We start from the raw sequence: 72,089 nt of genomic DNA on the forward strand, positions 1-72,089 counted from the left end.
ATTAATACTCTCGGCCAGAATACCTTACTATTTGTAACTACACGAAGAACAATATCGGTATTGTTCATCCTATAATGATACCCAAGCTTAGAAATGCCCTGTTGATAGGGGTCATAAGGAGTCATTTTTCATGCTTTATAACACCATCAACTAGAATCTATCATGAACATACTTATATGCTTCATAAACTAATGCAAGTTAAGCAACGAAACTTAGTGATTCACAAGGGTGCTTGGGTTTAGAACCTTCTCCAATCTTTTTCACTAATTATAACAAGAGCAAATGGGCTATTTACTCGATTAAGAGACCAAATTAAAGCTAATAACACTTTCCTAAACTCGAATTTACCACAAAAAAATAAGCTAGAAATCTCTAGTTTCCTAAACCCCCACTAAACCTCCACTATGGCCATTATGACCAAACCTTGTGCTTGAGAGCTTGAATGAAAGTTTGGGGTAAAGAGATTAAGATTCTTACCTTGGGAATTTCATACTAAGCTTGCTTGGTCACCAAGTTTTCACCTTTGCAACCTCACTTAGAGAAGGAAAATATGGAAATGGAGAGAATATAGGTAGGGGACAAGGAATGGTAAAAAGAGAAAAATGGGGAGTGGTTCAGTCAAATTACATCACTCTCATTAAAGAAAATCAGTCTTTGGTTGAAAATGATATAATAGCCCTTTTAGTCTTTCCTCTTCCACTCTAATATTAAAAATGCATCTTTTATGCTACTATTTGGGCCTAACACAAGCCAAAACCTATCCTCAATTGGTCCAAGCTTTCCTATAAGTCTAGTGGGCTTATTCAAATCTTCTCGGGTTAGCTCGAAATTACTAACCTGAGATTTGAGATGTTACATTCTAAACTTTAATTCTTAAACTATAAACACAAAAATAATTCTTATAGGATCTGTGTATTAATCTTTTATTTATTTTTATAATAGCTTTAGTTATTTCCAATAATTAACAATGTTAATTACTCGAACGAGCCAAATGATCTTAGTGGTTAAGAGACTTATTATCCCTTGAGATTCCGGGTTTAAGCACCACGTATGCCAAAAGTATGAACGTTCATTGTAAAATGGTTAGGAGTTATCTTTGAACAAATACTACCTTGTATTCACTACATTTTTATGTCAAATGGTAAAATACATTGCAAGTCACTCTGTTATTATTTAGGTTGCAAACATGTAATCAAATTTTGAAAATTTATAATTGAGTATGTCGATTAAAATTTTATTACAGACCACCAATCCGTCAAAAATGAACAACATATGATGAGGTTTTGTACCATGACAGTTTTAATCCCTAAAAATTTATACATCCTATTATAATTTAAAATAATTTAATAAATTTAATCCTTTATATTTAAAAAACCTATTAGTTTAGTCATTGTGCTTCTCTCATATTATTTATTCTATGTCATTCGCCATAATCTCTCAATACTTTATTGAACGTCAAACTATATATATATAAACTTCTAATCCTCAAATATTGACAAGAAAAACATTTAACTTTAAAAAATTTCATGAAAACAATAAGTGACGAATTTAGAAAAATTTTATAGACTGGCCAATATAAACACAATAAAAATTTATCTAAAACAATTCATATATATATATATATATATATATATATATATATAATTTTCTTAACATAATTCATACATATTTTTATTTATGGTAAACTAACTACTTGATCATCCACCCATTACTTAATTTATGTTTTGGTCACTCAACTATTTTTTTTCAAAAATCATAGCTAACCTTACGATTTGATTCTATTTTGATCATCTACCGTTGAAAAATTAACAATGATGTTAATATTATATTTTTTAATTATTTTTCAATCATGACGTGACACTATCATATGATGACACATCAATATCACTACTAATTTTTAAAGACGAATGACCCAAACAGACCTAAAATGTAACATTAAGCGTGATTTAAAATAAATAATAGTTGGGTGACTAAAATAGAAATTAAATAATCAATGGGTGACTAAATAAATAATTTATCCTTTTTGGAGAATAGGGTGGGGCCTAAACTTAGATTTAAGTTTAGATACGCCTGAAAACAATATAAATCATTGATAAATATATCTAATCTTAAAACATACAAACAATAAAATCAATATTTCATTCTACTCTAGTGCACCAACATAATAAAATGATTCTCTACTAGTACTTAGGGATGGCAACGGGGCGGTTTCGGGCCAGGGATTGGTCCCCCCTCCCCATTTACAAAATCCCTTACCCGTACCTATCCCCGCTTAAAAAATTGTGGGGATTTAAATGGGGATCCCTAACGGGTAATCAGGGAAAACCGCGGGGAAACGTGTATCCCCGTTTAACATAAACGGTTATTTAAACGGGTAATTTTCACTGCGGGGATAACCGCGGTGAAAATTACCCGTTTAAATAACCGTTTACCTTATATGGTTATTTTTCACCGCGGGGATCCCCGTTACCGTTTAAATTTCACACGATGATACGAGTTATTTGAAAAATAATGTTATTATCGGATCTAAACTTACTTGAAACGCCAAACACCACCAAATGCATCCAAAATATAAAAAAAAATCAATTCAAATAGACAAATATAATGACAACGACTAATAATATAGTGTTTCAACTTTCATAAACGAAATCATTCTTCCAAAGTTCCAATTTCCAAGTCACATCAACGACACCACCACCGTCATCAAACAATTGTGACCCCCGATTGCTACAAGTACACAAAAAAATTATAAGCCACCAAAATTTATATAAAAAAGTTAATGATATCAGGTATAACTTGTATATCAATTTATTACCTCGTCACCATCATCACGATCATATTCGATGCTTTTACAATATGCTTCAGACTCTTGTGAACAGGTTGTTGTATTTATTAATTTATATAACATATCATATCAACAGTACAATTGAAAAAATAAAGTTATAAGTAAAAGAAATGATTGATTACCTCTTATTTTGTTTATTAACCAACTTTGGGCACACATTAGAGCTTCCAACGTCTTTGGATGAAGACGACTCCGATGAGGACTCACCAATCTACCACTTGTACTAAAGGTAGACTCAGACGCAATAGTGGATATTGGAGTTGCTAATATGTCTCAGGCAATTTTTTGTAATGTTGGATACTTGAAACCATTTGTTTTCCACCAAGACAAAATATCAAGCTCCGAATTTTGTGTCCTTACTTTCTCTTGAAGATAATGATCAAGCTCCGACGTGATACCTACAATAATAATTTTATACATTTAAAAGATAAATAAAACAATCAAAAGATAAATAAAACGAACTCATATAGTGATACCTGTATGATTATCCTCTTCAATGAATGTAAAATAGTCGTTGAAAAATCCCCTCCACCTCCATGTCACTAGTTTTGCGACTTGAATCAACATCATGTTTTCGTGAACTTTCATAACTATAAGTTTCATAATCTTGAAACAAACGAGACACAAGTTCCTTTAGTTTTACAATTCCAACATCAGACTTTTCAAAACCATAAATCTTCGGGAAAGCATAATCCATCATTTTGAACTTGTATCTTGGATCTAATACAACTGCAACTCTCATAACTCCATGTATAACTGACCAGTATTTATCAAACTTAACTAGCATCCTCTCCCCCATTGCTTTTATCACTTCATCTCGATCTTCACTCCACTTACTTAATACAATTCTTATCTCACATATGGATGGGAAAAATACATTAGCCGTAGGATACTTGGTACCCGAAAACATCAAAGTCACCTTATAAAATAGTTGCAATTTTCCACAAATACTTAAGGTTAACTCCCAATCTCTATCTGTAGGTAAACTTCTATACTGTGCTTCTCATTGCCTTAAACGTTTGAAAACATCCTTGTACACTATAGCAACACTCAACATCAAATATGTCGAGTTCCAACGTGTTTTACAATCAAGAGACATTTTTTTGAGCAATCAATTGCCAAGTGACGAGCCGCTTCTTCAAACTTTTCTATTTTTTTTGTTGCGCTCCAAAAATAAACATTATCCCTAATTCTCTCAATTCCATCCCCAATAATAGATAAACCATCTTTAACTATCAAGTTCAAGATGTGTGCACAACATCTCATATGAAATAACTCTCCTCCTAAAATCAACGAGTTCAAAGACAACTTGTCTAATAATAAATGAATCATCAGATCATTTTTGCTACAATTATCAGCTATAACTGTTGATATTTTTCTATCAATGTTCCAATCACATAGAGAATCATACAACATATCAGCAAGAACTTCAGCAGTATGAGGAAAAGGCACGTATATAAGCCTAGTAAATAAGTAATTAGAAACAATTTAGTTCTTATATTTAGTACCTAGCTAGCAAAGGTAAGTTTAAAATACCTCATTATTTGGCTTTGCATCTCCCAGTTATCATCGATCAAATGCGATGTGATTGACATGAAACCTTTTTTTTTATTACTTGATGTCCACATATCTGTCGTAATGGCAATCTTGCTTAGATTCTTCTTCAATAGACTGAAATAAATACAACATATAAATTAGAAACCAAATAAATACAAGATACAAATTAGAAATCGATTAAACAAATAAACATACTGCATTGTTTTTTCTTTCTCAAAGTCATAAATCTTGAGAATATCATTTTTAAGGTATTCCTAGATGGAACCTTAAATAAAGGTTAAAGACCAACCATAAACTTTCGAAACCCATGATGTTCCACCATTACAAGTGGATATTCATGCACTATTACCATCTCTGCAAGATCTTTTCTTGATTTTTCGGGGTTAAAATTTAAGCATGATAGATTTGTTTTTCAATCCGTTGTTTTTTACCCCATCCCAATCACTTGTTGACGTATATCTCTACAAGTTCGCCTTGGACAACTCTTGAAATGATCATGCAAGTTTCATGTCCCATTCTTACTATTTGCTCCTAATTTTTTCTTGCAATAACGACACTCTGACTTATCCCCATTGTTAACATTCACCTTCTCAAAGTGATTCCATAGAACTGAAGTAAGTTTTCGCTTTCTACTATTTGTACCAGCATTGCTATCATCGATTTGTATTTGTTCTTCTTCTATGGGTGAAATGGATGGGCCTTGGTTATTTGGCATCGGAGATGATTGAGTCATGTTATTGCTTTCAGCTTGTGATTGTGTTTGTGCCCGTGCATTAGAATTATCATCTATGGATCGTTGACCTTCCATTATTGCTATGAAATAACCTTCATTAAGAAAAGTAGCTATTAATGATCAGAAATGATATTAGCATTTAGCAGGTGATTTCTATGGTTTGAAGTGGTAATAATTAGATAATTAATGTTCTCAACTATCATACAAAAATGGACTTAAGAATGGACTTGCACTTGCTGTAAAATCACCTCGATTCTAAGAATAATAACTTGATACTTGATAGTAACAATAATAGCATATCCATAATTCCAGATATTAACCAAGTCACATTTTCAAACAATAATTTCACATTTATCAAACTTGAAACAAGATTGAAGACCATTTAATTAGTAACTATTTTTCCTAAAATACATCAGTTTGCAAACAAGATTGAAGACCATTTATCAAACTTGAAACACTAATTTCACATTTATCATTCAGGTACATCCCATCCAGAAGTAGAAATATAAAAGCAACTAAAATTACCAACTACCTAATTAACTGACAAACAAAAACAATACTGAGGAATTTAAAAAAACGGATAGATTTTCTCAAAATCCATATTGCTGCCCAACAATTTTATATACACAGGAAGAAGATGCTAGTAAACATAAAGATGCAAGACCATTAAAATTGATTACAAAAGCTACTACTGATTACAAAAGCTACTACCATGAGTAAAAGAACAAGATTGCAACCGTAAAATTGATTACAGACCATTAAAATTGGTTTACAGAAGCTACTACCATCACATGCTAGTAAACATAAAGATGCAAGACTAACCTCAAATACAATCGGATGGGAAGTAACGAGGGAAGGCCGAAACTCGAAAGGGGAAAATCGGTCGTAGAAGTCACTAGGGAAGGGGAAGATCGGCCGGCGAAGTGGCAAGGGAAAGGAAGATCGGCCGAGGAAGTGAAGTCACCAGCAGTAGAGCAGGGAAGGTGAAGATCGGCGAAGCAAGACTTGAGAGCAGCATCAGGGAAAGTGACGAGTAGGTCAAGATGTGTTCTCCTAAATCCTAATCTCCTTTATATATATATATTTTAGTTTAAATTAAATTTATTAATATATATATATATATATATATATAATTATTTTTAATATTTATCAGGCCGGGTATTCGAGTAATCGGGGCGGGGATTACCAAACACGTCCCCGTCCCCATTTAAAAAATTTGGTTTTCCCCATCCCCATCCCAATTTATCATCCCCGAACCCGACCCGTTTAATTCAATTTTTGGTTTTCACCGACAGGTTCGGTTTTTTTGCCATCCCTACTATTACTATGTCTCTCTCACAATACTTTGCATCCTATAGTTTCAATGTATTTATTTTTAATTTATATAAAATATGTTAATTATTTATTTTTAGTAAAGAAATATTAAAGTAGGTTTGAGCAAAGAAGAAACAACAAACCAAATATCTATTAGAGTTAAATTGATGAACACAGAGGAACAATCAATTTAAGAGAAGAATAAGATTAAAATGATATATTTTTTAATATGAGGGTTTATAGTTATTAAATTATTTTAAATTAAGACTAAATTGATAGAATATATATATATATATATATATATAATATTGATATAATATGAGCCATCGTCAAACGTTTGTTTTATTTTTAACGGAACTACTTGATTATAACATAAGTGTAATTGAGTATGTTTATTATAACTTTTTAAAATTAAGTAATCACTTTTATAAACTGCTTAATAATTGAGTGATTTAAAATATATTTTATCCTTTAATAAATTGTTAATATGGATTTTTCTGAACATCATTGTTTCCATATACGAAAACTTATGTCAACATGATTTAGGTCTCATCTAACATTTGCAAAGTGTTTTCGGGGTAAAGATACTTTTGAAGTCGTAAGTAATACTGAACAAATATTATTTCTTTTCTTTTCAATCCAAACATAAAAGTTAAACAATTTTATCTTTTTTTGTTTGAAAATTGCTTTTAAAGTCAAAATTAACATCCATTTTTTCATATGATATGTTATTTTATAATTTAAAAACTTATTTTTTTTATCAAGATATGATTTTAAGATTGATAGATTAATTATGAGTTTAAATATTTTATATCTCATCATGTTAATTTAGATAAAAATCATTTTAAACTTTATATATTTTCATAAGACATGTATAATTACTATAATAAAATTCTTAAATATTTTTTATATTTTTATTATATATTATAATACTAAATATTTTAAATAATATTTAAATATATATATTGTAAATAATCATTTATGCTTTCAAATATATTTTTAAGATCATTACTAACAATTAATATCTTAATTCACATTGAGCAAACATATTTGGTTAATTGATTAAATTACTTATCTTTTTTCCATCGTACTCTCTTATGGATTTTAGACTGGTTAGGAGCACTCACATTTAATCTCCTAAAATCTTATTCCCCTTTCCTTTAAATATGATTAGTTTTAAAATTTATAAAAAAATTAGTTTAATTATTTTAAAATTCTTTTTTTAAAATAACTTCTTACTATATTTTTATAAATAAAATTAAATTAACCTTAAAATAAACATTTGTAAAAAAAATTCGTTGAAAGGCCTATCAACTCAAATTAATAAAGAACAAACCTTAAAACCGAAAATAAAATCTAATAAATAAATAAATCATAAATCTGAGCACAATAGATCGACTTCGACTGAGTTTGGCTTGAAGGAGGAACACGAATCTAATTTAGTGCTGATCGTACATGACGTTTCTCTCAATATAATGGACAAATTCCACGTCAGAAATTAATAGAAAAATGGTCTGAGTACAAGCAACCAAACCTAATCCCCCACTCCACGCGCCAACTTGGTTCCTTTAAAACTTAAGGGTTAACATCAAAATAAGTGTCTAAATTATATTATTTTTTTCAAATAGGTGCCTAAAATATTTTTTAACTCATTCAGATACCAAACGTTACAAACGTTATTATTTTAGGTGCTCGAACCCTCAACGACGTTACTTTTCCCGTTAAGTGACACGTTTTATAATCTGATTATTTTGAAATTTATGTTCTTAAAAATATTATTATATTTTTTAAAAAAAACTGTAATTTCTTTTAAGTTATAAAAACCCAAAAATCTTCAAATATTAACCTCAACCTGTTATCCTCGCCATTGTCAATCGCGACCATTGTCGCTGATGTAGTCCCTGTCAACCTCCTAATCATATGCCGTTGTAGTTGTCGTTGATTGACTGTTGGAATCACGTGGGATCACGATTTTTATCCTAGGGTTCGCGTGTGGAAAACATCGATTCATCAATGATCAGTCGTCAATCGCTATGATTTTATAAGGGTTTTGGTCGCCGGAGGGAGGGGAAGTCATGTGGAGCTTTATCAACGGTAAAAGGCAATGGTCGATGTGGGTTTAGGGTTTGAAATGAAGGTTTTTAAAGTTTTGGATTTATTTATTTTTTGTGTTTTCTTTTAAAAAATATATAATTTTAATTTTTTTAATTTTAAATACAATTTTTAAAATTATCAGATTGTGGTACGTGTCACTTAATAGAAAAATTAACATTGTTGATGGTCTAAACATCTAAAGTGTAACTTTTGTAACGTTATGCACCAGAATAAGTCAAAAAATACTTTAGACACATATTCAGAAAAAAAGGGTATAGTCGGACATTTATTTTGATATTAAACCAAAACTTAACTAATGGCGGCAGGGTATGCATGTAATTTTGGTCAAACCCGAGGCGATTATCGTCATAAAGGCATCGATATTGCTGCCCGCTTCTTTAACCAATGGCAAACAGAGTTTCTAAAAATATGAAATCGTCATCCCCATTCGCCATCTGAGTTTCCCAAGGTTGCACCTGTCCGCACCTGATGGCTTCACCTGGCCGGCCAATACACGTGGCAGGCAACCTTTGACCCCACGATTCTTACACTACAAAATATATATTATTTTTTAAAGCATATATTTTATTACTGGAAAAAGCAAATACGATAAGCGACCATCCGGGTATTAAATAAACTATGCTATAATTATAAAAAATCTAAAACCAAATACTTTGTTACTCCCATCTCCGACGAGTCACCGGTGACTGATTAAATGGCTGGGGATGACTCAGTAGCGAGTCTCTACCGATCGTTAGTGGATCGGTGCTTGAGTCTGGAAGCGAGTCACGCTAAGCTGAGGGAAGAGTTTGATGAGCTTGCGCAGCAAGAAAAAAGAAGCGATGAAAAGGTCATGCTGGCGTCAGATTCCGGCTATTCCACTTCATATTCTGTTGCTTCCACGTTTCCCGGATACTTCTCCACCGGAAGCCCTTTTAGGAACGTGTTGGAATCCGTTGGACATGCTATTCATGTCTCTTCAGCTGCTTCGGGGAGGATTACCTTTTGGTATCTCTTTCTCTCTCTTTTTCCCCTTTTTTATCGATCCTTTTAGTAGTTCATATGCGGATTCTTTTGAAAAGATTGAATATCGTTTCTGAGTTTTTTTAGTTGCTGTAATGATGAAACAGTTGCTTGTATGCAGATAGTTGGTATAGATTTTAAAAAGCTCTTTTTATTGTGTATCTTGGCTTTAAAGTGGCAGAGGCTAGTATTTTTAATTGAAATTTTGAACTTTGGTTGGGTAAGTTACTAAGCATAGATCATGCTTGAAATGGATGGATTAGCAGTAATGTTGACTTTTAATGAAATTTACAAGTCTATGAGATTGTTAATGTAAAGAAGAACCAAGCATTAGATTTCACTTCTTTTGTATTCGTTTGTTGTAGTGTCGTTAAGATGTTTGATAAAAGTTCACATACAATTCTGAACTCTCCTTTTTTGTTTTGTTTTCTTTTAACCTTTTAGAGTGAGTCAATCTTCAAAACGAATGGCTCTTCTTTTTTTCATATGGCAGGAAATTTTTATTGGCATGAGTTATTTTAAAGATTTATTTTCTAAATTTTCCCAAACTATCAGAACCACATAAATATCTTGTCATCAAGTTTTCTTGAGAATTTCCATAATTAGTAGTCCGAAGAGTTGCACACTTTTGAACAAGAAACATTATAGTCTACATATGCTTCCTGTGGTTGGTTAATGTGCGTCTTTCATATGAAACATGGTTTCACCTACATCAATTCCTGCATTTCGTGTTTGCAGATGCATCTACCTATATTTAGTAACTTGAAAATTAGGTAATGATGGTGATGGAGAAGGGGATTGCCTTTTGTCATACACTGTTATATATATATATTTGCAAGAATGTCATAACTGATAATTAGTTATCGGTTCTCGAAGGACTTAGTTCAGAACTACTCCCCCCAAGTTAGCTACCTGCGAAGAATGTGATACACTGATAACATGTGTTTACTGCAGTTCGTTTGTATCCTTCTCTATTTTGATAGATACGTGTGTTCAACTGAAAACTCATTTGACAGTTTTATTCCTGGGGAACGCTGAGAAGAGTCTCAATTAATAAATATGTAGTGAGGACTATGGTAAAATATTTCAGCTTTGACTGTGGAAACTTGATACTTATATTTGTTGCTTGTCTCTCAAGTTATATTGTATGGAGGCTACAAAAACAAGTCCAGCATACTCATTACTGTTCACTTGATTAAAATAGATTATAATAACGAGCCAGCTCTTCAACTCGTTTGAGATCATTTATGCATGCTTTGTTTCTGAGAAAATGCATCTTAGAACTCTTTCAATATTTCTTATATTAGCATTACTCAAATGGTCTGCCATTAAGATTGAAGAAAGCTTCTTCAACTCGTTTGAGATCATTTATGCATGCTTTGTTTCTGAGAAAATGCATCTTAGAACTCTTTCAATATTTCTTATATTAGCATTACTCAAATGGTCTGCCTTTAAGATTGAAGAATGCTTCTTCTTTTTACTGAATCCTTTGATCACGTGTTCATTAAATCTCACATCACTTTCAAGTTGTGCAGCTGATAAAGAAAAGGGTTCTCTTACCACAGGAATCGCTCATCTGAAAATCTTTTTGGATGGAGGTCCAATGAAGTCTTGGGACTAAGAGATACGGCACTTCTAATAGCGGAAGAATATCATGCGCCCCTTAAAAATATTATGGAGAAGTTGATTTCTGGGCAATCATGGTCAGGTCAATTCCCTTTCAAGAGGAGGTCAGGTGAAATTTTTATGGCTTTGGTGACCAAAAGTCCCTTGTACGAAGGTGGTCGTCTTACTGGTGTGGTGACAGTTTCAAGTGATGCATCCATTTTTAATGGTATTAATAAAGAGAATTCGGGAACTTATCAGGATCATAATAGATCGAGGAGGCTGAAGTCGAAAAACATACAGTGGCATCCACCACAGCCACAGATTGCATCGTCTGTTTCTAATCTGGTGCTTATGTTTAGCATTACTACAGTTTTGCCATTGTTTAGCTTCTTTCCATTTCTGGTTCTATTTTCAGTTTCTAAAACACTTGACATTGTGTATTGTCAAAACACCCAGGCTTCAAGATTTCTACTCAAGAAACAAGATGGTTTAAGCAATTCATGTAATAAGTCAAGGGAACAAGAGGATGGTGCAACAAGCATAGAAGACAAGTTAGAGGCTCGTGATACAGCTGTAAGACTTCATTCTGAGATTGCTCGTCTTCTGGTTCTGTATATATTTAAATCAGAATCTAACTGGTTCTTTTTTCCTTCCTCTTCTGTATTATTCAAGGAAGGTCAATTTAACTCGAATTTCCATGAGTGGAGGAACACAGCTGAAAGAATAAGCTCTAAAAAGGATGACAATGCATTCGATCTTGCTCAACCTTCAAAAATTGTATAGTCATTCTTTCAGCTTGGTTTGTTATAAGCTATTGCAACCAAATATTTGAATGGTAATTTTAGGATCTTGTAGTTTGTAGTTACTAAATTGCGTTGCATATAACTAATTGATGAGAACTTGAGGACTCTATTAAAACCTGTAGTGTAGATCTTAACATCCTACTGATGACTTCACTGAGTTAGCAATTCTACCTCTGTTTACATCTTCTTCATACACGTAGGTTAAATTTGTGGTGAAATCATTGTAGGCTGCAAAAGTCTTGGCAAAACTGCAGATCAGGGGACCCAGCTACCACAGCAGCGATGATGATGAATGTCCTCAGAGAAAGGATACAACTAGTAGACTGGCAACAAATGATGTGGCAGATGAACATAATGTTTCTAGAGGTTTGAAGCCATCAATTCAGAATCACTTTAGTGTTGAAAAGCGCATAAGTCCAACGCCGCTTGGAGATTCTTCAAGAGAGCGCAATGGGAAGTTTTCAGTAAGTTGTATGGGAGAATCTACCGCAGGATTAGCGAGCCGAGTAAATGAAAATGGATCGGAGCCGGAGTTTCTAAATATGGATGCATCATGGGTGGAAGATGAATTACAAAAGCAGACAGATGGTAAAAGCTTATCAAGTGTAGGGGAGAGCATAGGAAGCCAAGAAAGTCAATCAAGCAAAGGGGATAGTGAGCCAAACTCTATGGTTGATTGTGAGATTCACTGGGAAGACCTACATTTAGGGGAGGAGATTGGGCAAGGTAAACAATTGAGTTTTGAGTTTTGACATGCATAGATGCCTGCCTACTGTTGTGCTTGAAAAACAGAGTTTGATTGGTAGGAATTGGATTCTTGCACTGTTTTATAGACTTCCTCCAGTTCATGTTTCAAAAAACTTTGGTGATAATACATGCCCGGGAAACAATTACTCGAAACTAAGTCCTTTTAAAGGTAGTTTAATATTACTTTGTTACAGCTTCAGTTTAAAATGATTTTTCCAAGAAAGTTGGTCAGTACGTATACTTCATTGTTCTTTATTGGCTGCACACTGTTGTTACCTTGTTTAATATACGTTAAATGATAGCTGACATGTTATACTTTAATCTAATAGACCCAATCAATTTGTTTGCTTTCCCCTTCAGGTTCGTATGCAGTTGTTCATCGCGGAATTTGGAATGGATCAGTAAGTTCTTTTCATTCCTTTGTTTTTCCATTTCCTATATCAAATACTCGTGTAAAAATATTTACTAACCTGGACAAATATCATTTTCTGCAAGAAGGATGTTGCAGTTAAGGTCTATTTTTCAGGTGAATACGAAGAATCAACATTATCAGACTACAAAAAAGAGGTACTCTCTGAATTCCCTTCGGTTTTCTGATGAAGCAATGTCATGAATGAAATTATCTGATCCTTGACAGTTCTTTTCTTGCTCTTCAGATTGATATAATGAGAAAAATAAGACATCCTAATGTTCTGCTGTTCATGGGGGCAGTGTACTCACAAGATCGACTTGCAATCGTCACTGAGTTCTTGCCTAGGTAATGAAAGTTGTTATTTTGTCTAAGGGTACTCAATCAACGATCCTCTGTTAATGATCCCATCTATAGAGGGTGTTTTAGTGTCCTAGTTTATTCTTTTCCCACCATTTCTTGTCCATGGGATGTCGTGCATGGCATAAGTTGCAAAATACACATTCCCGTTTCTCCATACCCGTTCAGATTTTGAAGATCAACTTCCATAGAAGTTCTATGCATGCTGGTCCTTTCTTGATGATATGTAGCACTCAACTATCATTGTTTGATAATCAGGGGAAGCCTTTTCAAAGCACTTCACAAGACTAATCAGGCATTGGATGTTAAAAGGCGCATGAGGATGGCCCTTGATGTTGTGAGTTTTCGGTCTATCTTTTCTGCTAGTTAGCCGTCAAATAAAACCTCACACTTCCCTTTTATTTCTGCAGGCTAGAGGCATGAACTACTTGCATCATAGGAATCCTCCAATTGTGCATAGAGACCTGAAGTCTTCCAATCTCCTTGTTGATAGGAATTGGAATGTAAAGGTACCATGTGCTGGTCGATATCTTCAAAACGTACAGGCTTGTTTGAGCATTTTCAGATTGCTTACTGCTCAATTTTTTCTTAGGTTGGAGACTTTGGCCTCTCGAGATGGAAAAATGGAACTTTCTTAACCACAAAGACCGGAAGAGGAACAGTAATGACCACTTCTAATTCTTTTCGGTTTCTTCTTTAATAGATCATGTATTTGTGTTTCAGAGTTTTGTATAATAACTACTTATCGTAGAACTCCATTCACTACTTTTTGTAATTGCAGCCTCAATGGATGGCTCCAGAAGTCCTGAGGAATGAACCATCAAATGAGAAGTAATTTCTCGAAAACTGATTGATATTTTCCTCTTAAAAGACATTAAGATTCAAGTTGTTCTTTGTTCTCAACTGATTCCTGACATCAATCTGAACAGGTCTGATGTATTCAGTTTTGGAGTAATCTTGTGGGAGTTGATGACTGTCTCCATTCCATGGAACAATCTCAACTGTTTACAGGTCTTCAACCTGTTTCTTTTTTTCTTACAAAACCACATAAATCTCTGATATCTTAATCTATATGTCAAAACCATAATGTAGGTAGTTGGAGTTGTAGGCTTCATGGATAGGCGATTGGAGCTACCCGAAGGCCTTGATCCGCATATAGAATCGATTATCCGTGACTGTTGGCAAAGGTACATGTCAATCTTGCTCTATTTCCGATCACTTTTTTGCAAACATAGAAACTTAGAAGCAAATGAATGAAGGAAAAAAAAACTAACCATTTCTTATGTTCCACGGCAAGCAGTAATCCAGAAAACCGACCATCGTTTGAAGACATAATCTGTAGAATGACCGGCATTTTCCCGAAATCTGCCGTAGGATTGGGTCGAAGGTACTCGGAGCCTTGAAGCCGCAATGGGGCTGGAGGACCAATGCCACTCTTTCACTTGATGGGGTAGCTTAGCTATACTTTAGGCTAATAGAAATTTTAATATTGTGTTCATATTTATATATTTATTTTTGAAGGTGTTTGTATTTATTTGTTTAACATTTATATACATGTCTAATATTTATAAATATATTTATTTAGCATCTACGAGTATGTTCATTTAATGTTTGTTTAATATTTAGTAATCAATATTTATTTTATTTTTCTACTTGCACCTTTAAAGATAGTGATAGTGAAATTATATCAGTTTTTATCTTCTTTGAATTTTATAGTTTGAATTTTAAATTTCATTTTTATGCATTTTTATTTAGTTTAAATTTTATTTAAAATAAAAAACTAATTATATATATATATGAGTTTATAAACGATTTTAAAAATAATTCAAAAAGCAAATTTGTCGTGAAAATAATTAAGTTAATTTATAGTTTAATTTAAATAAAAATTATAATAATGTTTTATGAACAGTTTATCGTAGGTTTTGTTTGTTTAGATCTATATTAGTTATACATTTATGATGTCTTTTTAAAATATTTTACGTTTGTATGAGCTTTGGTAGAGTTAATAAAACAGCCTCTACGTGCAATTCAGCCTGGTTCAGGCCCAATTAACACCATTATTTCCTGTTGGCCTGAAAAACAGAATTGTAAAATAATATATTTTAGTAGATGTCGGCAAGAAATAATTGTTTGTGCGTGTGTATATATATATATATATATATATATATATATATGTATGTATATGGATTCTGTTTGTTTGTAAAACACAGAGAGCATAAGGGAAATCCAAGATGTCTACGTTTATTGTCCCATTTTTAGAGTATAGAACACTGTTGACCTATGAAGCAAAGGAAAATTTTGAGTAACGTTAAATATCATTAAGGATGAACATTATTGATTTAGTTTATAAAAAATAAGTATTCTAAAGAACTCAACCTATAATTATAAACTAATAAAACAAATTGAAGATAAATCATATAAAATAAAATATTAATTATATTATTTTTCATAATTTTTTTGGGTAAACAATAGCAATGATCACCTAACTATAGCTCATTTTCATTTTGATCACCATTTTTGAATTTTTGTCAATCAGGTCACCCAACTAATTAATTACATTCGATGAAGTCACTTTCCGTTAACATTTAATAGAAGTACTGATGTGATAGTTAATAAAATTGATATAATCTTAGAATAAGATTAACAAAGGACAAACTGCAAAAAATCAGAGGTAATTTTATGATTTGAATTAAATTTGGAGTTAAAATAATAAAAATATAATTACTGAAGTTTGTTTAACTTTTTACAATCAGGAGTGGAGTCTGTCGACTATAATTCCAAAGGAGTAATTATATTATTATTTTAACTCCAAATGTAATTCGAATCATAGAATTATCACTGACTTTTTGTAGTTTTTCCTTTGCTTTCGTTCGACAATCATTGCAACAATTTATATTCACTTTCAAGGTACAAGTCTACAAAAAAATAATTAAAAAACATGAATAAAATGAAAATCATGAAAAATAATAATTATAAAATTGAAATAGACATATTAGTGAATGAGAAATACACTTTAATTGCTTTGGATTGTTTCATTGAATTAAACTCAGTAGGGTGAGAATTTTGAAATGGATAAGAAAACACAAAAATAGAATAATATTTAATTAAAATAAATTAAATCCTTCAATTGGGTGGGGACACATGTCATGATATTTGACATTAGTGACACATGACATGATCTGATTCGAAGATTAAATTTATTTTAATTTATTAAAATTAGGACCAAATTGATAGAATATATAAATAAAAGTGACCAAATTTGTAATTATATCAATTTTATTAATGTTCATGTCAACGCTTATGTTAAATGTTAACGACAAGTGGTCTGATTGCTTAAATAGTTGGGTGACCTGACTGATAAAAATTTAAAAATGATGGTTAAAATGAAAATGGGCTATAGTTGGGTGGTTACTGGTATAATTTACCCGGAAAAAGATTATAAAAATAATGCAATTAATATTTTATTTTAAACAATTTACTTTTAAATCTTTAATTAATTTTTAATTATACGTTAATTATTATAAAAATAATGTAATTAATATTTTATTTTAAACAATTTACTTATAAAATTTTAATTAATTTATAATTATACGTTAATTATTTTAAAATTTTAAATTTTTATAAATTAAATTAATAGTGCTCATGATTCGACATTAATGATGCTCAACAGTAATCATCGAACGTGATCCACTCATCCCGAAGCAAATCATCACACGACTTTGAAAATGATATACTAAAACAATACAAAAACCACTCCAACATAATAAATATACGAGAAAGGTTATAATGCAGGGGGGTTAAGTTTTTATTTATTACTACTTCTTATCCACTATTATTCAATATTTACGAGTATGATTTATATAATTTTTAATTAAATAAAGAAATATTATAGTCTTAAGATAAATGTTAAGGTTTTAATATATATAAAGTGAGATAAAATGAATATATTTGCACATATACTATGTTGTATTAACCTTAGATTAATTAAAAAAACTAATGAGATAATATAAATATTTTTTGTCATTTGATCGATTAATGAATTTTAATCTGATTTAGACAATTCATGTAATAATAATTAACATAGAATAAAGTAGGTAAAATCTTAACTCCTAATATGAATGTAAATCATAGCTTGGTGCAGCACTGTATATAAGCAAGCTATGTTGAATGAAGAAAGTGTGATTCTTGTGCTAATAGATTTACTTATTCCCTTTCTAATATGGTATCTTTCGCCAACGTTCTTGGGTCCTCTAGTCTAATATCTACTACTATGTGACCTCTACTGGTTATGGTATCAACCAAGAGCTTCTCGCATAAGAAGGTCAATGTGGTTCTCGATGAAACGAAATTTCTACTATGGAAGCAATAAGTCCTCTTGACTGTTCATAGCCATCGTCTTGAACGAATCTTGACCAGTGCCTTGAAGCCTCCACCGGAAACGATCATTGGTGCCAATGGTGAGGTGAGTGTTAATGAGGCATTTGAAGACTTTGTGGTGCAAGACAGTGCGCTTGCATCCTGGCTGTTGTCCACTATCAACTCTCATCTCCATCCTCAGTTTATTGGAGCTGAGTCAGCTACTATAGTGTGGACTACGATGCAATAGCTATTTGCTAGCAGATCCACGACAGCTGCAATGAGTTTGCATTGCAAACTACAATCGCTCAAGAAAGATAATGACAGTATGCGTGTTTACCTTACCAAAGTAAAAGAGGTGTGTGATGCACTTTCCTCGTGTGGCTGTGCAGACTCTCATGTTGGCCATATTGCTAGTGTATTGAAAGGTTTGCCCAGGGCCCTTTATGGCGGTTATCACTGCAATGAAAAAGACACTCTCTTTGGACAGTCTGTACACAGTCCTGCTAGATGATGAAGCCCAGCTGGCTGCTTTCGATGAGAAGCCAGATTCGCTTCCCATGAGTGCTAATATAACCATTCAACGTGATGATCACAATTCTATTTAAATTGATCGCTGTGAGTCCAATAATTCTTGATCTAATTCTGGTACCAACTCAGGCAGTAGTGGTCGAGTAAGAGCCAAGATCCAGTGCCAGTTATGTGGGAAACTTGGCCACCTAGTTGATCGCTGTTGGCATCGCTTTGATGAGGACTTTGTGTGTGTCACCTCTGACTCACAACCTCACAAAGGACAGGTTGCTAATGCTCGTTATGCAGCTACTGAAACTCCTAATATGAGTTGTGATTATTTTCAAGCACGTTATCAAGGAACAAACCAGTCACAAGATAATATTACATCTAAATCTGTTGATCACTAGGTGGTTGACTCAGGAGCAACGCACCACATGACACCCGATACAGCAAATGTCTCCAATCTAGTTGAGTTTTGAGGCTCAGGTAAGCTCACTGTGGGGAATGGAGTTCCTCTTAACATAAGAAACATTGGTAGTTCGGTTGTTAACTCTACTTCAAGAGCTTTGTTGATTAATGAGTTATTGCATGTACCTCGGATAACCAAAAACTTACTTTCGGTCTCTAAGCTTGCTAGGGAAAATGATGTGTATTTGGAGTTTCATGCTGAGAAGTGCTATGTTCGAGATGAGTTTTTGAAAGAAATACTCTTGTAAGGTGATGAGAAAGGGGGACTGCATACCTTTACACATGACTGCAAGCGTGTAGGAGTTCGCGATGCTGTTGCAGCTCACCTTGTATCAGCTGGTTTTGTCACATTCTGAACTTTGGCACCATCGCTTAGGACACCCAACTTTCTATGCAATGAATAAAATAGCCAAAGATATTGATGTAAAGATTGATTCAAATGTTAATAAAACATGTGTAGCTTGCTTTATAGGAAAAAGTCATAAACTACCGTTTACACCTTCGAATACGCAATACAATACTCCCTTTGAACTTGTTTTCTCTGATTTGTGGGGACCTCCACATGTTGCATCAAATGGCTTTCAGTATTACATTTCATTCGTTGATGCATGCACACCGTACACTTGGATCTACCTACTCAAAAGTAAGTCACAAGCATGCACTGCGTTTCAACTGTTTCATAAACTTGTGCACAATTAGTTTGGACAGATGATTAAAGCAGTCCAATCTAATTGGGGTGGTGAATATAGACCCCTCTCGATGGTTCTAGCATAATCAGGTATAGTGCATCGGCTATCCTTCCCATATACATCATAAAAAAATGGTGTTGTGGAGCGTAGACACCGTCACATAGTGGAACTCGTCCTTGTGTTACTGGCTTAGTCATCGTTGCCCATTCGTTTCTGGTCATATGTTGTAATGACTCTTGTGCATATGATTAATATGCTACCAACCACGGTGCTTGGAGGCATGACTCCATTCGAAAAACTACTTAAAAGAAAGCTAGACTACAGCGCATTAAGAGTCTTTGGCTGCCAATGTTTCCCACACTTGAGACCGTTTCAAAATCATAAATTGGCTTTTAGATCACAGTCTTGCACTTATCTTGGCTTCAACCCTCAGCACAAAGGATATCAATGCCTTGTAAGGGACGGTAGAGTCTACATATCGCGCCATGTTGTGTTTAATGAAACAATCTTTCCTTTTACAGACAAGGTGGCTGATGGCTCGGCAACTGGTGACTCGGGATGTCGATAACATGGAATTCAGTTTCAAGACATTCCCATTGTTGCTAAAATGAGGAATTAGTCATACATAAGTACTTCATATGGTTTAACTAATGATGTACAAAGTACAGGTCGAAATGAAGTGATCTGCCATGATCCTGGTTAGCAAGGTAGTCAATCACAAATAGCTGAGAAAGTTGACACAGACAGTCCATAACAAGTAGCTAAGGAAGCTACCACAGAGGCCACAATAGATACCTCTACGAGCAATTCTCTGAGTCCAGATGTGTCTCTGCCAAGCAATGTGGTGCATTCTGATGATTATGATGAGCCCAGTATAAGCACAGGTACAGATGCCTGTAGCAAAATATCGAACAGTCATCCCCTGTAAAATTTTCATCCCATGCTAACACGTAGCAAGTGTGGAGTGTTTAAACAAAAGTCTTACTCGAGCTACTTTGAGAGTGAAAAACCAACAACAATCCAAGAGGCCTTACAGTCTTCCAGCTGGAGAGAGGTTGTTCAAGCTGAATATGATGCCCTTCAGCACAATAACACGTGGGAGTTAGTCGAGCTTCCTGTAGAACGTGTTCCAGTTGGATGCAAATGGCTTTTGAAACTAAAAAGTAACCTTAATGGCTCCATTCAATGCTATAAGGAACTACTGGTTACAAAGGGATTTGCCCAAGTGTCTGGTTACGAATTTAATGATACGTTTAGCCCGGTTGTGAAGTTTGCCTTCTTTAATGTTATGTTGGCTATTGCGAATAATTGGGAAATGAGACATATAGATGTGAACAACGAATTCCTAAACAGGGACCCAGATGAAGTGGTGTTCATACAGCAACCACTGGGGTTCGAGAAAACAAATGAAGATGGTGCTCCACTGGTTTGCAAGCTTAATAAGGCCCTCTATGGTCTCAAACAAGCCCCACGAAACTGGCATACTAAGCTACGAAATAACCTTCTTCAGCTTGGATTTGCAGCCTCATATACTGACCCCTCGTTGTTTATTAGTGACAGGGATGATGATGATCTATATGTGTTGGTATATGTTGATGACATAGTCATCCCTGGGCAGTCTTCCAATGCGATTCAAGAACTTGTTCGTCTTCTCGATGATAGGTTCTCGTTAAAGGACCTTGGTCAGCTCAAGTTTTTCTTAGGAACTGAGGTTCAAAGGTCGCGTGATTCAGTTCTGTTGAATCAAAGAAAGTTTATGTTAGAATTGCTTGAGAATGCTGGAATGAGAGGAGGAGTTGCATGTGCAACACCTAAGTTAGCATCCCCTAAACTTTCCGCAAATGACGATGAATTGTTGGTCAATCCTAGTGAATACCGAAGTATAGTTGGCTCCTTTCTATATTTGTGTCACAAGTGACCAGATGTGGCCTACAGTGTTGGCAAGGTGGCACAATACATGCATACACCACGAGAAACGCATATGACTGCTGTTAAAAGAATACTAAGGTATTTAGCTGAAACGGTGGACTATGGTCTTTTTTTCAGTAGACTGATGTAGGGTTAAACGTTAAAGCTTTTACTGATGCAGATTGGGGGGCTAGTGTTGATGACAGGCGGTCCATTTCTGGCTATGGAGTATTCGTTGGTCGAAGTCTGGTTGCATGGAGTTCCAAGAAGCAGAAGTCTATCTCCAGTTCAACAATGGAAGCCGAATATAAATCCCTTGTTGATGCAGCTGCTGAGGTGACCTAGGTTAATGCACTGCTTGCTCATCTTGGATTGCAACAGTCTCAAGAACCAATGGTGTGGTGTGACAATACTGGAGCAATAGCAATGAGTGACAATGTTGTTTATCATGCACAGTCGAAGCATATAGATCTGGGTGTGCACTTTGTGCGTGGGAAGGTAGCTGCAGGGCAAATTCGAGTTAACTACGTTCCAGCAGCTTAGCTCATTAGGTGGCTGATGGCTTCACCAAACCCTTGGCAAGAATTGCGTTTGAGGAGTTTCACAATAAGATATGTGTAATACCTAGTTTTAATTAAAAAACAAAAGAAAACTGGAACAAGTATGAAGAATGTTAGATGGATATAACTGATCTACACGTGTTAGTATTTGGCCAGCTAAGGTGATGTAGTTAGTAAAGCTGTTAGGCTATTAAGCAAAGTTGTTAGAGCAATTATGCAGGCTGTTAGGCAATTAAGAGCTTGGTGCAGCAGTGTATATAAAAAAGCTATGTTGAATGAAGAAAGTGTGATTCTTGTGCTAACAGATTTACTTATTCCCTTTCTAATAGGGAAAGCATAAAAACACGAGAGAAAATTATATTGGGGGGAGGGGGCTCTCTTTCCTTCAAATGGACAGAGGAAATCAAAATAAAAAAAAGGAAAGTGGAATCTTGTCATCTATAAAACGGAGAAAGCAAACCATCTTTATAATCCAATCTTTTTCTTGATTCGAACAAAAAGGCCAAGGGAGAGAAAAAAATGGAAGTCAACGGTTCATCGAAGAAGATGATAGCAACCCAAGCTGAGATGGTGGAGAACAAGGTCCCCATCCCATACGGAGATCAATGTGCTCATCTCCTCATCCCACTCAACAAGTGTCGCCAATCTGAGTTTTACTTGCCTTGGAAATGAGAGAATGAACGCCACTCATATGAGAAGTGTGAATACGAGCTCATCATGGAGAGGATGTTGCAGATGCAAAAGATCTATGAGGAAGAGGCCAAGTTCAAACAGCCTGGGAAACATGGTTCTTCTATTCCCCTCGTTCCCAAAACTGCTAATGCTTAAGCTACCTCCATGGTCTGTCAAAATTTCTCCTTTTTTCCCCTTTTAATTTTAGTCATTGGGTGTTTGTTGATTGACGTTTTCCTGCAAATTTGTTGATGGGTTTATTACGATGTTAATGTCTATATTACAAGACTATTTGCATTTTAGGGTCTTTGTTTGTTTGACTAGCTGCTTAGGTCCTTAGATCTGTTATTTTCTTTATTTTAGTCAATTATGTATTTATTAAATTCGTTCAATCCCCGTTATTTCCATTCTAAGCTGATCATAATATTTTATTTGGGCCATAAACTGTTATAGTATGTGTGCATGTGTAGAATTATATGAGTAACATGGCTATAGTACGTATGTGTAAACAAATAGACAGGGTATTTGTTAATTGTGTTTTATTTCCAAAACGTGTACGCATATGTATATATCTTAAGCATATTTGACCTTTATTTTAATTTTGTTATTTTAAATATGATAAGTGGAATACTGTCTTTAAATTGACATTTAGTACAAATGACATTTAGAATCTGCATTTTAAACCTTTTTTTATAGGTATATTTCTTTAGCCAAATTTAAATCCTGTTAACCTTAATTATGTTCATGAATTGTATACATGGTTGTAATTATTCGTGCGTATAATTTTGAGCATGTGACATCCTCGTATAATATGTATGATACTCTCACTAGCATCAATCGACTTATAAATACATAATCGAATTAAGGATAATACCCTTTTAATTTAAATTTTTTTTAAGATGTTTGTTTTAACTTATTAGAGAGCCGCTTTTGACGATTTTAAATTGAAAGTGTACCCAACAGTGAAACCTAAAAAATGTCTCATCACCTTAAAATTTGGGAATAAAAGAAAAAGAAATGTTCGGCTATTTAAATTTGTCGAGAAAAGGTTGTTATAACTTATCTAAGATATGGTCTCGATATTTTTAAATAATTGAATATTCTTCATCTTTCTAAAAGGCTTGGTAATTTTAATTTAATCTATTTTGGTGCATTTGAATGTTATAATGGAATTATAATATTTCTTTATTTTGATTGAAGTAAGAATTAACTGCCTTGAGTTATGAGGTATTTGTTTCTTCTCAATAGGAAATAATTTAATATTATTATATTTCATTGTAAAATTCATATCCTTGTTTTTTTATGGGATCATAAACTAAATTAAAGTCGAATTTGTAAATTTCATTGCAAAGACATTAATTAATCGACTAGGTACCGATTTAGGGCGTTGTGGGGGTGTTAATCCTTCCCCACATGTAACCGACTCCCGAACTCAAATTTTGGTAAGGCAGACCTCAATTTTTTATTTTAATTAAAATTAATTTTTATTTAAAATGATAAAATGTTTTTGGGTGCACAATCACACCCTAATCAAATATAGGTGGCGACTCCTCGAACCGTATGTTTTTTTATTGTAAAGAGAACCCCGAATTTTTTAAAACGAGAGACTTTTAAATCACATTCACTTTTAATTAAAAATTAACAAAAGGAGTTAAATTAAAAATGGTTTGGTTTTTAAAATATCACTTTCACTTTTAAAGAAAAATCGTTTCGACAACTTGGTGACTCCACTGTGGACTTTTTTTTTAGAGAGTCAGGCCGATAGTCGATTAATTAATTGTCTTTGCAAATGAAAGTTATAAATTCGTTCTAATTTGGTTTTTGATCCCTTGTTAGGCTTTAAATAAGTTTTGTTTTCATTTTGATTTGTAATTTGATTAACCAATAAATAGTTGTACTGATCTGTTTGCTAATGGTTTCGTATTAATTGTGTGAATTGAGAATTGATTTGAGTGTTGTCTGATTGTGTATTTTTCATTTTCTCTCACACACTGCACAGTTGCATTATTATGACATGAACTAAAACCCCGCTCCTTCCTATTTAAGTAAAAGTGAGAGATTACTCCCTCTTGTGATTTTCACCTCTTCATGGGATAGTGGATCGCTCTTGGAGCTCACGCCTTATGGTACTCGTGATGGTATTCACCTCCGCATGGACATAAGGACATGTGTTCTCTCGAATTGAACTCAATCCCCCAAAGCCTGTGATGGGTCAAGATTGAGGGTTTGATAGCCCAAGGGGCATCGAAAAGGACAATTTGAGAACCTATTACTTTAGAACCGAACCCCACATATAGTGAATATAGAGCCCGAAATTAGGTCGAGCCTAACCCGAACCTTTGGGGTCCCGTAAGGAGGGTACACAAGGAAAAGCTTTTTGAGTGATTTATTTTCGCTTTTAGAATAAATGCATGCGAACTAGAGATCATACGATTAGGTTTATATTTCAAGCAAGCATGCGAATTAGATATCATGCGGTTAGGGTTTTAATGTTTAAACAAAGCATGGGGGTAGATATCATGTTTGGGTAGGATCTGATAAAGCATGATTGGGTAGCCAACATGTGTGGGTAGGATTCTTTAACAAATTATTATCCCTGGTTAATTGCTTTATGTTTACTAACTGATTCTCTTTTGTTTTTGCTTTATTTCTTTTTTTATTTTGCATTGCACTATCAATTTTATGGTGTTGATTTGGGATCGATGTCCATATAGAAGGCTAGTAATATAGAACGAAAGGTTCAGAAAGAGTTTGAAGATAATGCAGATGTTCTGAGGTGGTCAGAACAGTCCCAGCTGACCAACGGAGATAGTTTAATGCCAGGATACGTGTCGGATTTGTTTGGTTACACTCACAACAATGTACGTCAGAAAGACCTCAGTGAGCTAAAAGAGGTATGTGGAAGATAGGAAGTAGTCGATAAGGAGATGTTTTTATCAGTTGTATGGCGATATTCCTTATCTTTTGGATGTTCCAATTGATTGGAATCTGTTTAGAGCCATAGCGCAATTCTGGAATCCCGTTTCTAGCTATTTTACATTTGGTAGAGTGGATCTAACATCAACAATAGAGGAGTATCGAGCTTTGATTCGTTGTTTGAGGTCCCAAATGGGTAGAATATACTCCAAGTTTCCAGTCACTCCTTCATTTAATAAGAAATTGCTACTGATGATCGGAATGAGAGAGGATTGGGTTGTCAGAAACATTAAGAAGAAAGGAGAAAGTGAGTACATCTCTTAGACTGCTCTGAAAGAAATAATTGATCGTCAAAAAGAAGCTTGACCTATTTTCTATAGGGATTTATGAGCTCGTTATTTTTTCAAATGTGTTGGGATATGTAGATGTATCAGTAGTCGACCTGTTCGAAAGATTAGACAAGCATGTGGATCTTGTTCTAGCCATTCTAGCCGACACGTTTCGTTCTTTGAGTTCTTGCAGACAAGAAAGAGAACGACGTTTTATAGGGTGTGCTCCCATGTTGTTAGTAATATTTCTTAGTCTTTCCAAACACGTTGAAAGGGCACCAGGATGAGTGTTTTTGGACGGGTTTTCACCTTTGAAGGATTTCTTTTCTAAAGAATGGCCTAGGGTTTCACCGAAGAGAAATGAATGGTTATCTTCAAGGATATCAGGGAAGGTGATATTTTGTGGTGAGCTTCATGGAATGTATCTTCGGATATACTTTACATATGTGGAGATTGAGATTGGGTTCTATTGCTAGATATCTGGGGTTCTGTCGGGTATGTACCTCTGCTAGTTTCTAGACAGTATGGGTCAAGGCAGTTCATTCCAGCCACATGGGACTTGGTAGGGTCAGATTTTGTATTCAAAGAAGAACATTATAAGGGTAAAGTCAAGGGGGTTGCTGAGGCTGGAAACAAACTCGTCGTGTGAATTTATTCACATATGATCTCAAGTTATCTCAGGAGTACGAGTAGTGGAGAGGCGATCGAGTAAATGATAACATCCCGATGGTGAATCCTAAAAACATTCAGCTTATGGAAGAACATTTGAGAATGGTGCTATCTCCATTAGAGTTAGCTAAGCGTGATTTCAAGGAAGAAAGGAAATAATGGAGAGCGACTTTGCAGAAGCTAGATAAAGTGTATCAAAAAGGGTTGGAGATTGATATTCAGAAGGGTAGAGTATATCGATTTGAAAAAAAAAAGAAGCAACTTCGGCTAGACTTTCACGATCTTCAGTTATCTTATCAGCGAATGGTAAAAGCTCAGACAACTTCTAGTTTGAGTAAGTCATCTGTCGAATGGAGACAAGAAGTGGTGAGCCTAAAGAGAGAAGTCAGAGAAAGTCAAGAAGAGCTCAAGCAAAGTGGGCATCAAGTTAAGATTTTATCAAGAGAAAAGAGTTCTTTAGAGCAGCGATTACAAGAGAATCAAGCCTAGAATGAGAAGTTGAAGGGGAAGATTTTGAGTTTAGAGGCCGCATAACGACGACATCGAAGCAGGGAATGTAGCTCGAGTCGTGGGGAGATTGAAAGTCTGAAAAAACGAGTGAGTCAACTTGAGGCTATAGTTCAGGATTTTCAGAGGGGAGCAAATGAGCTTCCGATAGTTCTGTACGAGGGGGTTATACAGCGACATTATTGGTGGGAGCAAGCTTAGACGAGATTTAAGTAAGGAGAGGACCTTATTGCTTGCTACCTAGAACATGCTCGGGTAATAGCTCAATATTTGGTTAACCTATCTCAGGAAGCTGCTGTTGTAAGTGAAGAATTAGAGTCTGAGGATGAAGAAAACTAGAAGATTATGGAGTTGCTAGCATATATACAACAAATAGGAGAAATAGTACAGATCTATCTATGATATGTTTCAACCTAATAATTGGACTTTGTTTCTAATATAAAAAATTGTTATAAGGAGTCGTTCCAGGATCAACACCTTGTATTTTGCATACGCGTTTTTTTTTTTACTTTTTTGCAATGCATCACATTCTTATTCATTCATAGTCATGTATTTCATATTCATTAATGTCAACATTAACAAAAAGGATACTGTGATAGAATCTCTAAAAGAAAATTGAAGTTACTCGGGGTGTGTTTCTAGAAATATAGAAAACAATGAATGAGATATTATCACGTGTTAGTAAGATTTATAGAATCCATGAACAACTTGTAAAAACCAAAAAAGAAATGATTGATAAAGCAAAGAAGTTCCAAGTTGAATACAGAGAACATATGTCCAAGTTGATGAGCATGATAGTTACAATGATACATGGTGAGAAATCGTTAAAGAACCCTATTATACAAGAGAAGATGAAGACTTCGAGTGAAAATCAGAATGTTGATTGTGCCTTCAATGCGGTGACAACAGATGATCAAGAACATGTTAGGGAGTATGGTAATCCAAGTTAACTCCAAGGATTAGGTACTACTCCAGAAAATGTAACAGAGACCATGTTCGGAAAAATGAAAGTTAATGAGGTAAATGAATGTCATGCCCAGAGCTCCTACAGATGTAAAAGAAAATAATCAGCTAGTTATTTGAGCCGACCAAATAAAATCCCACGATCGAAAAATACTTTGAAAGTGTTCCAAACTTCTATCTCAGATTTGTACCCCCATTTGATTAAAGGTCGCTCACACTCAGGCCAGTGAAAGTGCAACCAAACCCTTCTGCCCACAATTATAATCAAGATAGTGCTTGCGACTTCCACTTGGGGGCATTGGGGCATTCTACGGGGAATTGTAAGCCGTTGTTAAAGGAGATAGAGATGCTTATGGAAAATGGGACGTTGACAGAGGAATTGGTGGAACAGTGGATGACGAGCTCGAGTGGGGCATCAAAGAACAATATATAGCATCCGTTTGAGTCAGGTGTCGCTGCATTAGATGAATAATGGGGCATCCTAATTAGGAATATATCATTTAATTTCATTATGAGGATTTATTCCATTTGTAGTATCTTGTTTGAATTTTTTTTTCATTCTTTCTCAGTTTTTTGTAAGAATATTTAAATTAACTCATGCTACTTTAAAGATGGTGGTCATTGAATTGAATTTGCAACATGAAATTCTTTGACTATCGACTGAATTAAAAACTCTGTGAATGATTGGAGTTAGAGTTCTTTGACAAAGTGACAAGATTGAAAACTGGTAAAATAAGGACCCTGGACCTTACCCCCAGAAGATATACTCAAACACCATACCCTTCTCTTCTAGGGACAGATATAGCCTTCTCCTCTCGTAAGGGAATGAACAAGAGGCTTGGTATTCAGGTATGTATAGGAGTGAACAACATGGAGCATTTTTTGTGTATGATATTAGAAAACTGACTAGACCACACTTATGTTAAAGACGTTAAATGATGATTATGATATTTACAGATGGAATAGTCGAATAGATGAATCTAGTTTAGGTCAATTGCTTAGAAATTGAACTCTAAAGATGAGATTTTCTTGACTTTCAACAACACCTAGATTATAACAGGTTCTTCTTGACAAACTTAAGAAATTGAATTCGTATACCCAGATTATAATATTATATGTATATAATAAAACTAAGTTATTCCACTAAAGCAATTAGTTATAGAGGAAACTCAAAAGATCTGGCTTTATGAATAGATTTTATTCAAACCATGACATTGCTCGGGTACGTGGCAGTTCGGTGTTTGCTTCAGCTAGCCCGATAAAGGCAAATTACAATAAAGCTGAATTCAGCTAGCCCAACAATAGAAAATTTATCTAAATAAGGAGTTTCAGTAAAGATGGACTAAGGGAGTTAAGGAACACCTGCTATAGTCAATTTCACACGAGAACTCAGGAATTTCATTTTTAGACTGATATTTCTGCACTACCTTTTCTAGAGGAGTCTATGAAGCTTGAACAAATGGAAGATTTCAGAGAACTGAAATAGAAGTATTCTAGAAAGTCTAGTAATTGATTATGCTAGTTGCGTCATTTTTCCGCATCTGATTAAAATACCAAGCCAAGAAGGAAGGGCATGTTGCAATGTTCGCAAGGATCGAGAAACAAATTACATTTTGGTGGTCAAAACCTTAGAAAATAGGAAGCCAACTCATCAATTTTGACACTTGTCAAAGAGCTATAACTCTGAATACATTAAAGAGCTATTGATTCTTTTGATATTCTGTGAACTCGTGTTTTTGATTTGATTCGATTGTGAGTCTGATTTAAGGGGCAATGTTTTATAAAATTCTTTCATTCTTTGATCCCTAAAATAAGAGAAAGGAAAAAACATTTTCAAACAGGATAGTCTCAAATGTGAAAGGTCCTTGAAGATGGTGAGGCTCATTCTGCCTTTATTGAAAAAAATAAATGATTCCATAATAATGAAGTATTTCACAATATTGAAAGAAAGTGATCCAAGAGATCAGAATGAATGAGGAATAGAGCTTATAAGATTTCCTTGTGACGTTGTCTGTAACCCATCAATAAGAAATTGATCACCCTATTTGAAAGAGGGCACATATCCCAATGTATAGAAAAATGCAAGAGTGTGACCAATCAAGAATAATATGATTACCTTATTCGGAAGAGCGCATATTTCATATCATATAAAAATGCAAGCCATTTTTGTTAAAAGAATTGATCACTTCTTAAGTGTTAATGGCATCACAAAGAAAAACCCTCAAGCTATTTGACAATAATGTTGTTTAGTGACACCAGATTGAGACCATTCAAGATTAAGATATTTTGGGCACAAATGAAGCTATGAGTACCCACATCGGGGCATGACCAGAAACCTAGATCACGTTGAGATGAAAAGATTCAGACCAAGAAGACATTGAGAATGAGTCTTACAACTTGGAGTGTCAGGGGAAAACCTTGAATATTGAGTAGAGCTTAACTTGTAGAGGAAGCCAGTCGAGTATCAATCAACAACAGAGTCCCTAAAAACAACTCTGATAGTGCAATTGAGTTAATGATAGAAATGGGTCAACAAAGTCATATTTCTAACCATAGCAAGAATTTAAGGGAGAAAATATATATTTTCTTCGAAATGAAGACATAAAGCAAAGACCACAAGATGATTGGGTAGATCTTTAGAAGTTGCAAGCATGTGTTGCTACATTGATATCTGAGTAAACCCTGAAGAGAAGTGATCAAGTGGAAGAAGATATATTCCCCAATTTGGAGTCAAAAGAAAATTGAATAATTGTTTATGCATTCATGAGCACATCATTTGCATAAAACAAAATGCATTACATTGAAACAATTAATTGCATTTGCATTTGTATTTAAAAACATGTTATTTATAAATCTTCTAGTGAAAGGAGAAGATTTATGATGTCAAAATCCCAGCAAGTTCAAAGATAGAATTCAAAACCCAAATGTCGGGAATCATGTTTAGAGAGGCAGAACCTGAAGAATAGGGTGTTAATCACAGAGGAATCATTACTTTTGAAGTGGGACATGTTACCCAACCACTAAGTGATTTTCGAAAAATGAGAAAATGATTTCGAAAGTTTATCATTTAATTGTTTTTTGAAAATGAAATTTTTGAAAAGTAAGAAAGCAATTTCCAAAGTTTCTTACTTAGTAAGTCCTTCGGGCCATCAGTAAGTCTTTCGAGCATGATGATTAAATAATTCGGGTCATCTATAAGTCTTTCGAGAAAGATGATAAGTCCATTGGGCCATCCATAAGACCTTCGGGTAGGATGTTTTCATATGAATTTGAAAATTAGAAAGCGATTTTCAAAGTTTCTCATTTAATGTTTTTTGAAAAAATAAATATTTGAAAAGTAAGAAAACAATTTCCAAAGGTTCTTACTTGGTAAGACCTTCGGGCTATCAATAAGTCTTTCGAGCATGATAATTGAATCCTTCGGGTTATCTGTAAGTCTTTCGAGCAAGATGATAAGTCATTCGGGCCATCCATAAGACCTTATGGCAGGATGTTTTCAAATGAATTTGAAAAATGAGAAATTGATTTTCAAAGTTTCTCATTTAATGTTTTTTTAAGATGAAATTTTTGAAAAGTAAGAAAGTGATTTCCAAAGTTTCTTACTTAGTAAGACTTTCAGGCCATCAATAAGTCTTTCGAGCATGATGATTAAATCCTTCGGGTTATCTGTTAGCCTTTCAAACATGATGAGTAAATCCTTCGGGTTATCTGTAAGCCTTTCGAGCAAGATGATAAGTTCTCTGGGTTATCTTAAGCCTTCACGGAAGAGTAGTGAAGCAAATCAATTTTAAGCCTTCACGAAACAGCAGTGAAGCAAATAAATTTTAAGCCTTCACAGAAGAGTAGTGAAGCAAATCAAGATCGAGTATGATCATCCCTAAAATAATAGGGAGTGGACCCATTTTATGAAGATTGTTCAAGTCCTGATCTCCCCTGGAAGAATAGGGAACGGTCCCATTTGCTGAAGATTGTTCGAGCATTATACACCCTGAAAGAATAGGAAGCGGACTTGTCATTCGAAGATTTTTTAAGTCTCACTTAACTCATTGAAGTTGCAATGGAGCGGATTAATCTTTTGAAGTTCTCATGGCCGGAGAAACTTGACCATCTATTAATCTTTGCTATATTCTCGTTGCGCGATAATGAGCAAAGAGGGGCAACTGTAGATGCTCGTTTTTTTTCTGGGGTTTTTGTTTGAGCTTTACTTATATAAATAAATAAACATGGTCTGTCAACGGAGAGGACCATTTGAAAATCAATAATCCAGAGAGCATAACAACAAGAAAGGGGAAATACCTTTTGTAATAGGGGGAGGATAAAAACACGAGAGAAAAATCAGATTGGGGGGGCTCTATTTCCTTCAAATGATAGAGGAAATCAAAGTAAAAAAAAAGGAAAGTGGAATGTTGTCATCTAAAAAATGGAGAAAGGAAACCATCATCATAACCCAATCTTTTTCTTGATTCGAACAAAAAAGCCAAGGGAGAGAAAAAAATGGAAGTCAATGGTTCATCGAAGAAGATGATAGCAACCCAAGCTGAGATGGTGGAGAACAAGGTCTCCATCCTATACAGAGATCAATATGCTCATCTCCTCATCCCACTCAACAAGTTTCGCCAATCTGAGTTTTACTTGCCTTGGAAATGCGAGAATAAACGCCACTCATATGAGAGGCGTGAATACGAGCTCATCATGGAGAGGATGTTGCAGATGCAAAAGATTTGTGAGGAAGAGGCCAAGTTCAAACAGTCTGGGAAACATGGTTCTTCTATTCCCCTCATTCCCAAAACTGCTAATGCATAAGATACCTCCATGGTCTGTCAAAATTTCTCCTTTTTTCCCCTTTTAATTTTAGCCATTGGGTGTTTGTTGATTGACGTTTTCCTGCATAATTTGTTGATGGGTTTATTAAGGTGTTAATGCCTATATTACAAGACTTTTTGTGTTTTAGGGTCTTTGTTTGTTTTACTAGCTGCTTAGGTCCTTAGATCTGTTATTTTCTTCATTTTAGTCAATTATGTATTTATTAAATCCGTTCAATCTCAGTAATTTCCATTCTAAGCTGATCATAATATTTTATTTGGGCCATAGACTGTTATAGTATGTGTGCATGTGTAGAATTATATGAGTAACATGGCTATAGTATGTATCTGTAAACAAATAGTAAGGGTATTTGTTAATTGTGTTTTATTTCCAAAACATGTACGCATATGTATATATCTTAAGCATATTTGACCTTTATTTTAATTTTGTTATTTTAAATATTATAAGTGGAATACTATCTTTAAATTGACATAGGATTTAGTACTAATGACATTTAGAATCTGCATTTTAAACCTTTTTTTATAGGTATATTTCTTTAGCCAAATTTAAATACTGTTAACCTCAATTATGTTCATGAATTGTATACAAGGTTGTAATTATTCGTGCGTATAATTTTGAGCATGTGACATCCTCGTGTAGTATGTATGATACCCTCACGAGCATCACTCAACTTTTAAATACATAATTGGATTAAGGGTAAAACTCTTTTAATTTAAAATTATTTTAAGAGGCTTATCTTAACTTATTAGAGAGCCGCTTTTGACGATTTTAAATTGAAAGTGTACCCCAACAGTGAAACCTAAAAAATGTCTCATCACCTTAAAATTTGGGAATGAAAGAAAAAGAAATTTTTGGCTATTTAAATTTGTCGAGAAAAGGTTGTTAGAACTTATCTAAGATCTGGTTTCGATATTTTTAAATAATCAAATATTTTTATCTTTCTAAAAGGCTTGGTAATTTTAATTTAATCTATTTTTTTGCATTTGAATGTTATAATGGAATTATAATATTTCTTTATTTTGATTGAAATAAGAATTAATTGCCTCGAGTTACGAGGTATTTGTTTCTTCTCAATAGTAAATAATTTAATATTATTATATTTCATTGTAAAATTCATATCCTTGTTTTTTATGGGATCATAAACTAAAATAAAGTCAAATTTGTAAATTTCTCTGTAAAGACATTAATTAATCGACTAGGTACCGATTTAGGGCATTCGAAATATCCATGCATCGATGCACCTACCCAGAAATCACTGTTCATTGCACGAAAATTCACTCTTTCAATTTCAATTCTTCAAGTTTCATTCCCTTTCATATAACTCAAATATACATGCTTAAACTAATTTATATCTATTTATTTCATCTTAAACCTCAAAATTCTATTCTCCATATAGAAATCAACAATCATACTAAATTTTCCATGTTATCCAAACTTAATTCAAACACTTATAACTTCTTATTCTCATAGATGACAAGTCAAATTTATCCTCCAAATTCATTTAAACCTTCATATTCCAAATTTCACTTAAAACCCTATTTTCTTTAATCTTTTATAACTTCTTCATCTTTTGATTTTAAGATAACTTAAGCTTAGTTATCATCTAATGATCAAAACCCACTCTTAAAATTAACAAATAATCAACAAAATATAAAACTCACCTTTACTCTAGCTTGGGCACGTTGGAGAAGAGAAGAAGATGAAGAAGATAAGTTTGGAATCTTATCTCTTCACACATGCATCACATGGGTATTATAATACCTACTAAATTTTTATTTAATTATTATTCTTGTTCAATGACCTATTTGCCCTTTGACTCTTTCAATAATTACTAATAACCCTTCAGGAAATACTTTCCAATAAATCATTAAACTTTTCAAATTTTCCACTTTAATCACCAAATTCTAAAATTTTACAATTTGATCACTAACCCATAGTTTGGGATGTTACAAATCACCCCTCCTTTTAAGAAAAATCGTCCTCTAATTTTCATTGCACATTTTGATAAGAACATATCTTTTAATATTCTTAAGTTGCTTTAACAACTTTATCCCTTCGCAATTTATAATCAATGATTTGCCTTAAATTTCTAAAGAATCCAAATCCATTTCTGTCTTTTCTTTCCTTCAATTCTGCATTTTCCCTTTGCCATTTCTAAAATTCATACAATGTTACTCATCATGGAGATAGTAACATCCATTCTCATCACTCTATATCATACATCAATCTATTTCTTCATTAATCTCTAATTACCTTATCATAATACCAAACTTTTATTTCATCATCATTTGAACAAAACCCTACTATCAATCTTCTTCAATTGTGATTAAATATATATTGTATGGAGTCAAACAATCTTTTCACATCACTTTGCACACTTTTCATATTTCTATATCGAACTTATCATCTACACTTCCATATAACCTTTATCATAATTAACTCTTTAATTTCCTTTTTCCGTTTAATTTCCTTATCTCTTTAATCCACCATAAATCAAAATCTCCTTGTAACATATATCATATCTTTTCTTCAGACTCTCATACTATTTTCTTCCATTCTTTTAACTCTATCACCTTTACTCTTACGGCTAGTCAATAACAACTGTTTAATCTAGGGCAAAAGCCCTAATTAACCAATCATATACATCCGACCTTTCATCATTTCTTAATTCTTGTTTGTACTTTAATACATATGATCTTTTCATATTACTTTATACTTCTCTTTCAATCCTTACTTTCCCTCAAACATAAGAATCTTTATTTCCTTCACTATATCACATTCATATGATCAGCACATTTTTCATCATGAAATATTGTTAGCCAATGCTAACTCTTTCTTCTAAAATACAAACCCTTATCATATCTACACTCTTGCTTATACACAGTACTATCCCTTTGTTTAAAATTTATAACTCTGATTTCATTCATCTTATAAACATATCACTTATTCACTTATTCTCGAACAATTCTATAAATAATAAACATGTCATTTAATCTTTTAACATTCTTATGGTGACATTTGTCCACCATACTCTAGCTTGCTCACGTAGTAACGAAACTACTCAATTTAATTTCTCCACTTTGGAGAAATATACACCTTCTATCATTATCTTCATATCATTTATCCAAAGGTCTGTAACAACAAAACCTTCCTCAAATTCAGCCTTGAGCTCGGGTGCTCATAACTCTTTTAACTATTTCGATACATTCTTTCTATGAATTAACGAAGTATACAATTAAAAACACATCAGAATATCATTCAACATTATGAATCATTCTCTAATCTTATACAGGCATTCCCTGAGGTTTTCGCTCTTCTCCCTGCCTGGCCAGGGCAAGTGAATGTTATTACCTTCAGGTCTATCGCCTTGTGCTTCACTTGGAAGCTCTTATATATTCATATGCTCATATCATTTCTTCTATCACATATCACTTGTGCATATGATCATCCAATTCATATCATATAATATATGTCATTTGCATATGTTCACATATAATCTATCATATCATATAAACATATATATCTCATAAATAATTCTAAGGTATTCACTTATCTTATATAACATAACAATTTAACTCTATTAACAAGACAACACACTCCTTACCCTATCAGATCAGAAAATTTTCCACTTTGTGTTGGCATGTATACTTTTTAAAATACTTTTGACTTCATTTTTAGCCTAGAATCGGCTAAACCGTAGCTCTGATACCATTAAATGTAACACCCCAACCCATACCTGACGCGGATATAAGTCCGAGATGTCACATTGACATTTTAAAACCTTTGTTCTTGTAAAATAACTAAACATTTGAACTTATATTAAGAAAATACGATCATATATTCTTCAATTGTGTTTGGTATAAAATTTTGAGATAAAAATCGTATTTATGAATAGTAAAATACGGTATAAACAGTATCGTGAACAATAATGAACAATGTCATGAACAATGCTATTGTGAATTGATGTATTGCTACAATGCATCGATGCATCAAAGATTCTAAGCCAAATTGTGCATCGATGCACTGCTACAGTGACTTTCGTAAAACGTTCATGAAACTCGTAAAAATTTAACTGTTCATTACTATACAATTGTCATTTGCATAAGCACGTTTAAAACATTACAAAACTCAACCGTATGACTTTTCAAAACCGATTAGAACATATCGTATTTAATCCTTTATTTACATATCAACCACTTTCCTTATTACAAAATACATACTATACATTTCTTTTCTGATATGATCTTTGGAAAGGAGAACTGACCTGTCTTGCATAACTCTTATCAATCCTCCTCTTCTCAAAACCTACATGTGAAACAATCACACGCTAAGTCTACGACTTAGTGAGGCATATAAAACATATAATAAAAATCATAAAACATTTCATATATGAAATTACATACATGCACATATACTATCATATTTTATTCATATATCAAATCCATAAATGTATATATATTATTATCCTCTTCCTTATCATTATCCTCTTATTATCATTAATACCTTTTATCATATAATCATATACTTATCATTTATACACATCATATATCATTTCATAAAGAAATACACTTAACACTATATACTTCATGTAACACAGTTCATATAACTAAAACATATATGCTTTCATATAACTAATACACGAATCCTATAATTTATTCCATATAATAAATCACATATGCATATCACCTTCAGTATATTTGTTTAATCTCTTTATTAGCCCATGTACACCAGTGAGAACTTAAGGTATGTGAGTACATTGAGGTTGTGCACTGTTATACTATCACCACAACTCGTATAATTGTCCCGAAGGACCAGTCCATAGGTTCCGAAGAACCTAGGTAATTAGTCCATGTGTCCCGAAGAACATAGGTAAACAGTCCATATGTCCCGAAGAACATAGGTAAACATTACATATGTCCCGAAGAATATAGGTAAACCCTCGACCCTTGGCATGCCAACTATACCCCTAGCTCTCATATCACATAACATAGGTATTATCATTTATAACAGTTCACATTACTTATTCATATCTTTTCTCTTATAAACACATCCCCTTTTCTTTTTAGTCACGTATCACATGTACGTGTAATCATTGATCTTATAATCACATGTTCATTCTATTCTGTCACATACCACATGTATGTGTAAACATATATCTAATATCATATAACACGTATCATAAATGCATGTATTCACATATATCATTTCATATGACTTTTACCATTTCTCATTTGTTCATATAACCTTGCATGTCATATCAAGTAACATATATCATATGTTGCATTTTAACGTAAGCATATAAATCATGTAACATATAATAACATACATCCATTTCTATGTACTACTGCACACATAGTAATCACATAACATTTTATAAGTTACATCTTACCATACTAACTCCATCATTGGCTCATCGCAAGCCAATGTTTTATCAATCACATAAGTACAATTTAAATTGCACTCACCTTAGCCTTGTTTGCTTTGATTCAATCCTAACTCTTCGATTGTTCCGTAACTTGTTTAGGCTCAATTTCTACATAAGCATAATTTCTGAGACGATTATCAGAAGCCTAAACCTTATAACTTGATGTTAATAACTCAGGCTAATTTAATAAACTAAATTTCAGCTTTTCCTTTAGGAGTACATCGATGCACTATGGTGCATCGGTACACAGAATAGCTTCGAAATATCCATGCATTGATGCACCCCTTAATGCATCAATGCACCTACCCAGAAATCACCGTTCATTGCACGAAAATTCACTCTTTCAATTTCAATTCTTCAAGTTTCATTCCCTTTCATATTCTTAACTCAAATATACATGATTAAACTCATTTATATCTATTTATTTCATCTTAAACCTCAAAATTCTATTCTCCATATAGAAATCAATAATCATACTAAATTTTTCATGTTATCCAAACTTAATTCTAACACTTCTAACTTCTTATTCTCATAGATGACAAGTCAAATTTATCCCACAAATTAATTTAAACCTTCCTATTCCAAATTTCACTTAAATCCCCATTTTCTTTAATCTTTTATAACTTCTTCATCTTTTGATTTTAAGATAACTTAAGCTTAGTTATCATCTAATTATCAAACCCCACTCTTAAAATTAAAAAAATAATCAACAAAATATAAAACTCACCTTTGCTCTAGCTTGGGCACGTTGGAGAAAAGAGAAGATGAAGAAGATAAGTTTGGAAACTTATCTCTTCACACATGCATCACATGTGTATTATAATACCCACTAAATTTTTATTTAATTATTATTCGCCCTTTGACTCTTTCAATAATTACTAACAACCCTTCAGGAAATAATTTCAAATAAATCATTAAACTTTTCAACTTTTTCACTTTAATCACCAAATTCTGAAATTTTACAATTTGATCACTAACCCTTAGTTTGGGATGTTACAAATTTTGTCATGAAAAGGATGTGATTTGGTAAAAGATAAAGGAAATGGATCAGTCTGTGTCTCTAGTTCTTCAATTTTTGGTGCTTATTAACATGACCCTCTCAAGTTAGTTCATTACAAAGAGAGGTCTTAGGCAAGGGTGTCCACTATCCCCTTTGTTCTTCAATCTTGTTGGAGAAGCGTTAAGTGATTTTCTAAGTAAAGCGTCGTCTATTGGAGCTTTTAGGGTTTCTCTGTTAGAAAAACTAAGTAACGGGTTACCCACATACAATTTGCGGATGACTTGATAATTTGAGACGAACACTGAGATGGTCAAAAATATCAAACGAGTTCTAAGGCCTTTTTAGGTTGCAGTTGGGTTATCCCTTAATTCGAGAAAGAAAAAGTTATTTGGGATAAACGTCGAGGATAGGAGGTTAAGGGTGTGGGCCGATCATATCCACTGTTGTTGTGAGAAGTTTCCGATTATATATCTCAAGATTCTTTTGGGCCTTTCGAGGAATTCATGTGAACTATGGAAGACGATAATTGAGAAATTCAAGTCTCAATTAGACGGTTGGAAGGGGAAACTCTTGTCAATATGAGGTAGAATAATCCTAGTCAGGTCGGTTTTAACTAATTTACCTATTTTCTACCTATCTTTGTTTCAGATTCCAACCAAGGTTGCCTTCAAGCTGAATAAGTTCATTGCTAATTTTATTTGGAGCTCTAAGTCGACCAAGGGTATCCATTGGGTCAATTGGGAATGTGTATGTAAACCAAAATCCTTTGGTGTTTTGGGAGTCGTCGACTTGAGGTGTAGGAACTAATATTTGTTTAACAAATGAATTTGGAGGTTCAGAAGTGAGCATGAGTCACTTTAAAAGAGTCATTGCTGCCAGTTACAGATTCGATTAGTCATCACTTTAAAGTTAAAGATTTTAGAGCCTTGGTGAATGAAGTTTGGATGTGAAGAATTGAGATAATGAGGCCTCTTTTCAAGTGGGAAAATCAGCATATGGAATGAGTTTATTAATACAATTAATGGAGCTCAACATGCCACGACAGTTGTTAATCGGTGCAGATGGTTAGGCTCTGTAAACGATATTTATACGTGCAAGAGTTTTTGCTCGATTGAGGCCTGTTTCGGTTCTGTCGAGGATAGTTTCTAGAAACTAGTATGGGTTAATCTCGCTCCCTAGAGGTTTTGTGTGGAGGGTAGCCTAATAGAGAATTGGAGTTTTTTTTCAAAATTATTGAAACAAAATATGTTATCGAGGTAGGTACTGTTTGTATTTTCTGCAAAAAGGAACCAGAGATAGTAAATCATCTCTTTTGCCAATGTGAGGTAACTTGGAAAGCTTGGCAAAGATGGTGTTGTTATTGGAATGTCCTGTTTCCTGGAAAATGTTATATCGTTTCTTCTAAACCTTTGAGGATTGGTTTCTTCGGGTTCATATGGCCTATTTAGCTATGTAGAAACAATACATCTTCAAAGGGGGTAGCTTTAGTGTAGATCAACTATATGATTCTGCTGCTTTGAGGATTGGTTTGTGAGTGAAGTGTAAGTGGCCTCAAATTGGCTTGTCTATTTCATATTTTTTGTCGTCACCCTACTGCTTTTATCTTCTATCCATGTTCATCGGAGTAATATTTGGGCTCTTTCTGAGTTTTTAATACCGTTTAATTGGTTGTTTGGTCTGTTTTTGGTTGTGCTTTTGTATTAAGGGCTCGCTGTTTATAGATTTTGGGGTATTGGCTTCAAACATTTCGAGCGCCAACTAATCCTTGCAGTTTGAGGAGCTTTGGCTGATTGGCTTCGGTTCTAAGCGTTGCATTTAGTCTGATTTATTCTGAATTGATTTTTCCCTTTGCTGATCGTGGTGTTAATTTGTTTGTTGTGACTTTGGGTTTTTGATATGTTTTGTTCGGCTATTTTTGGCTGTTTGATTCTGGTTTTTCGTAGATGTGTTTTGTATCTCTGCATTGCATATTTGTTGTGGGCGATCTTCGTAGTACAACTTGTGGGGCCCTTGGAGTGCATCATATCTTATGCCTTTTTGTATTCCTTGGTGCTGTTTCACTTTAATTAATGTTTGATAGCTCGTTTTTTCTTTGAGAGTTGCTATGTTTCAATGGTTTGTGCAACTCTTTGTGGAATAGGGTTTATCGTATTGAACTCTACTCTTGCTGTTTGGGCATCATATAGTTTTGGCTTTGGGTTGTTGGTTTCCCTGATTTTATTGGGGTTCTTAATGGCTTGTGTGTTTGTGTGACTTAAGTAATGAAAATTTTGCAACACCTTAAATCCGAATGGGCTTAAAGTATCACATTGGGAAGAGCGAGCCAACCCCTAATTTTCAAAACCTATTTATTTTCATTTCAAACATATTGAATGGTATCATGAAAGACATAAATAACAGTTATAATTTTTTTTTTATAAATCGGAGCTCAGTGACACATAATTTAAAATCAAAATAATACAACTTAAAGTTTATATCTCATATATACATGAGTAAGGTTCTACGAATACATATGACTACTAAAGCTATAGTACAATACTCTAAAGAAGATACCGGAAGTCCTGCTGCGACAGTGTTCTATGAACGGCTCTATCTACTGACATGAGAATGAAAAGCATCCGAACGTTAAGCTTACAAAGCCTAGCAATATAATAACTAATCTAGAGCAGCATTATGAGTCTCATAAACATAAGCATGCTGAAGACATGATACTAAGCAATAGTTATGCAGGATCTTAATCAAGTGCTACCTACTTAGGGCTCAACTGTTCTATCACTGAAGTAGGATTCTCACGCTTCCCTTAATCCTCTACTAAAGGCCTAGTACACCTCTAAAGGGTCTCTAACCCTAATGAATGTAACTGTTATGCATTATCTAAATGCGATACCGACACTCCTGTGCATTATCTGAATGTAACATTGACGATGTTGTGCATTATCTGAATGTAGCACTATTAGTATCTGGTCTCACATAGCCATTAGGCATTAGTTAACTGAGGGAACTTGGTGTCACATATCTCATTAAGCTACTGAATGATCTCCTGATCCTCACATAGCCATCAAGTATATCATAGAGGGGGAACTTGATGTCGTATAGTAGTGGTACAATTCTCACTCAACTAAAAACATTTTCTTGGTCTCACATATCCATCAAACCAAGCTTTAAGGATATCTGATGTATTGTATTGATGAAACTATACATGCATATCAAAGGGCCCAAAGGTCTCACAACACTGGCATCGCTAACCCACTCCTTGTAAGTATTCGACCCTCGCGCCCTAGTTAGCCCTTGAAGTACATCACGCACTGACAATGCCCACTAGGAAAAGTAAGGTAGCATGACTACACTCTAGCATAGCTAGACATACTAAAGTGAGGTTATCCCCTCACTAGTTGCTATCTCACTCGTTCTCTTACTTAGACTGTTATGCAATGGTTTATTAGTTTGTTACTTCTGTTAGTTTATTAAGCAGTTATATTCTGGTTATTCCTTACTTAAAGATGTTTTATTCATTCTCTATCTCTAAAGATATATGTACACATTCTATGATTTTACGATGATTATTGTATTTGTTATTTGTTGTATGTAACACTAGCTAGCCCGATACCCAACTCGAGTTCATTAATGAGTAGCAACACTCTAATCGCTCTTATCATACTTATTTCTAATACCCCTTGAATTGGAGGAATAACTTATACATTCTCGGGTTCATTGACGTTCTCCATGCACACAATTTCTGCTATTACTGAATCTAACTTACTTATCGTACCACTTGTCGGTACATCCTTTATAAAGATCCTTGTTCTTATCTATTCGATACGTGTTCAATTAAAGATACTTTGATGTATTACGCTTAACATGGTTACATCGGTTGTAACCCACTCTTACGAGTGTTTTTATGTATCTTTGGTTAATTATGTCCCCCACGGATTAAGTTCTACATTACAGATCATCCTTAGCTCTTACAGGCCAATAAGGGTAATTTGGTAATTTCATCCCCAGTGGTGTTTTATTAACCTCCCGCACCCTAGCTAGATGCTCGATCTCAATCGATATTAAACTCTTCAATCTTAGGTTTATTTGACATCTTGAAGTCACTCAACCACTTTGGGTATTGATATCAAGCCTTCAATATGAATACTAGTTCATTCGATATGGATACCAACTCATCCGGTATGGATACCCATAGTATTGATACCGAGCACCCGGTATTGATACTACAAGCCTAGTATTGATATGCCTCTCCTTAGTATCAACACTCCCTACTAAAATTATCCAGATTTTATCTCAATTCATGTAGTATATCGATACCCAAACCTATAAATATCTTATTTAAGCCCGAGAAACATAAAAAAAAATCATCCCAAAGATCTTAGTTTGGTTCCTAATCATGTGCTAAAGCTTTAGGAAGTTACTTAGGGTCTTAAAGTGTTATAAAAACATATTCTTTACATCTAAAACGTTATTTAATCATGAAATCAAGTATGAAACCTAAAATGTTCAAATTCACAAACCATAGCAATTCCTTTATATTTTTGAAATTCTTAACACTCTAAAGGATTAAAAATACACCACCTTGATGTTTAAGTCCCGAAATGAAGCTCTTTGCTTAGCCACACTCATTTCCTTTGTGATTTGGATGGAAATCCCCACTTTTTCTTGGGTTAGTTAGGAATAACCCAAGAATTGAATCGTTAAAACGATATTGCTGGGGGGATTATGAACAAAATTGTAATAAGAAAAGGGCTCAAGAACTTATCTTTATCTATGGAACTTGGAGAGAAAGAAAGAGAGGAAAAATGTGATACAATCCAAACTAGCTCCAACTTCCTCCATGACTTGATCACACCATGGATGTTCTTCAAAGATGATTCTAAGGGAGTTATTCCTTACTTTACCCTTTATTATCTACTATATGCATCACTTAATGTTATAAGCATGCTTTTACTCCTTAAACTATGATTGAATAATCATATGTTATCATTTAATTGCATACTATATGATTTTCATCCATGATATATGTATCCACATCTTTATGATTGACGCACATTGTTATTTTAAGTATGTTAGATTAGTCTTGTATTCATTTAAGCATGATTCATTACATTTATGAAATGCAAACATGCTTAATCATTCATTTGTTAGCTCATGTGCATTCATTTCAGCTCCTAAGTCTTATACATTAGCTTACATATGTTATATCATTATGTACTTAGCTCATGGCATGCATTCATAGCTCACAAGACCATAATCATGCACGACAGCAAGGTAATTGGATCATACAAGCTCAATGCCTTTATTTACCTTGTTTTCTTTGCACATGTAGGTACATGGAAACATGGCACAAATTAGGGCAACTTATTGGAGTATTTGGGATCAATATACATGTCACAATTAGCTCACAAGCATCATGGAACACAATGGGAAGCTCAACTTAGTAGGAGGAGCTCAGGGCTAGCTAATCTCAGCTAGTTGGACAAATTGGAGACAAGTTGCTGAAAGTGACAACAAATGTAGCTGAAAATAGTTGAAGGTGATGCTAGGGAGCTTGGGAGATCATGGATAAGAAGACCCTTCACCACCAGCCCTTGCATTGCTAGCTAGCTGCACACATGCAATCTTGAAGATAGCTCAACTCACGCCCAAGGCTGCTGCAAAAGTTTGGTCTTCATCATATTCATAAGGCTACACCATAAGCCTCCTAGATAACCATGTGCATACCTTGTGACCAGCAACCATGTGCCAAGCGTGTGGACTCCTCCTAGGCACGCCAAACACCAAACAAGCTAACCATTCGGCCAAGGTTCCTAATGCTTCATTTAGGCACCAACTTGAAGGGGTTTAAGCACCATTCGGCCTAGAGACATTCCCCCTCCATTCAACCAAAACATTATACCCTTTCATTCATGTACTTAATTAATTAATTATGTCATTCTAGAGGGACACAAGGGCATGCCGAACCAACATGTATCCATTCGGCCATGTCCCTTCAATTTCTATAAATATGCTAGTCATATTCATTTTGTAAACACACCTTTCATATAATTTAAGTGAGATTATTCTCTTTTCTCAAGTGCTTGTGACTTTTATCGACTTACCAAGTAATTTATTACTTGTGGCGTCAACCTATATTCCCTTGATACTTATGGTTCCTATCTCCTTATAGATAATGGGTCTAAGTCCTTTGTTACCATCCCTTAGAGAGATTTGTAAGGCTGGGTCTTTACTCATTGTAGCACTATTTCTTCCTTGGTCTTTCTAAGATACTATCCTCACCAACCATTCTTTCTTTCATAAGTCATACCATAGCCTTATCATCCAACTTCCACTACCAACTTCATAACATAAATAACCCTCTATTTAACCTTTACATCAACTACCAAACCATCTATTTGAGCCATTCACTTATGCATGTTGTTTTGCATCCTTTCTAGATCCATAATAAATTTAAGGTAGGAGTACCTTACATCAAGCGATATTCAGAGCTTTGGTAGAAGAAGCAACATGCAATAACAAAAAACAACAACATACAAAAAGAATTGTAAGTGAAGAAATAAAAAAAATTAGCAAAGAAAATTGCAAGCACTCAAAGAAAAACAAAAGAAGAAAAGAAAAGAAAATTGCAAAGAAAAGTTGAAAGCACAAACAACAAGTTTATCACCAAGCCATTCAAGGAAGCATCTAAAATTGATTGTGGTGACAGAAGGGTTGTGAAGTGACTTTGTGTAAGTAATCCCTTTATTCTGTTCTTTCTTATTTCTAAGCCATCCTTTTCATTATATTTTGCTTTCCATTCCTACTAACCATTTTTAGCCGATGCACAACAAGTAAACTTTACTTGGTATAGTTTTGAGTAAAGTTACTTATAACTCGAGACAAAGAGATTGAGAGGAAAAAGGCTTGAGCGTGGGAGACTAGAAGAGGACTAGTAAAAGCCTTGAAGTCCTAGAGTGTAAACAGGAGCGGATTGAGTGACATTCAAGTTTCCTTGGAGTGAACTCATGAGGCTTTGTGAGAGCATTATTTGGTAAGTTCCTATGCACATTTCCTTTTCTTATTTTGCTAACATGTCTCTTCCATCCAACATATTTGTAGTTAAAAGGACTTTGAACATTCAAAGTCAAGAAGATGAACAAAGAGAGAATATCTTCCATACAAAATGTCATGTGGGAGATAAAGTTTTGTGTAGTGATCATTGATGGAGGAAGTTGTAAAAATGTAGCAAGCACTCACATGGTGGAAGAGATGGGCCTAAAGACTTCCAAACATCCTCATCCTTACAAACTGCAGTGGCTCAATGATGTGGGAGAAGAAAAGGTAACCACAAAAATCGTTGTTCCTTTCTCCATTGGAAGATACAAAGATGAAGTTCTTTGTGATGTGGTGCCCATGAGTGCAAGCCACATTATATTAGGACAACCTTGGAAATTTGATAAGAAGGCTACTCATGATGGATTCTCCAATAAATATTCATTCCAACACCAAGGGAGGAAAATCACGTTGGCACCTATTCTTCCAAGTCAAGTCTACGAATACCAAGTGACTCTTAAGTCACATATAGAGGAATGGGAGAAAACTAAAGCCATGAAGAAAGATGCAAGAGAAGTTTTGCCAGAGAAACAAGTAGAACAAGTGGAAAATGAAGTTTTGCAAGAGCAACAAGTAGAGCAAGAGGAAAATCATATTGATATGAGAAACATTGGAGTTGATGAATGTAGAGAAGAAATGGAGGATGCAGAACAAGATTCATCTAACAACTCTTTTCCTCCAATTATTTATTTTATTTTGCAGGACAATCCAAGAGACATATCACTTCAAGTTAAAGATTCAAGAAACATGTCTTTTGAAGAGTCAATAGGATTAACTTTTGGTGATCCAAAAGACATGTCCATTAACGTTCCAAATGACATGCCACTTGAAGTTCGAAAGAATGTGCCATTTGGAGATCCAAGAACTGTGAATTTTGAGATCCCAAGTTCAATGTCAATCGTGAAGAACATTCAACAACCAATGGAGTTTTCCAACATTAAGCAACCAACTCCCTTAAACATCCACCCTAGTTTGCTATTTCCATTCATCTTGTTAATAGTTTTTCATTTAGTAACTTTGATTTGTTTTACATCAACTTGTTTCATCCTTATGGTGAAATACTACCAACCTTAAAGGTAATCATTCGGAGAGGCACACAGGTGAAAGGTCATGATGATTTAATCAGTACCAAGGAGTCATTCAAATAATAATTATCTTCAACAAGCGACGTGATAACTCCGACCAAGAGACAAACCTTTTCACCAATAAGCATGATGAATTAAAGGGAGGAATTGAAGAGATAGAAGTCCTTTCCAAGCATTGTGATGATTCAAAGAATAAAGAAAAAGGAACAAATTGGTTCGTGAATGGATATGTCTCTCCCGTTCAAAGGACAAGTGATGGTTCTCGAACATTGTGTCCTTCCATCAAAGGATGTGAAATTTCCAGATTCGAAGCCAAGAGGTTGAACATTTCGTGTGAAGCATCTATTGGAGGAAAGCATAAGGTTTCACTCATTCCTATATCAAGAAGGTCTTTAATGAGAAACTACTTCAATTTGAGGATAAATCGCCTAAAATAAGGGGAGGATGATACGATCCAAACTAGCTCCAACTTTCTCCATGACTTGATCACACCATGGATATTCTTCAAAGCTGATTCTAAGGGAGTTGTTACTTACTTTATCCTTTATTATCTTCTATATGCATCACTTAATGTCATAAGCATGCTTTTACTCCTTAAACTATGCTTGAATAATCATATGTTATCATTCACTTGCATACTATATGATTTTCATGCATGATATACGTATCCACATCTTTATGATTGATGCACATTGTTATTTCAAGTATATTAAGTATGTTAGATTAGTCTTGCATTCATTAAAGCATGATTCATTACATTTATGAAATGGCAATATGCTTAATCATTCATATTTGTTAGCTCATGTGCATTCATTTCAGATCCTAAGTCTTATACATTAGCTTACATATGTTATATCATTATGTATACCTCATGACATGCATACATAGCTCACAAGACCATAATCATGCACAACAACAAGGTAATTGGACCATACAAGCTCAATGCATTTGATTTACCTTGTTTTCTTTGCACATGTAGGTACATAGAAGCATGGCACACATTGGGTCAGCTTGTTAGAGTATTTGGGATCCATATGCAACTAGCAATTAGCTCACAAGCATCATGGCAGCTCATGGAACACAATGGGAAGCTCAACTCAGCTGGAGGAGCTCAAGGCTAGTTAATCTCAGCTAGTTGGACTATTTGAAGACAAGTTGCTGAAAGTGACAACAAATGTAGCTGAACATAGCTGAAGGTGATGCTATACACATGTAATCTTGAAGTTAGATCAACTCACGCCCAAGGCTGTTGCACATGCTTTGTCTTCATCATATGCATAAGGCCACACCATAAGCCTCCTAGATAACCATCTGCACGCCTTGTGACCAGCAACCATGTGCCAAGTGTGTAGACTCCTCCTAGGAGCGCAAAACACCAAACAAACCAACCATTCGGCCATGGTTCCTAATGCTTCATTTAGGCGCCAACTTGAAGGGGTTCAAGCACCATTCGGCCTAGAGACATGCCCCCTCCATTTAGCCGAAACATTATCCCCTTTCATTCATGTACTTAATTAATTAATTATGTCATTCTAGAGGGACACAAGGGCTGGCCGAACCAACATGTATCCATTCGGCCATGTCCCTTTAATTTCTATAAATAGGCTAGTCCTATTCATTTTGTAAACACACCTTTCATTTAATTTAAGTGAGATTATTCTCTTTTCTCAAGTCCTTGTGACTTTTATCGACTTATCAAGTAATTTATTACTTGTGGCATCAACCTATATTCCCTTGATACTTGTGGTTCCTATCTCCTTAAAGATAATGGGTCCAAGTCTTTTGTTACCATCCCTTAGAGAGATTTGTAAGGCTGGGTTTTTTCGCATTGTAGCATTATTTCTTCATTGGTCTTTCTAAGATACTATCTTCACCAACCATCCTTTCTTTCATAAGTCATACCATAGCCTTATCATCCAACTTCCGCTACCAACTTCATATCATAAATAGCCCTCCATTTCACCTTTACATCAACTACCAAGCCATCTATTTGAGCCATTCACTTATGCGGGTTGTTTTGCTTCCTTCCTAGATCAAGTATCAATTTAAGGTAGGAGTACCTTACATCAAAATGAGAATGAAGGAAGAAAATGAATAGAAGAAGGAGATGGAAGAGATAAAAAGCCTTCATCTTTTAAAAAGGGTGAAATTGCACATTTAATCCTTTCTCATCTTTCTATAATTCAAAAATCTCCTTTATATGGCTAGTTGGGTCAAATTTCAACCCAATTAAGCCCAACGACTTAAATTATGAAATTAATGGGGTCCACATGCTTCTCGGGTAAACCTGAAACTACAAGTCCAGAATTTGGGGCGTTACAATTTTATTATGTACTGGGTTATTCACTTTAACTTTTATATGGGGCACTCTTTTTCCTTTATTTAAGATTAGAGAGGTTTTTTAATCATGCTTTGATTACGGTCCTTGTCTATGTATGTTTTGGTATAATAATATACTAAACGCTACTTTCAAAAAAACACTATTCAAGAAACTCAATTACAAATGATGTAAGATTGATCAAGACGATAAGTGATTGTATAATGAGGAAATATTATAAAAATATTAAAATAATATAATCATGAATGAGAATTTTTATTAAAGTATAAAATAACATAAAAGCTTGTTTTGAGCGATTTAAATGACTATCATAATCTAATTTCAATTTAATTTTTGATACTCCAAAATTTTCATGTTCCATTTTCCAAAAAAAATTATGTTCCATTTTGATTTTAAAATAACATTTTAATATATTAGATATCAAATTTATTATTAAATAATGTTTATGATATTTATCCAAAAAGGTATGAAATGTTTTGAAATCAAAGGTAAGGATTAAATTGTAAAAAATATAAAATATGAGAGATGAAATGACTCAAAAGTTTTTTTTATATTATGGTAATTTTAATATTTTAAGTTCTGAATTTATAGGAGTTAAATTATAAACTAAAAAAATTTAAATTACAAAACTAGTAAAACTTAAATTTTGATATTTAAAATTAATTTTAATGTAATTAATGATCATAAATTCTATTAATTACAATTATAATTATAGATGATGAAATGATGACATAGAAAGAAATGAAAAAAAAATAAAATAAAAACTAAAAATAAGTTTATATTATATATATATTAGATATTTTGGTAAATTATATCTATGATCATATAATTATTTTTTTCATTTTGATCATCATTGTTTTAATTTTCTTAATCAAACCACTTAATTATTTAAGTATTACAATCAATTAACCTTCAATGGATAATATGATGTAGCTATTAAAAATTAATATAATTACACATTTAATTTATAATATGTATATATTTTATCAATTTAATAATTTTTTTCTTCAATAAATTGGACAAAGTGTACATAAGGTAAGACTTCAACCTAGGATAAGGGAATAGCCTGCATGCGTCTGAATAACTCAATCAATCCCTAATTTAATGATATATTACAATATTTATTGTATATGTTATTCTAGTTAATGACAACAAAAGAAAAAGAAAGTTAAAAAAAAACTCAAACCTGAGAATTTAAATATAAATGAAATCAAATCATGAAGTCTAATTGCATATTTATTTATGTATAAAATATACAAATGATATTCTGATTATAAAGTGTTATTTTATTAACTTTGTCGACTATTAAAAGATATAACATAATCTTTTTATTATAGAGTATTGTTTTGTTGAGTCCCAAGACTATTATAAGTTATAAAATAGTAATCCAATTATTTATTATGTTCCAAACTCATGAGTTTTTGTTAAAAATTGACATCATTTTTTACTGGACGTTAATATGTTGGCTACGATATGATAAAATTTGATCCAGGAATCTCAAAAGACTATCATGTCTCAATCATCATGTTAATGCCCAACTTAGATGACTGCCAATTTTTTTTAACAAAACATGACGAGTTTAGAAAATAATGAATAGTCAAATGACTTTTGTTACTTTTAATAGTGAAGGTGTAGACACTTATTTTCGTCAGGGGTCTTTATTACAATGTATAACATAAATAATATTATATAATAGTTTCAAAAATATATAACATATATAGTTTTTGAATATATATAATATAGTTTTTGAAAACACGATTTTGAAAACGTATAATATATAGTTTTCTTAAAAAATTGTTTTTTTGAAAATGTATATATATATTTATAATAAAGTATTTGAAAACATATTTTTGAAAACATATAATATATAGTTTTTTAAAAAATGGTTTTTAAAAACGATAATATATAGTTTTTTTAAATGGTTTTGGAAAACATATATAATATAGTTTTTAAAAACATATTGTTATATAATTTTGAAAACATATAATATATATAGTTTTTGAAAAACATATGTTATATATATATATATATATATATATTGAAAACATATTATATGATTTTGAACATATTATATGATTTTGAAAATATAATATATTATATAGTTTTTTATCTTTTATTATTATTATTATTATTATTATTATTATTTATTTTTATTTTATTTCAGTTTTCCAGGTCCAAATCCAAATTAAGTCCAAACGGTCCAGCAAGGGAGTCCAACCGAACATGCTAGGCTGACCCAACAAAGCAGACCCAGTTAGAGGACCTAACTCAACCCAAATCGAATTAGGGTTACAACACATTAGCAAAAGGGCGCCGAACAAGAGGAAGCAAGCAGTATGAGTGAAAAACACGCGCCAGTAACCGGCCGTGATTCCCGGTTAACAACCTGGGACTACACTATCCCGGGATTTTCGGCCACATGAACGTGTTTGAGTATGCCCAAAGACCAATATTTGATGATTGTAATGATACATTTTATTTATCAATTTTATTCAATAAAGGCATTACCGCTATTATTTTCAGTTATATATAAGTGCCTAACATAAACTAGAAGATAATAAAGTCCATATAAGAACAAAATTGTTATTATTAAAAGATCCCTAGTCAAGTATTATTATGGGCATGAACAATAATAATACGCTTAAGACTAACATGTTATTGATTGATGACAATGAGTTGTCATTGACATAGAGATGTCAGAATTGATACATGATTATATTGTTAGAGAACAATGTATTGGATTGACCCACCATGAGCATATGTCTTGGATTATTATCTGACAGTCATAACATTGCTCATGGTGATGACTATATGTATAATCCTCAGACTTGAGATCAATACTATCCCAACATATATTGTTGTATGTTTTGATGCAGTTAAACAAGCTCCGTAACTGGTTGCTCTGTAAAGACTGTTATTGAATATATCTCGATATATATAGTGGGTGTGTATGATTAAGATAGAATTTGTCATTCCTACATAATAGGAAATATATCACAAGCCACTTGATCGAGTGAGACTAAAAATACATGGCCATACTCAAATAAGATGATATGAGATATCACAAATTATTCGTTAATTAAAGTCTACTCTAGATATCAAGAAACAATAGATGGGCTATACCAGTGTGACTATTCCAAGACTTGTGCCTATTCTAGATATAAAGGACAAAAGGATGTAATACATAAAAGAGTTATTCACGAAGATGATATGTCAAATCATATTTTCTTGTAAATTAGGTGACAATGATATAACTCATTGTATGTAATATTAGAATTGTTCTAATAATTACTGCTAACGTTACAAGAACCTACAGGGTCACACCCTAGGATTGAAATGAGTAAAGATGTACAATTTGTTGTACGTTACTAAAATATATCTAGAGTTAATGTATGTTTGATATACATATGTTTTAATAATCCCGAATATTTAATTTAATTAAATAAAGATTTAATTAATTTGAAATAATAAAATCCCTAATATGTTAGGGTAACTTGGATATAAAATGAGGTGGAAGATGTAGCAGTCGTTTGTACGCATTATCTTCAACCGGTTTTCTTAAACTAGTTTTGGGAAAAGCAAATATTGCTCTCAATTGGGTGAACTGAGTAGAGGCCAAGATGTGGTTTTATGGAAGCTCTCAATTGATATCACCATTAGCCGCTGATGTCCTTGCTATTTTTCAAGGTATCCGCTGTAAGTATCTGTATCATTTCCTCCTGATTTCGGTTTATCGTACTCTGATCGCTAGTGAGACTGTTAAATTTTTGTTTCTGTTGCGCCATGGGGTGAGCCGACAGTTCCAATAGAGCGACAGTAAGCCCAAGTAAATCGGAGATGAGGGAAACAACCCCATCAAAGTCAAAAATAGACTATATAAATACCACGCCAGACACAGCAACAACAGCAGAGAGCAAGCCAAGAAATCCGACCAAAGTAGAGAGGAAAATCAAAGAAAAACAACAATCACAACAAAGAAAATCAAAGCATTATCATCAGAACAACAAACCACCAAAAATATTCAGCTAAAACCGAAAACAACCAAGCCAAAATAGAATTAAAGCCCAACATTCACACAAGAAGAAAGGAAAACGCATAGTTGGTCTCAGCTCGGGAAGGAAACGACCGTCGAAAGTCAAAAGGGCTTGCCGAAAAAGGTAAAATCCCGGCACTAGGCCTGTTGGGTTTTGGTTGAGACTGTTTTTTTTTTGGCAAGATGATATAAAATGATTTTTAAAGGATTTTGGGGTATTTATAAGTGGACATTCTTATAATTATAAGATTTTTAAATTATTTTCGTAGTCCCTGTTATTTTGATACGTAATTCATCTGGTCACTTGTTGTAAATTTTTCCTTGAATTTTTATTTAATTCAATTCAATCACTGTTATATTTTTTAAAATTTTTGCAATTTGACCTCCTAACTTTTATTTTTTCTCCTTGTAGCTTCCAATTAACTTCAATTTGACTTTTAATTTAAAATGTTTTTAAAATTTAATCCTTCTTTAATATTTCTTTTAATTTAGTATTTTTTTAGTTTTTATTTAATTTTCATTTTTATTTTATCATATTTTATTATTTAATATCAATTTAGTTTTTCTAGGACAATTTTCATTGGTCAAAGGTAGGTAATTCGATTCGAACTTTTAAATTTTAATTTGGCTTTTAATTTTTGTAATTAAGACAACCGGGAAATTAAATTGGTACCAAAAGGGTTGTATATGGGTGCTATTTTTTCTCTGACTATAATCAATTCCTGAATCCGACAAATTTATGGTAAAACGTAGATCAGATAACGATAAGTTATGGTATTCGATTGACCAAATTGAGTCGAAACTCGATTCTGGGCCCACTCGAAGGACGGTTACGACAGCTTGGCGACTCCACTGGGGACATTTATGTGAGTCAGGCCAAAATTGATTTCCAGTTGTCTTCTTAAGCGAAAATTGTAAGTATAAATTATAATTTATCCTTTTGACCCTTATTATTTACCTTTAATTATTAATTTTTGAATAAATAGTTGTACTGATTTTTTTTATTGATTTTAGTTTTTTTAAATTCAACCTTATGCTTTATTCCCGAGCTCCAAACCTTTTTAAGTGGAGGTTAAAGTGACGCTTTCGTGGGAATTTATTCTCCGTATAGGCCTAGCAAGTAACCTTCGGGATTCATATATCTAATGTATCGTGTGAATTTATTCTTTGTACATACATAAGGGAATATATCTTCTCAAGTTTAATTAGGACTAAGGGTCTAGTAGGCCCAATGGGGCACTAGCAAGAACTCGAGTACTTTTTTAGAACCAAATTGTGACGCTACAAGGAATTAGAGCATATCGTAAAACTGCATTTCAAAACATAGGATACTTGATTTATTTCATGTTTATTTTTTGTTCAAAGCATATGAATTAGAAATTTATGTCGTTAGGATTTGTTCAAGAAAATAACATACGGGATAGAGATTTTGTCTGGGTAGGAATAAAAGCATGTATGGTAGGAATTTTATTTTTATTTCCATTATTATTTTGATTTTTTTTATTTTATGTCTTACTAACTTGTTTCCTTTCATTTTCTTCATTTATTCTTATCATTTGCATAATTTAAAAAGGTGTTGATCCGTAAAAAAGTGTTCATTAAAACTCAAGTAGTCTGTATTAATGGATAAAGGGGTTATAATGCAAGATGTTAAAAACACTGAAGTTCAGTTATGGTTAGAAAAGACTCAGAAGGAAAAAGGGGACAATCTATTGGACAACTATGTTTCAAACCTGGCTGGTTATGCGTTTGTCAGCCTTAAATAGAATGATACCTAGGAATTTCAGAATATTTGGGAAAGTTGTAAAATTGATAGAAAACAGAAGTTTTTCCTATTTCAAGGTAGATGAACCCTAATTTGAGCCTTAGTACAATTTTAGAATCTGAGGTACAACTTCTTTACTTTCAACCAAGAATACATAGTACCCGCCATTAAGAAATGCACCACCCTATTACACTGTGAAGGAATCGGAATGGACCGGGTCTTCATCAAAGACATCAAGAGTCAGCCTTTCAAAATTGAGCTGGCAAAGGTGGAAGGGGTTGATGAAAAGTGGGTCACTGACCGGATTCAACACAAAGGCAAAGGTGAAGGAATTGCTTGGACTCATATCAAGCAGTTAATGACGAGTCACCCCCGATGACTGGAAGGCAATCGATCTCTTTGCAGTAGGTATCTATGGCCTAGTTATCTTCCCTAAAAGTTTGGGATATATTGAGGCAGCTGTAGTGGGACTATTTAAACAACTTCCTAAGAGAGTGAATCCTGCGCCATCAATCTTAGCTAAAACTTTTCATTCATCCAAATCATTGTAGAAAGACTGGTGGAGAATGATTTATAGGGTGCACACAACTTCTTCAGGTTTGGATCGATAATTATTTCTAGAATATTGATGGGATTTCTTACCGCCAGTTCAGTACGACGTATTCACCTTTGGAGGAATTCCTTACACAAAAGTGACAATAAGGCATTCCGAAGGAGAAATGGGTAAAGGTATTCATATACCTTCGAGATAAGGATGCCGTATGGAGAGCCCCTTGGTTAAATCATAGTGACATCCTTTATCGATATAGAGATTCAAGAGTAATAATGTTACTCGGATTGTGGGAAAAAGTTGGTTATTCTTCGCTTTTAGCACTTCGGCAGTATGAGGTACGTCAGTTTGTCCTAGTTACACATGATATATTTGAATTAGAGTTTGCATACCATGAGGACAACTACAAAAAGAAGGTCAAAGATGTAGCTGAATCATGGAAGAATATATTTCATATAGATGTCATAGCAATTAAAGACATGCTTACTCAGATTATATAGAATGAAGGAAGCTAAGGAAGAATGACACTGTTCCTATACCAGATCATGAAGATACTCAGACCGTGGAAGTGCATCTTAAACCAGTTCCCTCTGAATTAGATATAGGAAATAAGACATTTGAAGCTGAAAAAGAGGAGCTGAAACAAAGACTAAGGGAACTCAAAGCTGAAAATTTCTAATGAAAGTTAGATGTTGATACTCAAAAGGATCGAGCGGAAAAGTTACAAAAAAAATAGAAGAAAGTATGCTTTAAGTTGGAAGATTTGAGAAAAGGGTATCAAGAGCAAGTTCAGAACAATTCCAGCTTAAAAAGGTCTTCCGAGTACTGGAAAGGTGAAGCATCTTGAAAAGGAAGTTTGAGGGACAAGATGAAAGAAAGACACTAAAAGAGTAGTTAAAGACTTCTCAAAGACGTTTGTTAGAAAGACAACACCAAAACAAGCGATTGAAGACCAAGGTAACTGATCTGGAGAGGTCTCTTCAAAGACAACAAGAACACGATTTACTTGATATTATCACTGGTAAGGTTCCATTTTTGCCCAAAAAGGCATATTTTAAATGTTCCGGTAAATGCTTCAATTCTATCTCAAGTGCCTGCAAAACAGAAGGTAGAATTTTAGTTTTAGAGGAAGGTGAAGATAAATCAGAATTGATTGAATGAATATTTTGAAACTCCCTTTCTTTCTCTTCGTGGAAAAGTTCAGGATCCTTGGAAAGATTATAAGAAAAATTAGATTCAATATGTTCATCAATTAAAGGATCTATAATATCAACAGAATTAATTCTTTCAACCCGATCTGGGTAATTCATTACTTTATAAACATCAAATTCAACAATCTCACCATCAAATTCCATTATATGTATACAACTTCTAACATCGATCTTTGTATGTGCGGTGTGATAACTCCGTAAAAAGACTTAATTCCTGGTCTTTTCACTTAAGTTATTGCTCGTCTAGACAAAGTATGCACTACATTTTTAGTTGCATTTAGTTGCATATAGGTTATATTAGATTGTGGTGGATAAGTTTTTCTTAGGCAAGATTTATTTGGTTTGACTGATTCTGCTAGAGAGAAAGGGTTGTTTGGGTTGTGTTTGTGCAGGAATCCTACAGAGGAAGAACAATTCAGTCGTGATAATGTAAATATGCGGAGGCCAACAGAACAATTGAGAATGTGAGGAGCATATTTATCTCGCCAAGGCAAGATTTATTTGAGGAAGTCTGAAGCATGTGTGGATAAACTGCCTATGTCACACGCCAGCTAGACGACCTACTTCACGTGCAAGCAAGCCTTAATTATTCTGACAGCTGTCAGCTGCCTTTCCTTTTTAAGTCCGAGCAATTAATAACTGCTAGTTAAGGAAACTCCAAAAGTAGACAAATACTTAGGAGGTCTTTCCTTATAAATATCTAGCCATAGCCACCAAAGAAAGAGGCAAGGAAGAATAGAGAAGAGCTTTACCTAAGGCATAAGCAAGCAATTGCAGTTCTTTCCCACCGTCCACCCACCAACCTTCCTTGGTGTCCTCCATAGCCAGACGATAGCAGAGCGATGATCAGGCCTCAAGAGAGGGTGATCACCAAGACAGGCACAGTGCTGATCAGGATTGTCGCTACAGAGCCCACGATTTTGGGAGTCATTATTCCTTTGTTTTTAACTCTTTATCTATTTAGGGTTGTATTCAACGTTTAATCTTGGATGATCTTTGATAGCACCATGAATGCTTTACTTGGTGTTAAACTTTTTTTTTTGTCTAAAAAATATTTATATGTTTATGAAAGATGAAGTATGTTTCGCTTATGACTGTTTTGTTCATAGTTTAAATATTTTACCTTAGCATTGTAAGAGCATCGAGAGACAGCCTTGGGTTTTGGTAAAACATATCTTGGCATTGTAAGAGCATCGAGAGATAGCCTTTTGTCTAGATAAGTAATTTTTAAATTCGAGAGAATTAAGATAGATCAATATGAGCAATAGAATGAATCCGGGATGGTGAAGTTCTAACTTGTCTACCTTAGAGATAAGGAGTAAGTTTCAAACGACTAAAAGGGATATATGCTAGAGTAGGAGTGACTACGTCTATAGTTAACACCAAGAGGTATTTCCATAGCGACCGACTAAGAATACCTAGTAATCTTGTCGGGCAGTTTTAGTGAGTCATAATAAGTCATTCTAAACTGAGAATATTGTTGTCAAGACAATGGTTTAACATAAGTGCTCCGTGACACGTATGAATATGTGAGGTTGTTTGCATTATATTTAAACCATCACTTGTTTTATTAGTCTGCATATTAATTTTACCTCAACCAAACCTTTCTGAAATCATTAAATCATTTTCTTAGTTCATTAATATTAGTTCTTAGGATAATACTTCGTAGGACTTAGCTTGTGACATTAGTTCTAGTTGTGGTGAAAATATATTTCTAATCCAATCCCTGTAGAGACGATACTCACTCATTAGTATATTACTTTCATTGATTGTGTATACTTGCACAGATTTGCTTGCCTTAGCATATACATTTACAAGCGATCAAGTTTTTGGCGCCGTTGTCGGGGATTGGCAACTGACGATATTTTTAGCCATAGCAAGTTCTCTTTGTCACATTATATTACTCTAATGTAGTTTACTATTTTCTTTTGTAGGTTTTAATTTTTGCATGACCTTGAGATCTTCTAGTAGGCCTTTGGAACCATTTGATCCTGAAATTGAGCAATCTCTCAGACAAAGGTTGCGTGCCCAAAGAACCAAAGAACAATCAAATCAATTTCAAATGCAACATAACATGGGAGATTTAGGAGATCTAGATGCATCAATTAATCTTCAAGTTGTAAATCCAAGAGCGATACGAGATCATTTAAACCCTATTCTCGATTACCTTAATCCAGGCATATCGGCACCTGAGATCCAAGCTACTCACTTCGAACACAAACCAAATATGTTTAACATGTTAAACTCTATCGGACAATTTAGTGGTTCACCCACTGAAGATGCAAGACAACATGTTCGTGCTTTCCTTAAAGTATGTGAATCGTTACGGCAACAAGGAGTACATGAGGATGTGCTAAAACTAAAGCTTTTTCCTTACTCCCTATACGATAGAGCAAGAGCCTGGCTCAGCGGAGTTCCTTTCGGCTCAATGGAGTCATGGGCAGACTTATGCATGATTTTCCTACTATGATACAATCCGCCCAATATGAACACTCAGCTTCATAATGACATTGCTAGTTTTCTCCAAGGAGATGATGAATCAATGTACGAATGTTGGGATAGGTTTAAAAGTCTACTTCGCAAATGTGTTAACCATGGATTTCACGATTGGACGCAAGTGGTAATGTTTTACAATGGAGTCAATGCACCAACTCGAATGATGCTAGAAGCCTCAGCAAATGACACCTTACTGGACAAATCACCCGAGGAAGCTTTTGACATCCTCGATAGGATAAAAAATAATGATTATCAATTTCCAAGTGCAAGATTGAGAACTGGCAGAAAAACATCAGGAGCATATGAATTAGAAGGTAAAGATTCGGTAACAGCTCAACTTTCGGCCATAACCAATATGTTGAAAATTTTGCAACGTCCTAATAAGGTAAGAGAAGTCAAGGTGACTAATAATGTATGCCTATGTTTTCACATCAATCATCATGAGAGTGAATGTCCTGAAAACCATGAGTCAACCAATTTTGCGCCAACCACAATCGGAATAATAATAATCCATATTCAAACACGTACAATCATGGTTGGAGACAACACCTAAATTTTTCATAGAGTAATCAAGGGAACAATAACAATTAAGCCGCAAACTACAGGCCACAGCAAAATAATTCTGACCATCAACATTTTCAGAATCATCATCATCAGCAGCCCTGGCAGAACAATAAAGCTATAGCTTCTTCCTCTAACACTAATTTGAATACTAATTCCTTGGAGTTATTATTGCAGGAATTCATGGCCTCGATAAAAGATTTCATGGCTTCCACAAAGACCTTGATGCACGAACACTCTGTAACAATTAAAAATCAAGGAAATTTGCTACAAAGGCAAGAAATGCTTTTGCAAAGCCATAGTTCATCTCTCAGAGCATTGGAGAATCAAGTGGGATAAACTACTACGCATTACATTCTCGCCCACATGGAAATCTCCCTAGTGATACTAAAGTCACTAAGCATCATGGGAAGGAGTAATACAATGTACATACGCTAAGGAGTGGAAAACAAATCAACCAAGATGACAAGCTTGGGGGAGAACACCTGAATAATCCTCGCCAAAGTGTAACACAACTGGATGATCAATATTAGAAAGTTGAATGAGAGGAAGTGCCTAAAGAGAAAGAAAGAAGTGAAGGCTCCGAAGAGCATCGATAAGATAACAAAAAATTCATGGTCAAGGTTAGCGATTACTCAGCACCATCAGTAGTCGATGTAAGACCTCCACCACCATTCCCTCAACGGTTAAAGAAGTATGATGACGAAATCTAGTTCAAGAAATTTTTTGATGTTCTGGATCAATTGTGTATTAATGTGCCCTTACTTGAAGCCATCAAGAAAATGCCTTCTTATGCCAAGTATCTTAAGGAAATTGTTACAAAGAAAAGGAAGGTAGAACGGTCGCCATGGTAATAGAAATCTATTCAGCAGTAAGCAAACTCCCACCAAAACAAAATGATCGTGGCAGTTTTATAATACCATGTTCCATTGGTAATGACTTCATAGGACGAGCTCTTATTGATTTTGGATCAAGTGTAAACTTGATACCAAAGTCCATATTCATGAAGCTAGACGAGTATTACGCCCAGCCCACCTCGGTCATCCAATAGTTGGTTGATGGGTCTTATGTGCGACCCGACAGTAGAATAAAAGATGTCATAGTAAAGGTGGATAAATTTGTATTTCCAGTAGATTTTCTCATCCTGGATTGCGAAGCCGATGAAAACGCACCAATCATTCTAGGATGCCCTTCTTATCCATCGGAAGAATCATCATAGATTGTGAAAAGGAAGAGTTAACTATGAGAGTAGGCGAGCAAAGCGTCACTATCAATGTATTCAACTCCATGAAATACGTGGACAATTTAGAGAAATGCCAATGCATTAACAAGATTGAAGAAATTGTAATCCTTGGAAGAGGGAAAGCCCTAAGGCTCGATGAATACAATACATTGTACCATGAACCTACAACTGAGATACATGAAGCAGAAAACTTTGGCCCAGAAGAACTATTTTCAGAAGACGATTCTGAAAATCATGGCCTCAACCATAGAAATCTGAGCAATGAACACCCTGAAAACAATACCAATGCAATATGCGGAGGAAAGACAAGGGATGAATCGAAACTTCTTCATAACAGGTTAGGTATAAAATTTGAACCCTTAGATTATGATGAAGTTAAATCTCATGAGTCATCTTCACAACATGCACAAAAGTTGGAACTTAAAACTTTGCCAACACATTTGAAATATGCCTATCTAGGAGTTGGTGAAACCCTACCAGTGATAATTTATGCCAACCTAACCTCCGAACAAGAGAATAGTTTATTGAATATCTTGTCACAGCACATGAAAACTATAGGTGGACGATGGCAGACTTCAAAGGAATTAGTCCGACCATATGCATGCACAAAATCAACCTTGAAGATAGCCATATCACTTTAATAGAACCCCAAAGATGGTTCAACCCGATCATAAAGAATGTAGTCATGAAGAAAATTATAAAATGGATGGATGTGGGAGTAATTTATCCTATATCTGATAGTTCATAGGTTAGCCCAATATAATGCGTACCAAAGAAAGGTGGTTTGACCGTGGTTAAAAGCGAGCATGACGAGCTACTCACCAAAAGAACAATCACGGGATGACGCATATGCATGGATTACAGGAAGCTCAACAAAGCCACAAAGAATGATCATTTTTCCCTCCTTTTTATCGAAAAAATGTTAAATAGACTAGCGGGAAAAGCATTTTACTGCTTCCTCTATGGATACTCGGGGTATAACCAAATTGTCATAGCACCAGAGAACCAAGAAAAACAACTTTCACGTGGTCGTTTGGTACCTATGCATTTAGACGAATGCCATTTAGACTGTATAATGCTCCAGCTACATTCTAAATATGTATGATGGCAATCTTTTCGGATATGGTGGAAGAGTGCTTGGAAATATTTATGGACGACTTCTCCGTCTCGGGTGATGATTTTGACCGATGTCTCGGCAATTTATCCAAGGAGTTAAAACGCTATGAAGAAGCCAACCTAGTACTGAACTGGGAAAATGCCATTTTATGGTGACCGAAGGAATAATGTTGGGTCATAAAATTTAATGCCATGACATCGATGTCGACAAAGCCAAGGTGGATACAACTGCAAATCTTCCCCCACCTACTAATGTGTGAGGTGTACGCAGTTTCCTTGAACATTCAGGCTTCTACAGGCGGTTCATAAAAGACTTCTCACAAATTTCTAAACCCTAATGTCTTTTACTTCAACAAAATCATCTATTTGAATTCACTAATGATTGTTTGAATGCCTTCACAGATTTGAAGAAAAAGCTTTCGGTAGTACCAATTGTTATCCCACCATACTAGAATGAACCACTTGAGCTCATGTGCGACGCCAGTGACTATGCAGTCAGAGTAGTGCTAGGGTAACATAAAAGTAAATTTTTTCACGTCATATACTATTTAATTCGTACTCTTAATGATGCACAAGTGAACTATACCACCACTGAAAAAGAACTCTTAGCAGTAGTATTTGCATTCAATAAGTTTAGGCCATATCTAATAGGCACTAAGGTAATTGTACACACAGGTCACTCTGCCATTAAATATCATATTAATAAAAAAGATGCAAAGCCTAGCCTAATTCGGTGGATTTTACTACTACAAGAATTTGATTTAGAAATCAAGGATATAAAAGGTATAGAAAATCAAGTTGCAGACCATTTGTCTAGGCTAGATAACAAACATTATAGTCCTGACATCTCAGAAATTAAAGAGGATTTCCCATACGAGAAAATATTATTTGTCACGGCTGCACCGTGGTATGCTGACATTGTTAACTTTCTTGTTAGTGGTATTGTTCCTCCTGATTTATCTAGCCAGAGCAGAAAGAAGTTCCAATATGATGTGTGACATTAGTACTGGGATGAACCATTTCTATTCAAGCAATACGGAGACCAAATAATCCATAGATGCATTCCAGAAGAAGAACAGGAAGATATCCTACACCAATGCCACTCATCACCATATGGAGGGTATTTTGGTGGAATGAGAACAACAACAAAGGTGCTTCAGTCCGGATTTTATTGGCCAACCGATTTAAAGATGCACATGAATTCTACAAGTCATGTGATAGATGTCAATGAACAGGAAACATCTCAAAACAGCATGAGATGCCATGGCAAAATATTATGGAAATCGAACTTTTCAACGTATGGGGAATAGATTTCATAGGACATTTTCCATCATTATTCAGAGATTTGTATATTCTCCTTGCAGTGGATTATGTATCAAATGGGTGGAAGCCATCGCAACACCTAAAAATGATTCTAAGACGGTGCTAAAGTTTTTGCATAAAAACATATTCACCTGCTTTAGAACACCACGAGCTATAATTAGCGACGAAGGCACACATCTTGACAACAGATTGATTGCCAAGGCACTGAAATGATATGGAGTACGACATAGAATTGCTATGGCGTATCACCCTCAAATGAATGGACAAGCCAAAGTGTCTAACCAGAAGATTAAGCAGATCCTTGAAAAACTGGTCAACCTGAATCGAAAAGATTGGTCGCCGAAGCTAGATGAAGAACTATGGGCTTATCGCACAACATTCAAGACACCATTGGAAATGTCCCCGTTCAAGCTGGTTTACGGAAAGGAATGTCACCTACCGGTTGAACTTGAACATAAAGCATGTTGGGCCATCAAAAAGATAAACATGGATACTCAGCTTGCTGGAGAAAGAAGACTCTTGGAGCTGAACGAGATGGATGAATTTAGAGCACATGCATACGAGAATGCCCGCCTTTACAAGGAGAAAACAAAACGATGGCATGATAGAAAAATATTTCCAAGGCAATTTTATCCTATACAACAAGTACTGCTCTACAATTCACGCCTTAAGTTATTCCTAGACAAGCTGAAATCAAGATAGTCAAGACCGTTTATTGTTCACCAAGTCTATGACAATGGAGTAATTGAAATTCAAAACCAAAATGATGGTTCCATCTTCAAGGTGAATGGGCAGAGATTCAAGAAGTACAAAGGAGCCCCAATCATGCGCGACAAACCGACATCATTGGTACATGATGCCCAAGAATTTGCTTTACTTAATTGAGCAAATATCCGTTGCCTAGGCAACGAAAATCTGAATTCTGTACACAAATAAGTTAAGTTATGTTCTGTTGTATTTCGTTTTATTTTATTATTTTCTTCTTACTGTAGGCAAGCAAGAAACATGTGGCAACCTAAGGAGTTGAAGCATGCATGAATAAAAAGCCCTAGGGTAGAAGGTTTTGGCAGCATAATAAAGATGGAAATAAACCTTTTCTCCCCCTTTATGTCTAATCAAATATTTCTTATTTAATTAGAAATCATTTCCCCACCATAAAAGGACTGAATTACCCCAAAACCACCTATCACTTTCCCAAGAAAAACTAACCAACCTCTTGTTCTTCATCGTGTTTCCTTCTCTCTCTACAAACAAGAAAATCTTTTCTTTCTCTCAATAATACCTCCCCATCGTGAACACAAAAGTCAACCAATAACAATGGTGAGAACAAGAAGAGCCCCAGCCTCAACACAAAGCTTCGAACGTTTCCAAACAGCTGAAGCAGAAGCATGCTTCAAGACCATCCAGAAATACCAAGTATATTTGGAAGATGGATTTGTTTTTTCAGCCGAGGTAGAGGAGCCGTTTGGACTGGAGGTGATGTACGTGATAAAGAAGCACAACTGGGATAAGTTTGCTCGCAATCCTAAAGCTGTAGCACCGGCGATGGTACGGGAATTCTATTCCCATCTCGAGGACCCGTCTAGCCACACAGTTTATGTTGGATGAAAGCTCATACGATTTTCCCCCTCTGCACTCAATCGATATTTTAAGCTGGGGAAAGTTGAAGAGCAACACAAGAGATTTTAAGCAGAGGCCGATCAAGAAACATACAGTGGCATACTGCAGGATCTTTGCTTCGGGTGGGCCAAGTTCGAAGGGAGTACCCCAACTAGGAAAAGAGTTGATAACTGAGCAGTAAAATCGCACGTGAAACTGTGGAACCACTTTCTTAAAGGCAAGCTGATGTTAATGTCTCACAACACCACTGTCCTCATGAAGAGATTGATGCTCCTACACTCGATCATTTATGAGAGGAAGATTAACGTTGGAGAACTCATTTTTGAATAGATCCATGATTGTGCCCAGAGCAACTAGGGTAACCTTCTGTTTCCCAACTTGATAACCATATTATGCAAGAAGAAGAAGGCTCTTGAGGATCACTTCAAGGATTAAATTAAACCAAAAGAGGGAATCACAAAGAAAAAGGTCCCTGAGTTGATGAGTTTCAATGGCGTCAACCCAAAAGAAAGTTTAGAGAGAGGAGAAAAATCGATTGACGCGGCTAGAATGGCTGATGTGGTCACGCACACTCGAGAAACACGTGAAAAGATCGATTGCCTGGAGGACCACATGGAAATTTACTTCGAGTATGTCAAGGCTAGGGATATGCAAATCAACGCCTTCTTCAAGAAGTTACTCCCGAGCTCAAACATCAGACTACCGACCTTCCCCACTGTCATCCTCAAATACAATACGGGCGGGAGCACATTCCATGCCTTGACATCGTATGCACCTCCAGACGTTCCCTTAGAAGTACCTGTTGATGTACCACCACTAGCAACTCAAGTACCACCTGTACCAGAGAAAGGCCAAGGCTACACAGAAGAATTCCTCAGCTCCTCCTCCTTTTCAACTTCTGAAAGCAGTGATGATACTCCACCCCATTTCTTCTCTGTTGAAGATTTAACTCCAGCACCACCGCAACCCGAGTGTGATCCTACTTAGTCCCCTGTCCATCCAACATCGCCAGTCCCAGCAGCAGCTACTGGTCCAGCACTAATATTTTTGCTCTAGGTAATCTGTAAAATTTTTAGGAAAGAACTTTCTATTTACTGAGACTGCAAAAATATTCTAAGGGTAAATTGGAAACCCTCTAGTATTTAATGACTTGAAAAAAAAAACTTGAAAATACAAAGGGACACTCCTCTGTGCAAATGCATGAACAAGAAAAACTCCAAAACAAATTAGGAGTACCAAGGCATATGAGTGAATGAAAGTAGTCACAGGATGACTCTGCCCGACTAGCTTGGGGGTGGAAGGTATCCTTCTTTTCACCTAGAGTGTAGAACGGTAGTTGTGATGAGCTAACTCCCCTAAAAAATGAATAAAGAGAATAAAAGTTAATAAATAACTAGAAGTATAAACTAAGCCTGATGAATAATTTGTTGCCTTGACAAACCATGAGTGCTTACTTTAAGTTTTCAAATTACCTTTATGCATAGACAGGTTAACATCACACACACACAATAGCAAGAGATCTTGATTAGGGAATGGACTTGACTGATATAACTGGTAACATGTTAAGGCTAAATTTTTTTTGCTGAGGGCTGAAATCTAAAACCAGATGATTTTCTTAATACTGCTTTGCCATGACAATTTTAATTCTATACTAACTAGTAACCATTTCTTGAGGATAAGCAATAACTTAAGTTTGGGGGTGTGATAACTCCGTAAAAAGACTTAATTCCTGGTCTTTTCATTAAAGTTATTACTCGTCTAGACAAAGTATGCACTGCATTTTTAGTTCCATATAGGTTATATTAGATTGTGGTGGATAAGTTTTGCTTAGGCAAGATTTATTTGGTTTGACTGATGCTACTGGAGAGAAAGGGTTGTTTGGGTTATGTTTGTGCAGAAATCCTACAGAGGAATAATAATTCAGTCGTGACAATGTAAAAGTGCAGAGTCTAACGGAACAGATGAGAATGTGAGGAGCAGATTTATCCAACCAAGGTAAGATTTATTTGAGGAAATCTGAAAGAGGTATGGATAAACCGCCTATATCACACCAACTGGATGACCTACTTCACGTGCAAGAAAGCCTCAATTATTCTGACAACCGCCTTTTCTTTTTAAGTTCGGGCAATTAATAACGGCTAGTTAAGGAAACTCCAAAAGTAGACAAAGACTTAGGAGGTCTTTCCTTATAAATAGCCAGTCGTAGCCGCCAAAGAAAGAGGCAAGGAAGAAGAGAGAAGAACCTTACCTAAAGCGTGAGCAAGCAACTGCAGTGCTTTTCCACCGTCTACCCACCAACCTTCCTTGGTGTCCTCCATAGTCAGACAATAGCAGAGCGGTGATCAGGCCTCGAGAGAGGGTGATCACCAAGGCAAACACGGTGCTTATCAGGATTGTCGCGACAGAGCCCCCGATTTTGGGAGTCATTCTTCCTTTGTTTTTAACTCTTTATATATTTGGGGTTGTATTAAACGTTTAATCTTAGATAATTTTTGATAGCATCATGAATGCTTTACTTGGTGTTAAACTTTATTTTGTCTAAACAATATTTCTTTGTTTATTAATGATGAAGTATGTTTCGCTTATGACTATTTGTTCATAGTTTAAATATTTTACCTTAGCACTATAAGAGCATCGAGATATAGCCTTGGGTTTTGGTAAAACATATCATGGTATTGTAAGAGCATTGAGAGATAGCCTTTTGTCTAGATAAGTGATTCTTAAATTCGAGAGAATTAAGATAGATCAACGTGAGCAATAGAATGAATCTGGGATGGTAAAGTTCTAAATTGTCTACCTTAGAGATAAGGACTAAGTTTCAATCGACTCAAAGGGATAGATGCTAGAGTAGGAGAGACTACGTCTATAGTTAACGCTGAGAGGTATTCCCGTAGCGACCGTCTAAGAATACTTAGTAATCCTGTCAAGCAGTTTTAGTGAGTCATAATAAGTAATTCTAAATTGAGAATATTTGTTGTCAAGATAATGGTTAAGAATAAGTGCTCTGTGACACATCTGAATATGTGAGGTTGTTTGCATTATATTTAAACCATAACTTGTTTTATTAGTCTGCATATTAATTTTGCCTCAACCAAACCTTTCTGAAATCATTAAATCATTTTCTTAGTTCATTATTATTAGTTCTTAGGATAATACTTAGTAGGACTTAGCTTGTGAAATTAGTTTTATTTGCGATGAAAATATATTTCTAATCCAATCCATGTGGAGACGATACTCACTCACTAATATATTACTTGCATCTATTGTGTATACTTGCACAGATTTGCTTACCTTAGCATATACATTTACAAGTGATCACGGTGCTTAGGAAGGGTCATCCTAAGAGTACCTCTGAATAAGAATCCGACCTATTATGTTCCATGTGAATGGCATAGAAATCTGTAGGAAAAAACAATACATCGACCTTTACTAAGTCATTTTCCTACTGGATAGATCATAGATCGATCAACCAATTGTATGGTTATTCTTGTTTCCTTCAAAGGCTCGTTAGTAATCATTTTATAAATAGAAAATGGCATAACATTGATTAAAACCCCTAAGTCACACATTATACGTTTTATTTTAAAATTACCTATTTTACAAGGTATACCGAACATGCCTCGATCCTTCATCTTTGGTTGGAGTTTTCATTAAAAAAATTACGGAAACATGTTCTCCCAAATTTACTTTTTCGTGCCCCATTAATTTCCTCTTTGTAGTGCAAAGTTCTTTTAAAAATCGAGCATACCTCGGTACTTGTCGAATTAGTTAAAGAATAGGTATGTTAACTTAAACCTTTTGGAACACCTCTAAGATCTCCCTTTCTTCAGCTCTTTTATAACGCTTTATCAATCTTGATGGAAAGGGTGGTGGCGTGATTTCATGAGAAGAAAGAAATGGATGTGCGTCAGACGCACCTTGTATTTATGGAGGTGGTGTTTCCTCTTGTTCTTCCTGATATGTAGCTTTTTCTACTGGAACTTCTTGTGATATAACTGTTCCACTTCAGAGTGTGATGGCACTAATATTCTCTCTCAGATTTAACTCTGTTTGAGAAGGTAGTATTTCTTGTGATTCTAATTTCCCCGCAGTTTGAGCTAGTAGAATCACTTGGTTATCCAACTCTTGAAGATGTGTGTTGAAAACATTTTGATGTTTCGATATAACAAATTAAATTAAGAGAATTTTAATTTTGAAAATGATTTTTCTAAAGCATATTCGATATATTAAATCGAATATCAAAATATTACTCAAAGTATTTCAAAGGTTATTTTAAATCCTTACTCAAGTGTAAAATTAAGTTTTTATCTTAAAATAATTTCAAAACGATTTTACAAAATATTTCGAACCATTTTAAAGCAAAATATTCCAGATTGCTCAGAGGGAACTGATTCCCCCCTTAATGGTTTAGCTCCGAGAATTCCAATATGCTCGGAGGGAATCGATTCCCCCTAGGGGGTACCGATTCCCCCCCCACTGTTCAACGGTCGAAATATTTGAATTTTACACTTAGGGAACCGATTCCCCATCAGGGGTACTGATTCCCCCCACGCTCCAAGAAGAAATATTTATTGTTTTCACACTTAAACAACTACAATAACTTCATTAATGATCCCCAACGTTCAGAAGTGATTCAAGGTGTATTTAAGCAAGCTTAGAAGCCATTGATCAATAACAAGAAACATCAAGCAACTAGAATCAAGAGAGAATCAAAGAGAAAGCATCAAACCTCAAGTTTAAGCATTTCAAGCCTATTTTTCATTCAATATTCATTTTTCTTTCAAGAACACTTATTGTGCTCAATTATATTTATTCTTGAGTGTTCTTTCTTTGTTCTAGAATTGTGCAAACATATTTGCCTTGTGAGGTTTTTCTTGTGAGTTTGCAAATTTGTAATCTTCTCTTTGAGAAAAGAGTGTTCTCAAGAATTGGGGTATATTCTTGAGTGAGTTGTAAGGTTATCTCTTTGGCCTCAAAAGAAAGAACAAATTAGTGAATTTGTTGGAAAATCCTTAGTGTGGATAGTTAAGGTATTGGATGTAGACTTTGGTTGATAAAGTCAAACCACTCTAAATCGCTGTGCAATTACTTTCAATTTTCTACAAAAGCTTCCACAAAATTTTAATTGCCAATTCTCCCCCCTCTTGGCCGATTCCGTCAATCGATTAACTCAACAATTGGCATCAGAGCCTAACTCATTTAAAGGTTTAATCACCTCTTGAGTCGATTTGGGAAGAGTTACATCGATAATCAAAGTCATCAATGGCCTATACTTAAAACTTCGACTTTGGTCTCGATTCGATGCCCGTTAACAAGCCTCCTTTCTTCAATGGGGCTAACTATGTCTATTGGAAAAAATAGGATGATGTACTTCATTCAAGCAAGTGACATGGGAGCATGGAATGTCGTAGAAGAATGATACATCAAACCTCTCACTCATCCAAGATTGTGGAGTGAAGGGGAGACAAAAATGTTCCAGCTCAACTCCAAAGCCATCCATATCATATTTTGTGCTCTTGGACCAGATGAATACGGAAGAGTTTCATCTTGTACAACCGCCAAAGAAATATGGGAAAAACTTCAAGTCACTCATTAAGGTACCGATGAGGTAAAGAAATCTAAAATTAGTATTCTAACGCATAGCTATGAAAATTTCAGGATGAAACCAAAAAAAGATATCAAAGCTATGACGGATAGATTTTCAACGATTGTCAAAGGTCTCAAATCATATGGAGAGATCATTTCAAATGAAAAGCTTGTGAGGAAGTTAGTCTACTCCCTTCCAAAATCGTGGCAATCAAAAAAGACGGCAATCATCGAGTCTAAGGACCTAACGTCCTTAACTCTTGAAGAGCTAATCAGTTCACTCGTCACTCATGAAATGATGCTTGAAGATGAGGTGGACCTTGATAAGATTGAAGATACACCAAAGGAGAAGGAGAAGAAGAAAAACATTGGAGTTGCTCTCAAATCCACAAAAGATGAGAGTGATTCAGATGAAGATGACGATGATGAGGAAAGGGCATTGTTTGCCAAACGGTTCAGAAAAATGGTGAGACCTTACCGAGGGAGAAAATTCAAACAAAATGAAGGCCTCAAAAATAAACCAAAAGAGAAGGACCTGATCATTTGCTATGAATGCAAAAAGCCGGGGCATGTCAAATATGATTGCCCATAATTGAAGAGAAATGGTCAAATCAAAGAATAAGCACAAGGCTTATGTGGCTACATGGAGCGATGAAGAAGGTTCCGATGAAGAGGAACAAGAAGTAGCAAAATTGTGCTTGATGGCATTCGGGGAAAATTCTAAGGTAACCTCTAACTCATCTGATTTTGATGATATATCCTATGATGAGCTATTAGAGGA

The 72,089-nt window shown here is 34.5% G+C and overlaps 2 protein-coding genes and 1 pseudogene across 2 annotated transcripts; all 3 read left to right on the plus strand.

Moving 5' to 3' along the window:
• Window positions 1–9,208: 9,208 nt before the first annotated feature.
• Window positions 9,209–14,973, plus strand: LOC120125229 (serine/threonine-protein kinase EDR1-like). The gene is made up of 15 exons (XM_039143714.1): window positions 9,209–9,551; window positions 11,132–11,519; window positions 11,631–11,747; window positions 11,847–11,951; window positions 12,205–12,703; window positions 13,085–13,125; window positions 13,223–13,291; window positions 13,381–13,481; window positions 13,752–13,830; window positions 13,904–14,002; window positions 14,086–14,154; window positions 14,275–14,324; window positions 14,423–14,504; window positions 14,586–14,680; window positions 14,794–14,973. Exons 1-15 carry the CDS (start codon window positions 9,259–9,261, stop codon window positions 14,894–14,896), a joined length of 2,190 nt encoding a protein of 729 aa, XP_038999645.1. The 5' UTR covers window positions 9,209–9,258; the 3' UTR covers window positions 14,897–14,973.
• A 7,481-nt stretch (window positions 14,974–22,454) lies between these two features.
• Window positions 22,455–22,894, plus strand: LOC120125139 (annotated as a pseudogene).
• A 5,195-nt stretch (window positions 22,895–28,089) lies between these two features.
• Window positions 28,090–32,846, plus strand: LOC120125148 (NADH dehydrogenase [ubiquinone] 1 beta subcomplex subunit 7-like). Its single transcript, XM_039143647.1, has 2 exons — window positions 28,090–28,099; window positions 32,470–32,846. The coding sequence occupies exon 2, from the start codon at window positions 32,538–32,540 to the stop codon at window positions 32,844–32,846; it is 309 nt and encodes a 102-aa protein (XP_038999578.1). The 5' UTR covers window positions 28,090–28,099; window positions 32,470–32,537.
• The last annotated feature ends 39,243 nt before the right edge of the window (window positions 32,847–72,089 follow it).

This window comes from Hibiscus syriacus, unplaced genomic scaffold, assembly GCF_006381635.1.
Source record: "Hibiscus syriacus cultivar Baekdansim isolate YM2019G1 unplaced genomic scaffold, ASM638163v2 tig00001340_pilon, whole genome shotgun sequence".
Lineage (NCBI taxonomy): Eukaryota > Viridiplantae > Streptophyta > Magnoliopsida > Malvales > Malvaceae > Hibiscus > Hibiscus syriacus.

What these genes read in the sequence shown, in the direction of transcription:
- LOC120125148 (XM_039143647.1), top strand. Translation starts at nt 32,538, where the DNA reads ATGGAAGTCAATGGTTCATCGAAGAAGATGATAGCAACCCAAGCTGAG.
- LOC120125229 (XM_039143714.1), top strand. Translation starts at nt 9,259, where the DNA reads ATGGCTGGGGATGACTCAGTAGCGAGTCTCTACCGATCGTTAGTGGAT. An exon ending in TCGGGGAGGATTACCTTTTG is followed by an intron (nt 9,552 to 11,131) that starts GTATCTCTTTCT and finishes CTCTTACCACAG; the next exon opens with GAATCGCTCATCTGAAAATC. An exon ending in CAAAGACCGGAAGAGGAACA is followed by an intron (nt 14,155 to 14,274) that starts GTAATGACCACT and finishes TTGTAATTGCAG; the next exon opens with CCTCAATGGATGGCTCCAGA.